Raw genomic sequence first — 72,089 nt, 5'->3', positions numbered from 1 at the left:
GACTGAACTGGTAAATATTGCCCCGATCCTTCACTGGGATATGCTAGAGCAAATCCTGTGCCTATACAGGGTCCTTTTTTGAAGTCTCCATTTTCTCCATGCTAACTTCAAAAATGTCACAGGTTCCCCTGAGGAGCCCCACCTGGGCACTGCGCTGATAGCTCCTGATAAGGCGTGGGCCTCAGGCTGTTGTTCTTGTCATTGCTGTCACTTACTATTTATATTTTTTTTCATTACCGATGAACCATTTTCTAGGCTAATCAACTTTCACATGAAATTGTTCTCGTGGGTGGAGGTGTCATTGTAGCTCAGAAAACCACCCTTTACCCCTGTCATGAGTCTTGCTTTTACACCTTTATTGGGAGAGAAGTACTGAAAGCAACAAAAGGGAATGACGAACAGTGATGTCAAACAGGAAATGTTGGCAAAACTGTAGGAAGTGCTCTCACATAGAACAGGAAGCCAAAAGACGGTCTAAACTGGGTTGAAACTGAACTACAGTGTTCAAAACCTTTGTGGGATGATCAATAGTTAACACCTACCTTCTGGTCTGCTCCTAAACACACACACCCTCCATATTCCCTTTGGGCTTGAGGAAATTGTGATATGAAATTTCTGGCAAGTTGTCTGATGGAAGAAGATGATACTCTGCTAACTGGCAGTCTGAGGCATATGCCGGTTAGTTCTTTTCTAAAGAAATCAAAGCAATGTGGATCTTACATTAACTGTTTGAGGTGGTTTTATAATTTGATGCTGCTGAAAGGTGCTCAGCTTGCAACTCTTGAGAAGGTAGTCTTCATAGAACAGGCAGCTGCAACACAAGTTTCCTCACACTGCACTGTCAGTATGCCTCCAATTTCCTAAAAGGGAAAAGGGTCCCTGGAGGGACCACTTGCTCATTCAGTCTTTGGCTTCTCTTCTGAGGGTACCATTTGCCATGCACTCTAAGATTGGGACAGCCTCCCTAGCAAAGCAGTCCTTGTCATCAACATGAGGATGGCATATTTCACATCCCAACTCCAGGACGACTCATTAATGATGCGATTTCTCCTGAAGTATTTACAATAAAGCACCATATGTGATATCATTTTAATGATAGACCATTTCTCAATAAGCATAATGAGATTAGACAGAGATTAGAACTGTGGACAATGAGAGCTGCGGGGAAATGCCTGCAGGCAGGGGCAGTGAGTGGAGCTCTCTGGGGCCCCCCCCAGGGGCCACAAGGACGTGCTGGCCGCTTCTGGGAGTGGCATGGGGCCAGGGAAGGCAGGTAGCCTGTCTTTGCCCTGCTGCGCTGCCGCTCGGGAGCTGCCCAAGGTAAGCGCCGCCTGGCTGGAGCCCGCACACTTCACCCGCTCCCATATCCCAACCTCCTGCTCCAGTCCTGAGACCCCTCCCACACCCAAACTCCCTCCCAGAGTCCGCACGCCACACCCCCTCCTGCACCTCAACCCCCACCCCGGAGCCCCTTCTTGCACCCAAACTCCCTCCCAGAGCATGCACCCCACATCCCAACCCTCTGTCCCAGGCTCAACCCGGAACCACTCCCACACACTGAACCCCTCAGCCCCAGCCCAGAGTCCTCACCTCCTCCTGCACCCCAACTCCCTGCCCCAGCCCAGTGAAAGTAAGTGAGAGTGGGGGAGAGTGAGCGACAGAGGGAGGAGGGATGGAGTGAGCAGGGCAGGGCCTTGGTGAAGGGGCATGGACGGGGCCCCAGGGCATGGGCGAGGCAAGGGTGATTGGGTTTGTGTGATTAGACAGTTGGCAACCCTAGGGGAGATAGGTGCCTCCTTCCAGCGCAAGCTAAGTCCCGTTGAGGAGCAGGACTCAGGCCACATCCCTCTCCTTGGCATTTTCTACTGACTATCTTAGGCAGCTTCCCACTCAGCAGGCAGGCTTTTGTGAATGACATTCATAGAATCATAGAATATCAGGGTTGGAAGGGACCTCAGGAGGTCATCTAGTCCAACCCCCTGCTCAAAGCAGAAACAATTCCCAACTAAATCATCCCAGCCAGGACTTTGTCAAGCCTGACCTTAAAAACCTCTAAAGAAGGAGATTCCACCACCTCCCTAGGTAACCCATTCCAGTGCTTCACCACCCTCCTAGTGAAAAAGTTTTTCCTAATATCCAACCTAAACCTCCCCAACTGCAACTTCAAACCATTACTCCTTGTTCTGTCATCAGGTACCACTAAGAACAGTCGAGATCCGTCCTCTTTGGAACCCCCTTTCAGGTAGTTGAAAGCAGCTATCAAATCCCCCCTCATTCTTCTCTTCTGCAGACTAAACAATCCCAGTTCCCTCAGCCTCTCCTCATAAGTCATGTGCTCCAGCCCCCTAATCATTTTTGTTGCCCTCCGCTGGACTCTTTCCAATTTTTCCACATCCTCCTTGTAGTGTGGGGCCCAAAACTGAACACAGTACTCCAGATGAGGCCTCACCAATATCAAATAGAGGGGAATGATCATGTCCCTCGATCTGCTGGCAATGCCCCTACTTATACAGCCCAAAATGCCATTAGCCTTCTTGGCAACAAGGGCACACTGACTCATATCCAGCTTCTCGTTCACTGTAACCCCTAGGTCCTTTTCTGAACTGCTTCCTAGCCATTTGGTCCCTAGTCTGTAACAGTGCATGGGATTCTTCCGTCCTAAGTGCAGGACTCTGCACTAGTCCTTGTTGAACCTAATCAGGTTTCTTTTGGCCCAATCCTCTAATTTGTCTAGGTCCCTCTGTATCCTATCCCTACCCTCCAGCGTATCTACCACTCCTCCCAGTTTAGTGTCATCTGCAAACTTGCTGAGAGTGCAGTCCACGCCATCCTCCAGATCATTAATGAAGGTATTGAACAAAACCGGCTGCAGGACCGACCCCTGGGGCACTCCGCTTGAAACGGGCTGCCAACTAGACATGGAGCCATTGATCACTACCCGTTGAGCCCGACGATCTAGCCAGCTTTCTATCCACCTTATAGTCCATTCATCCAGCCCATACTTCTTTAACTTGGTGGCAAGAATAGTTTGGGAGACCATATCAAAAGCTTTGCTAAAGTCAAGGAATAACACATCCACTGCTTTCCCCTCATCCACAGAGCCAGTTATCTCCTCATAGAAGGCAATTAGGTTAGTCAGGCATGACTTGCCATTCTTAGATGCTTAATGCTGCCTGGGCATGGTACTGGGATCTTGGGTGCCTTACTGGGGGCTGCAGATTCCACTGAGTGGCAAAGTGCCTAAAAGTCAAGTGTTGCAAGGCTGAGCATTGCAACTAGAGTGACCAGACAGTAAATGTGACAAATCGGGACGGGGGTAGGGGGTAATAGGAGCCTATATAAGAAAAAGACCCAAAAATCAGGACTATCCCTATAAAATTGGGACATCTGGTCACCTAATTGCAACACCTAAGTGCCTAAATCATTTTTTAAAATGAGGTTTAGGCTCCTAAGTCACTTAAGCATTTCTGAACATTTCACTCTAATGCTTTAAATAAAATGTAGATATAAATACCTAGTATCAAAAATTAAGGGTACTAAATCCCCATTTTTCAGGGCATGTGCTGATTACCAACTGAGGGCAGGAAAACGTTTTCCCTCCCCTGGTATAAAGGAGCAGGATCAGATGAACTTACATGTATTTTTACAGCTTCCACTGTTGGAGCTGGAATACCTGACCAGATGGACCATTGAGATGTTGTGGTAAGGTAATACTAATATAATAATAAGGGTCAACTCAGGGTAATATGTACGTCTCTTCATGCCTCAGAAATGAAAGGAGAACTGCTCTGTGCTCAATGTCATATTCAGAATTGCAGTTCACTGTTGATTCTGCTCAGCTTTGTATTTATCCAGCTTCTGCTACAATTTTTCACTCTTCCTTTCCTCTGTTTAACTAGAGGTATCTTTATCTAGCAATTGGCGAGGTGCATTGTAGCTTGGGGAATTTTCCCAGGGCTGTGTAAATGCTGCAGGATGAGGCTTAGAAGATGGGGGCCCTGTGGCTTTGTTGGGAGAAAGGGAGCATCAGGGAGAAACTGGTGGAAGGATGTTAGCTAGGGAGAGAGGTACAGCAGCTTCCAAGAAACATGAGCAACCCATTCACAAATGTGGATTGAGGGCAGAAAAGGTCTAAAACTTGAGGCTCAGTTCAAGTGAGCCTAAGGACTGATGGGTGACATTCACTCCTGTGCAGAGGGGCAGCTCCAGGGCTATGCACTACTTAGATGAATGGATTTAGGGACAGAGACATAAAGGAGAAGATGTGAGACCAAAACCAAAAGTGGCCTAGGTGTAAAGGAGAAGGGAATCATTGAAACTTCCAGTGACTCAAACTTCGTATCATTACTTCTGTAAGATGAAGCCTTGAACCCTCTGTTCTCCATATTATGTTCCATATTCTTCTGGATTTAAGGCGCCATAGAAAAAAACAAGGGAAAATGGTTTGCTATTGTGAATTAATAGCCTGCTGTGTAAAAACGTCACTAAGCTGTTGAAGAAAGAATAGCTTACATCCCATTCATTAGGCTCAGAAGGACTAGACTGGGGAGGACAGAAATTAACCATAGATTCAAATGGTAAAAGCACCTAGAGCAGTGGTTCTCAACCATTTACCATTGTGTTATGTGGGCCGCATCCTGTATGGCCCCGAGGATATCACATGAGCTCAGCTAGGTCAGGTTGAGAACCTCTGACCTAGAGGTTGTTCAAGGACCCTATGTACTCTCTTGACCCTCCTCAACTGGATTCATGGTAAAACAGAACATAACTAGAAAGAAAGACTAAAGATTTATTAGTGTCTTTAATGTAACCATCTATCAGTACCGCATGAGCAGAAAATTCAAATAGTCTGCTTTTCTTTAACCCAGAGATGATTTTATAAGATGTCCACCTAAGGAACAGGGAAGAAAACAAATTTGTAAAGTTAAACCATATTGCTAATCCTAATATTTTTATTCAAAACAAATATAAAATACTCTTTTGTTTGACTGTGACAGGACAGCTGTGCCATTGGGTTTAGCCCAGAAAGTGCTTCCAACTGTACTGTTGCAGGCAGGCCTGCAAGCATCAGTAAAAGGAAGGATTTTCAGGTTTTCTAATGGGAATTCTCAATAGAGGAGAGATGTAGCTTGCTGTTGTTCTTTATTTTGCTTTCATTTTAATCACTTAAAGTCAGATAGCTTTAGGAGCTGGCCTGCGGCAAAACTGTAGCCCTACAGACTGTGCCATGAGTGTCCAAGCTGTATCAAAGATCTAATATTCTCCTGTAAGCGGCTGCATGTCTCAGAGGAATGACTTGTTCAATCTTAGAGGGAGGCAGCTGAGCTTTCAGAGTCCCAGTGAACTCTGCTTGGCATCTGGTACTGGTTACTCATCCAACAAGAAGCAAGGGTACCTGGCAGCAGCGAGCTGGGGAGGAAGGGAAGAATAATTGAATCAGGGCTAAGAGAAATTGAAAAATACAAGCAAATTGAAAACATGAGCAATGAGCAAAGTTATTACTTGTGTATGCCATGTAATCATGGAGACAGACAACAAGAATAATAATTCATCTTGAGAAGGTGGAGTAAAGTGAGGGAAGGTGAGGAATGCACACTGAGGCTTCAGACCAAGACATGGTAGGGGAATGGTTATAATAGCACTGATGGATGACAGGCTTATATCGATGGCTAGAGGCCAAACTGCTATACTAATAGTACTGGTAAGCTTCTCAGAAGTAGAACTGAGCAAATACTTGGGTTTTTTTGTTTAGCCACCAATAAACTAATAATAAGATTTGTTTTAAACTGAAACTAAAATTTTTCAACTTTTGTCAATGAAACAAACATAATCATTCCAGGTTCAATTTGACTCAAAATGATTTTTTTTTTAAATTTCATTATATCCTTGGTTGTATGTAACCTATTGCTGAAATGCTGATTTTTAAAAAGAGTTCCAGAGGAGACCCTGGTAATTACCAGCTGCTGAGCCTAATTTCAGGGGTACTGGGCTAATTGGTAGAAACTGTAGTAAAGAACAGAATGATCAGACACACAGATAAACATGCTTTGTTGGGGAAGAGTCAACACGGCTTTTGTAAAGGGAAGTCATGACTCACTAATCTATTAAAATTCTTTGAGGGTGTCAACAAGGGCAATCTAGTTGATATAGTGTACTTGGACTTTCAGAAAGACCTTTGACAAGGTCCCTCACCAAAGGGTTTTAAGGAAACTAAGTAGTCATGGAATACGAGGGAAGGTTCTCTCATGGACTTCCAGAAGCCAGGAGGGGAAGACAGGGATGGATCATTCCAACTACTCTGTTCTGAAGCTCTGGTACTGGCCATTGTCAGAGACATAAAAAAGAACGAGGAGTACTTATGGCACCTTAGAGACTAACAAATTTATTTGGGCATAAGCTTTCACGGGCTAAAACCCACTTCTTCAGATGCATGCAGTGGAAAATACAGTAGGAAATTATATCTACACAGAGAACATGAAAAATGGGTGTTGCCATACCAACTATAATGAGACTAATCAATTAAGGTGGGCTATTATCAGCAGGAGAAAAAAAACTTTTGTAGTGATAATCAGGATGGCCCATTTCCAACAGTTGACAAGAAGGTGTGAGTAACAGTAGGGGAAAAATTAGCATGGGAAAATAGTTTTTACTTTGTGTAATGACCCATCCACTCTTTGTGTAATGACCCATCCAGTCTTTTTTCAAGCCTAATTTAATGGTGTCCAGTTTGCAAATTAATTCCAATTCTGCAGTTTTTCGTTGGAGTCGGTTTTTGAAGTCTTTTTGTGGGAGAATTGCGACTTTTAGGTCTGTAATTGAGTGACCAGGGAGGCTGAAGTGTTCTCCAACTGGTTTTTGAATTATATAATTCTTGACATTTGATTTGTGTCCATTTATTCTTTTGCATAGATACAGTCTGGTTTGGCCAATGTACATGGCAGAGGGGCATTGCTGGCACATGATGGCATATATCACATTGGTCGATGTGCAGGTGAATGAGCCTCTGATGGTGTGGCTGATGTGATTAGGTCCTATGGTGGTGTCCCTTGAATAGACATATGGACAGAGTTGGCAACGGGCTTTGTTGCAAGGATAGGTTCCTGGGTTAGTGTTTCTGTTGTGTGGTGTGTGGTTGCTGGTGAATATTTGCTTCAGGGTGGGCGGCTGTCTGTAAGCGAGGACTGGCCTGTCTCCCAAGATCTGTGAGAGTGAGGGATCATCCTTCAGGACACAAATCGGACGTCAAGAATTATAACATTCAAAAACCAGTTGGAGAACACTTCAACCTCCCTGGTCACTCAATTACAGACCTAAAAGTCACAATTCTCCAACAAAAAAAACTTCAAAAACAGACTCCAATGAAAAACTGCAGAATTGGAATTAATTTTCCCCTACTGTTACTCAAACCCTTCTTGTCAACTGTTGGAAATGGGCCATCCTGATTATCACTACAAAAGTTTTTTTTCTCCTGCTGATAATAGCCCACCTTAATTGATTAGTCTCATTATAGTTGGTATGGCAACACCCATTTTTTCATGTTCTCTGTGTAGATATATCTTCCTACTGTATTTTCCACTGCATGCATCCAATGAAGTGGGTTTTAGCCCATGAAAGCTTATGCCCAAATAAATTTGTTAGTCTCTAAGGTGCCACAAGTACTCCTCATTCTTTTTGCTGATACAGACTAACATGGCTACCACTCTGAAACCTGTCAGACAGGTTACTCAGCTAGATGGACCATTGGTTTGACGCAGTATGGCCATTCTTATGGGATTATTTTACCCTTAAAATAAACAAATTAACCTAAACTGCTAAATAAAGTCCAATTTTTTTTAAATGTTGACATGAACCAATTTTTTTACTTAACAAAATCTATTTGGCTAAAACCATATGCTGAATCTGACGCAAGTTCGTGAATAGTTTGTTTCCCCAAAACTGCATTTTTTCTAGTTTGAAAATTTTCACCTAGCTCTACCTGAAAGCCTTCAGCACAGTTGATCACTAAATGTTTCTGACCCAATTAAAAGACCTAGATAGAATGGCTGGCAAAGCACCATGATGGCTTCACCTATTCTCCTTGAACAGGGTCTAGGGAACCTTGATGTTCAGCCCTTGTCTATCTGTTTTCACTGATCACGCTGAGAATGCTCAGATACTGTGCTGGATTCTTCATCATTCATGACCCACCAAAACAGCTGTGATCTTATGGGACAATGAAGCAAACAGTCCCCACAGAATCTGCCAAATAATATATTAATTGATTACTAATTGGCCAATTCTGAAACGGACTTTTACCAGTCTTGATTGAATCAATATTATTTTAAAACTGATTTAAAGAACAACAAAAGATTTGAAAACATATTGATAGTGTCTTAATTTTTTTGCTTGGTAACAAAGAGGAAAAGTTAGCTACCCACACCTGAACTGCAAATAAGCCAACTGTTCCATTTGAACTGCTATTGCACATACAAAACATCATGCTACAGCATGTCCTTTTCCTAGAACTATAGCAGTAACAATCTTTTTTTGTTAAAACACCAAGCAAGCAGGGGAGCAATTTAGGTGAACAAATGACTTCCATCTGTTCTGAAGGAAGCATGAAAGGCGCTTCATTATTCAATTATAAATGTACATGCAGCAGCTCAAATTTTTGTTCCATGACAACTGGCTTATCATCCAAGTATTACATGTCCTATACATATTTTTGAGTGCCATCCATATTAAAGAGGTAAAATGCTGTCTTGGGATGTTTTAATGACCCTTGCAAGATGTATATTCCTTTTGGTGTCCTGTTTAAATAGTGCAATCAAATAAACATCCATCAACTTTGCGTCACACCCTCTCAATGAGAAAATATATGTTCTTTCTACTGCTTCTTATGCTTTGAGTTTAATAACATCTGTATTTGGATTCTATACAGTACTGTCATTTCTGATAAACAGATGCTTAGATCCTTAGAGCTCTTTTGTATCTTCATGTTCTCTTAATCCACGTCTCTTATTTGAACAAAACAGTTTTCTCTCCCTTGTCTATTTAACAGTATACTTTGCAGTTATAGGGTGCCTTTTATCCAAAGATCTCAAAGTGCTTTGCAAACGTGGGTAAATATTATTAAAACAGAAGGATATGGAACCTAAGACCAAACATTTGGAAAAGGGCCCACTAATCGATGTCCCAGTTTTGGGTGCCCAACATGATACCATGATTTTCAGAGTGACTGAGCATGTGGAACTCCATTTGGAGTCAATGGGTGCTGCAGGTGTTCAGCATCAGTGGGAAAATTAAGACCCTGTGGTGTTATGCATGTCTGATTCAGTGTGAGCAAGATTTGGACAAGTACCTTGGACCAACATTTGGAAAAATGTCCATTAATTTTTGGTTCCCATTATCAGTTTCCCAATGCTACACACAGTGTCAGTGACAAATGGGACTAGCATACAAGTCCTAGACCTAACTCCTAGGTCCTGATACAAGAAAGTGCTTAAAAGTTAAGTACACACTTGAGTGCTGTCATGAATAGGGATAGGCTTGAACATCGGCTTAAGTGCTTTCCTGAACCACAGAGTGAATCCGCTGCTTTAGCTCCCAGACAGTGCTGCTTGCTGTGTGTGTGAACAACACACATTGTGCCCAATTGCCTCCTAGTATTTGAAAGGCATCTTAAGAAATTTGCCAGAAATTTCATTTTTTCCTACCCAGGCCCTTCATCTCCTCTGCACACTGTTGGTTTACGGTCTCCTTAAAACACACTTCTTTCCCAAAACCCCCTTACATTCGCCTTCCTGAAAACAATGAAGTGAACTGTCACTTGTGTATTACATTTGAGATTTGGGGAGTCTTCAAGAAAGTATGTTATACTGATAGCTCAATACACGTTAATACCAATAGTGTGATCTTTTTTGATGAGATTATAAGTTTGGTTGTTAAAGGCAATAGTAATGATGTAATACACTTAAATTCTGTTAGGTGTTTGACTTGGTACTGCATGGCATTTTAATTAAAATACTAGAATGCTATGAAATTAACATGGTACACATTAAATGGATTTTAAAACTGGCAAGTCTTAAAATGTAATTGTAAATGGGGAATCGTCATCGAGCAGGTATGTTTCCAGTGGGGTCCTACAGGAACGGGTTCTTGGCCCTATGCTATTTAACATTTTTAGCTATGACCTGGAAGAAAACATAAAATTATCACCAATAAAGTTTTCAAATGAAACAAAAATTGGGGGAGTGGTTAATAATGAAGAGTACAGGCCACTGAATAATTTGGATCACTTGGTAAACTGGCCACAAGCAAACAATATCTGTTTTAATGTGACTAAATGTATACCTCTAGAAACAAATAACGTAGGCCATACTTGCAGGATGGGGTCTCTATCCTGGAAACCAGTGACTCTGAGAAAGATTGGGGCTCATGGTGGATGATCAGCCATGGCAAAAGAGCTAATGTGATCCTGAGATGTATCAACAGGGGAATCTCAGGTAGGAGTACAGCAGTTATTTACCTCTATATTTGCACTGTGAAATGGCTGCTGAAATACTGTGTCCCGTTCTAGTGCCCACAGTTGAAGAAGGATGTCGATAAATTGGAGAGGGTTCAGAGAAGAGCCATGAGAATGATTAAAGAATTTAAAAAATATGCCTTACCATGATCTCAAAGAACTCAATCTGTGTAGCTTAGCAAGGAGAAGATGAAGGCATAACTTGATTACAGTCTATTGGTATCTACATGTGTCAAGGCTGTATCCCCACTTTGAACTTTAGGGTACAAATGTAGGGGCCTGCATGAAAACTTCTAAGCTTAACTACCAGCTTAGCTCTGGTCCGCTGCCACCATTCCCAATGGATTCCCTCCCTGAGAAGCCTTGAGAAACCTTTCACCAATTCCCTGGTGAATACAGATCCAAACCCCTTGGATCTTAAAACAAGGAGAAATTAACCATTCCCCCTCCTTCCTCCCACCAACTCTTGGTGAATACAGATCCAACCCCCTTGGATCTAAAACAAGGAAAAATCAATCAGGTTCTTAAAAGAAGGCTTTTAATTAAAGAAAAAGGTAAAAATCATCTCTGTAAAATCAGTATGGAAATTAACTTTACAGGGTAATCAAACTTAAAGAGCTCAGAGGACTCTCCTCTAGTCTTAGGTTCAAAGTACAGCAAACAAAGATAAACACTCTAGTAAAAGGTACATTTACAAGTTGAGAAAACAAAGGAAAACTAACACGCCTTGCCTGGCTATTTACTTACAAGTTTGAAATAGGAGAGACTTGTTTAGAAAGATGTGGAGAACCTGGATTGATGCCTGGTCCCTCTCAGTCCCGAGAGCGAACGCACTCCCAAAACAAAGAGCACAAACAAAAGCCTTCCCCCCACCCAAGATTTGAAAGTATCTTGTCCCCTTATTGGTCCTTTGGGTCAGATGCCAGCCAGGTTACCTGAGCTTCTTAACCCTTTACAGGGAAAAGGATTTTGGAATCTCTGGCCAGGAGGGATTTTATAGTACTGTACACAGGACAGCTGTTACCCTTCCCTTTATAGTTATGACATCATGGGAAACAAATATTTGATAATGGGCTCTTCAGTGTAGCAAAAAATGGTCTAACACAATCCAATGGCTGGAAGTTGAAGCTTGACCAATTCAGACTGGAAATAAGGTGTACTTTTTTAACAGTGAGAGTAATTGCCCATTGGAACAATTTACCAAGGGTCCCTTACTGACAATTTTTAAATCAGGGTTGGATGTTATTTCTAAAAGATCTGCTCTAGCAATTATTGGGGGAAGTTCTATGGCCTGTGTTATACAGGAGGTCAGACTAGATGATTACAGTCGTCCCTTCTGGCCTTGGAATCTATGAATCATTGTGTATGTTTACATTACAAAGAAAAACCTGCAGCGCCAAGTCTCAGAGCCTGGGCCAATTGACTTGGGCTTGCAGGGCTTGGACTGTGAGGCTAAAAATATCGGTGTAGCTATTCCTGCTTGGGCTGGAGCTTGGGTTCTGAAACCTGGTGAGGGGGGAGGGTCTCAGAGCCTGGGCTCCAGCCCTAATGGGAACGTCTACATTGCTATTTTTAGCCCCACAGCCCAAGCCCCGTGAGCCCAATTTAATTGAGCGGGGGTCTGACACTTGGTGCCGTGAGTTTTTCTTAGTGGTGTAGACATACCCTATGAATCTGCAGTATTTGGGGCCATTAAGGTACTATGTGGTCGGAGGGTATTTAAGGAGGATCACTTTTCACTTCTTAGACTAGGTCTCATTTAATTCATAGGTTTCATTCACCCCATAAACCCTATTGTCCTTGACAGCAGTGCAAAGGTCACTTCTACATAAGGTAATGAAATATCCTTGAACAATTTCTCTAATACCTTATGCATGAACAGGTATTTACTTTAATGCCTGAAATGTATTTCTTCTCTATCCACATTTCTGACTTCATGTAATCCTCACTAATAAACCTAAGGCTGAGAGCCTCACCCCCATCCTATCCCCTTTACAGAGGGTAAAGGAGCACAAAGGGTATGTCTACACTGCAATTAAAAACCTGCGGCTGGCTCGTGTCAGCTGACTTGGGCTTGCAGGTCTTGGGCCAAGGGGCTGTTTAGCTGTGGTGTAGATGTGTGGGTTCAGGCTGGAGCCTGGGATCTGGGACCCCGTGAGAGAGGAAGGTACCAAAGCTTGGGCTCCAGCCTGAGCCTGAATGTCTACACCAAAATTAAACAATCCCTTAGGCTGAGGCCCAATCAGCTGACAAGGGCCATTGGTGGATGTTTAATTGCCGTGTAGACATATCCTAAAAGCCCCAGTTCCAGCTGAGGGCAGATTTTGTCTGTGCAGGTGTAACACTGACAGACCCCAACTGTCAGCAGTCGGGATCAAACGTGGGACCTTTGGAGCTTAGTACATGAGTCTTTACTGCATGAGCCAAAAGCCATATGTCTCTTACTTAAGGCAGTAGAACAGCCTCATTAATGTTTCTCTAAGTGGTCTCTTGCCACCTAGATGGGACAGAACACCTGACCCAGGAGGTGTGTGAGTTACACAGGCATTGTGGAAGACAAATGTAAGGCTGTATTCTGAGGACCTCTTTGAAATCTCTGGCATAAGAGGATGTGCCAGTGATGGGGCTGGAGGCAGAAGAGACATACTGAGAGACTGGAGTTTCCTAGCAGTACTGCAGCCCACAAGGTAGCCTGAGGAGCCTGCCTTAACTTAGACCAACCCTCAGGGCTGCCTAAATTACAGCCCCTGGTGCAGGGCTGGGAGGGTGCAAAGGTAGAATAGATCCACTTTCACCTCTTGTTCCCTGGGGCTCTGAGTTCTGCGCGGTGACTCTTGGGATACATCTGCACTGCAGCTGGAGCAAGCTTCCCACCACCAGTAGAAGACATGTGCTAAGCACTGCAGTGTGGAATCAGTGCCTTGGGTACTCAGTGCCTGAGTACAAGCCCACCCCTGGGTATATACTTGGTTGGCTAGCTTGTGCTGCCGTGGCCACACTGCTGTTTTTAGCATGCTAGCTCAAGCAGAACACCAGCATGTCTGTCTAGCTGTCCTTTAAGTGATTGCAGATGCTCTTAGTAACAGATGTTCAAATTCAGGATATTCTCAAGATCCTGTAAAATAAAAATTCACCTGGGACATAAATGTACATATATGTACAACCAGCCCCTTGTATCTTCCCAATGCAAGCATGTTCTTGGTTAATGCCAAAGCAAATGGAATCAGTTTCCTCTCCCCTTCCCATCATCCTAGTAACTGTCATTTTCCTTGATTTCAGCATTGCTTAGTCTGCTGGGTTCCGAATATGTCCCAAAGAATATTTGTTGTGGAGTGTGGCAGAAATACTTTTTTTTTACAACGATTTTCTAAGGTTTCCATTTCTCTGCCACAAAAATTCCTGCAATGTCTTACTGGAATGAAATTTGAGACTTATTTATCGGTAAAGCATTAAAGTTACAGGGACCAGAATATCTTTCTGGGTTCCAGTGGGCTGACTTTTATTGGCTGTGGGTCCCCACAGAGGAATTAAACTTAAAATAAACATACAACCATCAAGAACTACATTTTTAATAGAGCCAAACTGAATTTGAAACTCAAATTGTGAATTCTGTTCTAAATAAAAAAGCCACCATTTACAAGATTCTAAATTTGGCAAATTGAGTTCTCTTATCACTGCTGTCCTCTAGAGATGAATTTAACCTGTTTAAAATATTTCCTTCTAAAATATAGAAAAGATTACCCTAGTAAATAGCATCAGCTGATTCCTTTTTATCCTCTGTTATAGCCACTGTCTGATTATGGCTAGCCTGGTTTACATTAGTAATAGTGCGAGAGAGATGGATATGAATGTTTAAATGTCTCTGTTTTATGAAATCTTTTTGATTCCCATGTATCAAATCTGGCAAGAGAAGATCTAGTCTATTGGATTACACCTTTCTAAGTGTCTTACATCTGCTTTGGATAGCAAAATAGGTCTATATATTTACTGCTATTACCCAGGTCTCTGCCAGCTTTCACGATTATTCATATCCTCAGATTTCTAAAGGAAGGAAGAGTCTCCTCGCTTTAACTACTATAATAGATGTAATGCACAGGGTTGACTCCAACAATTTCTTTAAACATTTACTAAAACATGATTCCACTATTTTCAGACTACTCATAGCCTCACTCGTACCATAACCTCCATTGGCACAAGGTGCTCTAAACCACTGTTTTTCAAACTTCGGGTTGTGACCCAGTACTGGGTCACAGGCTGTCAGGCACTGGGTCGCTCTGGTCAGCACCGCCGACCGGAACATTAAAAGTCCCGTCATCGGTGCTCCCCAACTAAGGCAGGCTAGGGCCTACCTGTTTCGACACCATGCTGTGGCCTAGAAGTGGACAGCAGCAGGTTCAGCTTCTATGCAGGGGAGCCACGGGGCTCTGCATGCTGCTCCCACCCCGAGCACCAGCTCTGCACTGGGGGGAGGGGGGAAAATGGTGCCTGTGGGCGAGAGTCACCCAAAGCTATTTGCTTGCCTCCGCCTAGGAGCTGGACCTGCTGTTGGCCGCTTCCAGGGCGCAGCACGATCCACAGTGCAAGGAAAGGCGGGAAGCCTGCCTTTGCACCCCTGCTGCACCACTGATTGGAAGACGCTGGAGGTAAGTCCATGCCCCAACCCTGTGCCCCAATCCCCTGCCAGGGGCGGCTCCAGGCACCAGCGCAGCAAGCGCGTGCCTGGGGCGGGAAGCCGCGGTGGGCGGCCTGTTGGTGGCTGTGAGGGCGGCAGTCAGGCGGCCTTCGGCAGCATTTCTGCAGGAGGTCCGCCGGTCCCGTGGTTCCGGCAGCAATTTGGCGGTGGGTACGCCGAAGCCGCGGGACCGGCAGATCAGCCACAGAAATGCTGCCGAATCCACGTGACCGCGGACCGCCCGCAGGCATGCCATCCAACGCCGTCTGACTGCCGTGCTTGGGGCGGCAAAAAACATAGAGCCGCCCCTGTCCCCTGCCCCAGCCCTGAGCCACTGCCAAACCTGGAACCCCTTCCTGCATCCCAAACCCCTTATCCCCAGCCCCACGCCAGAGCCTACACTCCTAGCCCAGAGCCCTGACCCCCTCCCGCACCCCAACTCTCTGCCCCAGCCCAGAGCCCTCTCCTACACCCTGAACCCCTCATTCCTGGCCCCACCTCACAGCCCTCATCCCCGTACCCTAACCCTCTGCCCCAGCAATGAGCCCCTCTCACACCCCAAACCCCTCATCCCCAGATCCGTTGGGTCATGGGCATCAACAATTTTCTTCAACTGGGTACCCAGAAAAAAAGTTTGAAAATCACTGCACTAAACTGTCCTTTTGAATATTAGATCTCATTGGGGTCTGAACAGTTTGAAAAAAAAATAGCCAGATGTTATCTGGCAGTGTAATCATCTTCTCAATACAAAAAGAACAGGAGTACTTGTGGCACCTTAGAGACTAACAAATTTATTAGAGCATAAGCTTTCGTGGACTACAGCCCACTTCTTCGGATGCATCTCTAAGGTAAGCGCCCTAACTACTAAGCTATGGAATATTCTGATGGAGATCTCCCTCAGTCTCTCATATGTATTGAAGCTGTTTCACTATAATTAAACAAAAGAATACTTAAATATTAATTGAGCCAATGCAAAAATTAGAATGACTCCTAGAGTCATTGCACTCACCTGAGAGGTGGCAGATCCCTTCTCCCCTCAGGAGGAGAGCAACTTGAACCACATTCTGGGGGAGTACCCTGTCCACCAGGCTGAAGATTTGAGGGAGATCCTCACCTGGGATCATTTTGCTTTGCATGTCACTATGAGGGCCAAGTCCCTATCTTCCCCAAGTTCATGGATAGATGCCTCTATGCAGCCTGGACTGGCACCTATCTCTGACAGAGGGGTGGGTATAGGCAATGACTCTGTGGATACTCCAGGACTGGAGCACCCATGGAAAAAAAATAGTGGGTTCTTAGCACCCACCAGCAGCCAGCGACACCCCTGATCAACTCCTCCCCTTCCCTCCCAGCCCCTCCAGAGAAACTGTCTGTGGCATGCAGGAGGTGTGGGGAGGAGCGGGGACAGGGAGCACTCAGGGGAGGGGCTGGGAAGAGGCGGGTTGGGGGTGGGGTTCAGGCAGGGCCTGGGGTGAAGTTGGGGGTGCAAAGAGGCGGGGTGGGAGCTTGGGGGAAGGGGGCGAGTGGGGACAGGGCCTGGGATAGAGTTTGGGTTTGAGCATCCCTGGGACCTGGAGGAAGCCAGCTCCTGTGGGGGTCAGGCTTAGCCCTGCCTTCCCCCTCACCCCCCATATCAGTGCCTCCCATTGGCTAGTTTAGGTGTTTCCCCATCTAGTGTGCTGGCTTCGTGGATTTCAGTTTTAGGCCTGTATCTCTCCCCATTCATTGTGTAAGGAGCGTAGGCTCTTTACTCAGGCTTTCTGGATCTCAATGTTGTTTCTGTGATTTTCTAGATGCCTAAAAATTAGGTTCCATGACACACATCATTGCAACACCTAAATCCCTTTGTGGATCCCACCTTTAATCTCTATGCCAATGATTTCTTTCCATTTCCTAATGTCAATTTAGGTCCTATAATTCTGGCAGGTGTTGATCATTCTCTATTTCCCCTGACTTGTAAGAGGCATTTAACACCTCACAGGATCCTATATTCAAGTAGTAATTCATAGAACTAGTTCTTAACTTAAGTTGCTGCACTCCATGCTTTAGTGCTGGAGGTCACGGAGTCAAATCCTGCTGAGGACCTGTAGCTGGTTGTTTTGTTATGTCTCTATATTTTCATGTGTGAGTAGCTACTTTTTACATGAATTATTGATGAGCCTGTGTGAGGTAACATCTGTCGAGGCTTCCCCAGCTCCTTTGCTAAACACAAGCCCTTTTGTTGTTCCAGATTTTTAAGCCTCCATTTAGTTTCAGTCTTTGTAGGAAGAATGCTGAATTTTATTTTCATTTCCTCCCACACAATGGAGGATAAACATTTGAAAGCAAACTCTGTACAAGAATGCATGTCCAATCTGGACATGTCCATAAACCTTGGCAGAGAGCATGAACTGAATTCAGGTAGTAATGGTCATGTTTTCTCTTTAATACTACCAAGAGAATTGTAAAATGAAGTCCATTTGCCAGGAAATGTCCTGCATAGATTTTAAATTATATTTGCATGTCCATGCACTAAAGCCTGTCTTCTTAAGTCCTATTCTTATACCTATCTTATTTGATATTGCAAAATGAAAGGGAAAAGAAAAAAAATATTCCCGAGTGTCTGAATTGATTGTATTGATTGACATGAATCCAAGCAATTACAATGTATTATCCTACAGGTGGATGCTACCTCTTAGTAGTAGAATACTACCCCAACGGTGTAAAAGGGCACATCCTACCCATTTTTCTCTGCACACTGAGGTAACTACCTGCAATGGAATTACTGTATTTCCAGTACATAATTGTGTGAGTTGGTGCCTGCACTAGGAGTCCAACACTGCAGTGCCCAGGAATATAGGATCCACCCGCCATTCTCCCCATCTCTGTCCCTGAAGAAGCCCTGAGTAGACTACACAACAACTCAAGCTGTATTCTAGAGACAAATTTGGTGCATATTGCATTAGAACTGGCAATGCTTCCACACATTGCTTCAAAACTATTTTTAAAAGTAAGATTGTTTGTTATGTGTGCCTTTGAAGACAGTATTAAATGGAATTAAGCAAACCTTAAGGTGGGGATTAGGAAAAAAATCCAGAAAGTGAAACCCATTACTCTACAGTTGTCTCCCAAGGGAAGTGAAATAAGTCCTATCACTTGGGACACATTGCTAAACTGGACAAAGCACTAGCAAACATACTGTGAGTATACATGTACACAAATAGGCATGTAAGTAGTGTGAGATCAAAAGAGCCAGAATGGAGCGCTTAGACTGTCATAGATAATTACAGGGATCCTCATGTAATATTTATTTGGCAACTTGTAACATGCCCTTGGTTTCAGATTTATGATTCACCTTTAAAAATGTGAATGGATACTATTATATCATACACAGCAGGAAAGATCCTATCACAGGGTGGGCTGGCCCTAGGCCTGGGTTCAGCCCTTCCCCATTCCATGTTCTGGCTCCTTAAGGACAGTGGCTGAGAATTCTATTCTCTAAAGGGGTCAGGTGACTGATAGAGGGTCAGGTGATGGCAGGGCTATAAAATTGCTGACGGTGTGGTGTGAGTAGGCTGTACGTGAGTGGTGGTTCTTAGTGGCCTGGTGGGGTGGCATGGAGAACTAGGCAAAGGGCTGGGGAAAGTACCCAGGAAAGGCATGCTGTTTGGGCTAGAAAACCAGATAGGAAGAATTAAACTGACCAAGGAATATTTATGAGCCCCTGGAGCAAAGGAGAGTGAACCCAGCACAATAAGGTGAAGGTTTGTATCTGGAAGATGGACTGCGATGTCCTGGGACACCTGGAGTAATGAAAAAGCTGAAGCATGGTCTGTGAAGCCCCTTTTGTAAAGGAACTCAGGCTGGGACTTCTTGAGAGGTGGATGCATAACTGTCTGGATAACTGTACTCAGAGAGTAGTTATTAATGGTTCCCAATCCTGCTGGAAAGGTATAACAAGTGGGGTTCCGCAGCGGTCTGTTTTGGGACTGGCTCTGTTCAATATCTTCATCAACAACTTAGATATTGGCATAGAAAGTACGCTTATTAAGTTTGCAGATGATACCAAACTGGGAGGGATTGCAACTGCTTTGGAGGATAGGGTCATAATTCAAAATGATCTGGACAAATTGGAGAAATGGTCTAAGGTAAACAGGATGAAGTTTAAGAAAGACAAATGCAAAGTGCTCCACTTAGGAAGGAACAATCAGTTTCACACATACAGAATGGGAAGAGACTGTCTAGGAAGGAGTACAGCAGAAAGGGATCTAGGGGTTATAGTGGACAAGCTAAATATGAGTCAACAGTGTGATGCTGTTGCAAAAAAAGCAAACATGATTCTGGGATGCATTAACAGGTGTGTTGTGAGCAAGACATGAGAAGTCATTCTTCCGCTCTACTCTGTGCTGATTAGGCCTCAACTGGAGTATTGTGTCCAGTTCTGGGCACCGCATTTCAAGAAAAATGTGGAGAAATTGGAGAGGGTCCAGAGAAGAGCAACAAGAATGATTAAAGGTCTTGAGAACATGACCTATGAAGGAAGGCTGAAAGAATTGGGTTTGTTTAGTTTGGAAAAAAGAAGACTGAGAGAGGACATGATAGCAGTTTTCAGGTATCTAAAAGGGTGTCATAAGGAGGAGGGAGAAAACTTGTTCACCTTAGCCTCTAAGGATAGAACAAGAAGCAATGGGCTTAAACTGCAGCAAGGGAGGTTTAGGTTGGACATTAAGAAAAAGTTCCTAACTGTCAGGGTGGTTAAACACTGGAATAAACTGCCTAGGGAGGTTGTGGAATCTCGATCTCTGGAGATATTTAAGAGTAGGTTAGATAAATGTCTATCCGGGATGGTCTAGAAAGTATTTGGTCCTGCCATGCGGGCAGGGGACTGGACTCGATGACCTCTCGAGGTCCCTTCCAGTCCTAGAATCTATGAATCTATGAGAGGGAGGGAGGGAACTTCTCTGATGCCAATGGGAAGAAGGACTTTTGTCTGGGAGGGGGAGAAATCTCTTGGTTTTATTGGATTCTTTCATTTTCCTTCAAAGGCGGCACTTTTGGTTTGCCCTGAGGGCTAAGTCACCCAAGTATCCAACCAACTGGAGAGAGACTATAAGAGGAAATTGGGACAGGACTGTAACTTGATGCTGAGACTGGAAAGATGACTCTTTTGCACCCCCCATCCTCCCAGACTTAAAGGCATACAAATATGCATTCAGGTTAGCAAGACATTATTGCACAGAGATAATACTCTAAAATTCTAAAATTCTCGCTATGAAAAGCTTGGCTGACTCAGACTGTCTGAATCCAGTTAAGCAAACAAAGCTTTACTGTGTAGCTGAATGAAAATGAAGCCCATACTTTAAGGTAAATGATTGAACATGATTTACTGAAGGTTGATATTGACTAGAAGGCAAATGCCAAGATTAATCCACAGAAGAAAGTGAAATAGCACAGACATAGATCATTGGGATGAGTATTTGAATCTTTTTTTTTTTTTTACCTTAAGTGCTCCCCGATCAAGGAGGTCTTTCAAAACAAAGCCTAAGACAGCGTAGGGAGGGTTCGGGTGGGGAAAACAGTAAGTATAGTTGTTCTGAGCAGCCATTGTATTTTGCTCACAAATTAAAGAAACCTTTGTCACAGTGAGTTAAGTTCATAAAGTTTATTGGAACCCACTTTTATGTTCTTGTAAGACTGCACTGGCAAAGGCTATTCTCATTTGGCCTACTTCTTATTCCTCTACATACCATTTCATCAGCTACATGCATCAAATATGATTCCAATTTTATTTTGTCCCTTGTTTGTTGGACCATTGAATCTGGGTAAATGAAGGGCACATGGCCAACCATATGGTAACAATAACATCAGCACTACAGTAAAAGAAGATCAAGAGTCATATATACATAAGGTAATATGGAGTGCATTTATACAATTTTTGAAGAATATCACTGTTCTGTTTTCTTCTATGATATATATGTTCTCTGGGTTGACAGAATGAGGTCAGATCCAAGATGCATTACATTAAAATTACTTGTCAAAAAGAACGTTTCTCTTTTATCTGTTCCAAATTTTGATCTTGCATATAACTCTACAGAGATTACAGTAAATTGGGGACTATTAGTATTTGCCTAGAAAAAGTGTAGTTTTTTTCTCAGTAAAACGACACAAGTGGAAAGTGGTATAAAAGTGTGCTTAGTGTTCAGGGTAGAGGAGCTAGAAATTAGGACAGCAGGTAGGGTTAGAAATTCTGCTCTGTTTTATGTTCCAGACAACCTCCCATTGACTTCAGAATATTCTGTTTATAGGAATGATCTATTATTTTAATTGGGATAGTTGATAATTTTAGTATTGGGGAAAACAGTATCCCATGTAAGCCTGGTCAGAATTTTTGTTGAAAAATTTCAACCAAATAAAAATAAATTTGTGAAAAGATTTGCAAAAATGTCTTACCATCTTTTAACCCAGTTCTAATCCTAGTGAAACAGAATGAAGCAGCCAAGTAATACCTCTCTTTAGATCTATTTGTGCCTGGGTCCCAGGTTAGTTTGATATACAATTGTTTTAGGGCTGCCTAGCTTGAATGTGGTTTATCACATTTCAGTTATGTGGACTGGAGAGTTGGAATGTTGGCCAAAAGTTGCATTCAGAGCTGATCCTACCAGAATTTGGTAGAGTCCAAATACTACAGGAACTCTCTTAGAAATACATGCAGTAATAGAAGTGAAGCAATTGCAGCTTTTATGGCGAAGGAGGAGATGCTTCCTTTGAAATCTTAGGGGATTCAATGAGGGAGGGAAACTATTTCCCCCACCCAAACGTGTCTCTATCAGTAAGAAAGAGGCCCATGCTAAAACTATGGACAATTTTCAAACCTGGGGATTTAATTAAGCTCCTAAATCTATATATATAGTTAGGCTCCTAAATTCATATACATGGGTACCTAAGTAGAATCTCCTATTTAGGACCCTAAATATCAGTTGGTTGACATTTTTCAAAATGTCAACCCTTGACAAAATGAAATGAAATGAAATAAAATGGTCATTTTTGGACCAACTTTATTAATAAGGGATTTAGAAGTATAATTTCAGGCTCCCAAATGTAGAAGCTGTATAGAACTAAGTGCTGCTACAGGGAATCATGCTGTAGTGGAACTGCTATAGACAACTCTGGAGACTACCGCAAAAGACCAGGTATGTGAGGAGAGAAAAAAATGGTGATCTTGAATTTTAATTACAATAACCTTTTAATTAAGATCCTACTTTAACTACAATAACCTGTGATGTTACCAGTTATGCCCTGGAGATTCTTTCCCTCATAATTAGATATTCAAAAAAGAATGATATCTAATGTGATAGAGCTACTAGGAATTTCAGTGGGAAACATTCCTCTAGTAAAGGCTTATTTTCTGTCCTATAACCTAGAGAAGCCTGCCTGAGGATGTGGATGAGAGGGAAATGTTGTAAGTTTGGGATATAGTGGAAGGCCATCTCATAAGAGGAACTGTACATATTCTCTTTTCTTTTCCGAGAGAGACTGGGTTCTTCAAATACTTTGCCGGCGTGTAAACACTTTTTGGCAGTGAGGGTAAAAAAATCCTCCAAACGTTCATCTAATATGACCTGACTAGTTCTTAAAGTTAAATGACTTCTCTTTTGTTCTCCTGCAATGACAACTAACATCGCAAGGCAATATCTATCCATGACTATTCATTATGGATTGACGACATGATTGTAATAGAGAAAATCATAACAAATGAATACTCATCAACTTCCACTAGGATTAGTGACAAGTGCACCTCAAAGGAGTTAGATTAGTTCAGATGGTCTCAATAAACTAGACCAAATTCTCCTTTAACATACAGTGGTATAAATGAGAAGTAACTCCATGGAAATAAGAAAAAGTTACATGGGCGTAAAGCCAATTTTGGTGAGAAGACAGTGAGGACAAAGCAGTCTGATATTAACCCTTGTCTCCAATACACTTATTGGTGTTATTCTAAGGTAAATGTGTCTACAGGCAGTAAAAAAAGTGGCCAGATCCTCACCTGGTGTAAAATCAGTGTAGTTCTCCCAGTGTTAATGGAACCAGATTAATTTTCACCAGCTGAGGATCTAGCCCAGGCTGTTTAATTTACAATATTTGCTACTGCTTTTGACAGTTAATTTCAATGAAGAAATATTAATACTAAAAGGGTGCTGAGATACCAAGATTTTCTTCTTCCAGATTTGTTTCTTAGGTGGAGGCTAGAAGTCCACCCCTCCAGATCCCTTTCTTTTCTCATAACATATACTAAAGCCAACAGTTTCTTCATTCTACAGTCAGAGTACAAGCATTTGCTGAGAGGGAGCCACTCAAGGTGCATATTGTAGATGCTCCTTCTTATTCTAATGAATATGTAAAATTGTGGGCTTTTTCTTTGATTTTAAATTTAAAAAAATCAAATGCAAACTTCATCTCTGGAAGCAAACAAGACCAGGAAAGGTTGACTGTTTAGAGCAACCCAACTTATGCCAAGTTCAAAAGCATAAGGTAAAACAGTTCTGCTAATCCATTTGTCTGAAGACCAAAAAAGGAGGAAATGTTAACTAAGTTATTATGAGATGAAATGGTGAGGTGGATGAACCATGGGGTAAAGGTGAATTTTAAATAGAAAGTTACACAGGAAAGAGGCTTGGAAATAGATTGCTACTAATGTTAGGGACTGTCTCTCTGTCACACACACATCTTTCTGTAGGTATTGCAACGTATTGCTGACATGCTGTCCCAAGTACCATAATTACACGGGGAATTGAAAGTGTTCAGCATCTTTCAGGATCAGGCTCTTTTTAGTCAGTTTTTACTCAGTTCTTAATCTATCTCCCCTGGGGTACTGAATCTTGTCCTAGGTGAGTGATTGGTGTGCTTAATAAAGGTTTGCAATGATTGAATTGATGTGATACATCATCCACCAATTAGGGAGGCGGAGGAAAAAAATTGAAGCCAAGAGGTAGGCAATAGTGCAAATTATTTCTTTTTGGAGAGAAGATGGATTGAAGGCTATGAAGGAAAAGTAAGTAGTAAGGGAGGCTTAAGATAATTGCAGAAGGGCAGGCATTCGGGGCTGTTGCTTGTTCGTTCTCAAATCTGCGTGTTCTCTTAGTACGTATAGCCACTCAGCAGGTCCCTATTTAAATGCTTTGAAATAAGAGCACACTTTGGAGTATGATTCTGTTCTTTCTGTCACAGTGAATACTCTTTACTACTTGGAGAGAAATGGACTGGACTACCTTTGTCAACAATATTTTGCACCCTAAATCTCCCATTTGTATGAAACTAGCCCTTCTGGGTTTGCATTCCTGTCTTGGGTTCATGTTAATCTATAACTCCAAGTGCAATTAAAAGGTTCGAACCTGTCTGAACAAAACCTGCAAGGCTTTAGTCATAGCATGCATGTGAACTTAAACAGACAAGTTTTAAGCAGTTCTAGTTGTAGACCCTGTTTACATTGACACTTGAAACCATGTTAGCACCTTCCCAGTAAGACCTATGTCTAAACACAGTGGTGATGACAAGGTCACCCTGGCCAATCAGACAGGACATAATCATGATGTGAAATTTAGCTCAGGCTATAACACTGTTCTGTAAAACACTAACAGTAACATCTTCAACTAATGGGGACATTCCCTAGAGGGTGTTTTACTACAGTGTGTGGGCTTTGAAAGACGGAACAGAGTAAGAATTTGAAGGGGGTTTTGAGAAGAGTTTGAAGCACCTTTTCCTGGGGAGAAATAATTTGCAACAGAGAACACACTTGGATTTCTTAGATACTTTTCTTTCCATACGTGGGTCATAGTTATTCAGTGCTATCAGGAAGCTGTGGATAGGGTGCACATTAATGTAGGATTTGCCGTATCAGATCAGTGATCAGACTAGCATTTAAATAGCTGATGCTTCAGAGGAAGGCAGAAAAATCCCAAACCATAATGCATTCAGGGGTCAAATGTGTTCAGCAAATCCATAGATTCCAAGGCCAGAAGGGACTAATTGTGGTCATCTAATCTGACCTCCTGTGTAATGCAGGCCATATAACATTCCCCAAATAATTCCTAGAGCAGATCTTTTAGAAATAACATCCAATCTTGATTTAAAAATTGCCGGTGATGGAGAATCCACCAGGACCCTTGGTAAATTGTTCCAGTAGTTAGTTATTCTCTCTGTTAAAAATTTACCTTACTTCCAGCCTGAATTTGTCTAGCTTCACCTTCTTGCTATTGGATCATGTTATACCTTTCTCTGCTAGATTGAATAGCTCTTTATCAAATATTTGTTCCCCATTTAGATTAAGTCACTCCTTAATCTTCTCTGTGTTAGACTCAAAGAGATCAGTCTATTTAGTTTATCACTAGACGGCATGTTTTCTAATCCTTTAATCATTCTTGTGGCTCTTCTCTGAACCCTCTGCAGTTTATTAACATCCTTTGTGAATTGTGGGCTTCAGAACTGGACACAGTATTCCAGCAGCAGCCACATCAATGCTAAATATAGAGGTCAAATAACCTCTTTAGTCCTCCTTGAGATTCCCCTGTTTATGGATTCCAGGATCGCATTAGCCTTTTTGGCCACAGCGTCACTTGGGAGCTCATGTTTAGCTGATTATCAACCACGACCCCCGAATCTTTTTCACAGTCACTGATCCTGTATAGTCTCTGATCCTGTAAACATGGCCTTCTTTCTTTGTTCCTAGATGTATACCTTTACACTTAGTTGTATTAAAACACATATTGTTTCCTTGCACCCAGTGTACAAAATGATCCAGATCGCTCTGTACCAGTGACCTGTCCTCTTCATTATTTACCACTCCCCCAATTTTTGTGCCATCTGTAAACTTTATCACAGATATTGTTTTTTCCAGGTCACTGATAAAAATGTTAAATAGCATAGGGCCAAGAATCAATCCCTATGGGACCTCACTGGAAACACCTGCTCAATGATGATTCCCAATTTACAGTTACATTTTGAGATCTATCAATTATCTAGTTTTTAATCCATTTAATGTGTGCCATGTTTATTTTATATAGTTCTAGTGTTTTAATCAAAATGTTGTGTGGTACCAAGTCAAACGCCTTACAGAAGTAGAAGTATGTTACATCTACACTATTATCTTTATCAACCAGATTTATATTTTCATCAAAAAAAGATATCAAGTTAGTTTTTAAGGCTCTATTACCCTCCTTTAATTCTTTACTAATCAAGTCCCATATCTTGCCCACGATCAATGTCAGGCTGATAGGCCTATAATTATCCAGGTCATGCCATTTACTGTTTTTAAATATTAGCACAACATTATCTTTCTTCCAATCTTCTGAAACTCCCCCAGTACTCTAAGGATTATTGGAAAATCAACATTAATGATCCAGTGAGCTCCTCAGCCAGCTCTTTTAAAACTTTTGGATGCAAGTTATCTGGACCTGCTGATTTTAAAATATCTAATGATAGTAGCTTCTGTTTAACATCCTCTAGAGATACTAGTGGAATGGGAAAAGTGTTGCAATCACCATATGATTAGACTATATCATGTTCTGTTCCTCCAAATACAGAACAGAAACATTTATTGCACACTTCTGCCTTTTCTGCATCCCATAACTTCAGTAGAGTAACTCTCAATTTAATTGGTTTAACTGAGGATAGAGTGGCTCTTCAATGAACAGTGTTTAAAATAAGTTGCTTTAATGTATATTGCCCTCCTCACTGTTGTATTCTAGCAACTACCGGCTACAAAACCTGCCTCCAGACTTGAAAGGAGCATTCATTTAAATTAAAGAGCAATATATTTTGGAAAAAATTATATATTTAGATTGTTCTTTGTGAAGGACATGGTTATCCATCCATGTAGATTGACTTTATGGGGCCAAATCTCCAGTTGAAATGAATGGGAATTAGACCAGAGTGAACAATGAATAGACACTGCAAGATTTGGTCCATAACAACTAAGAAGAATATTAATGACACAAGATACTATATGGTTCTAAAAGTACTCAAATGTCAGGCTTCAGGGCCACTTGTGTCAATCAAGAAACGAAAAAACACTGAAGCCACTGGAACTACTTATGTGTTACTTATTGGAAGGATTGCAGTGCCTCATAGAATGCACATTGTATCCAGATGAGGTAATTGCAATTTATTTTATTTATCTATCAATGAACTCTTAGCAATTTAGATGTGAGAAGAATATGACAATTCTGTCAGTCTCCCCCACCTCATTTTTCATCAAAACTGAAGAAAAGGGTGTCAAAAGTCAATTTCCCCCACGTTCTATATTCCATTATAAGGATGTCTTTATTATTATTATTATCATTATTTTTTAAAGATTTTTTTTTTAATTTCAAGTAAATATATTTTTGCAAGACACGCTAGGGAAGCCTGCTCCTCTGCAGGGCCCAGTTCTTTCATTCATAGTCATGGGGGGAGGGATAGCTCAGTGGTGTGAGTATTAGCCTGTTTAAACCCAGAGTTGTGAGTTCAATCCTTGAGGGGGCCACTTAGGGATCTGGGCCAAAATCAGTACTTGGTCCCCCTAGTGAGGGCAGGGGGCTGGACTCAATGACCTTTCAAGGTCCCTTCCAGGAATAGGACATCTCTATTTATTTATATCTGAGTAATATCCTTCTCCACTAATAGTCTCACATTCTTCAGGGAATAGAAATCCAGTTCACTATCCCAAACAGCTATCTATTTCAATGGAGCACCTTTCAGAGTAAAGTGCTACAAAACATGAACAAGGCTGACTGACTCGAGACTTCATTTAATATCAAGATACAATGCTGTCCATGCAGAATAATGCATATTTCTTGAATTTTATATCAGTTACAATAGGAAAGGCCTGCAACATGACTTTTACACTTAACTTGGGGCCCCCTTTGTGAATAACATAACCAATAAAGGGCCTAAATTTAATTTTAGGTGAAAGGATTGTCTTGTAGTTAAGGCACTAGATTGGGACTCCAGAGCTCTGTGTCCTTCATTAACCACAGACTCCCTGTGTGGCCTCGAGCAAGTCCTTTAATGTATCTTGTGCCTCCATTGCCTTCCCTCCCATTCCCTTTGTCTCTGCCATCTAGATTGTAAACTCTTTAGTGCGTTGACTGTCTTGTTCAGAAGCTAGACTAGGGGTCGGCAACCTTTCAGAAGTGATGTGCCGAGTCTTCATTTATTCACTCTAATTTAAGGTTTTGCATGCCAGTAATACATTTTAATGTTTTTAGAAGGTCTCTTTCTATAAGTCTATAATATATAACTAAACTATTGTTGTATGTAAAGTAAATAAGGTTTTAAAAATGTTTAAGAAGCTTCATTTAAAATTAAATTAAAAATGCAGAGCCCCCCGGACCAGTGGCCAGGACCCAGGCAGTGTGAGTGCCACTGAAAATCAGCTCGCGTGCTGCCTTCGGCACGCGTGCCATAGGTTGCCTATCCCTGAGCTAGACCATTGGAGGCCCCTCTCTCCATCCTATAATATTGTTATTTATTAATCTTGTTTCAGTTTTTCTTGACTGTTCAGGAGTATTTTAAGGAATGTAGTATCAAGGCCTCATGCTTAATCTGTGACTATATTCACTGTTATATCTTGCACCATCTGTAGCTATCCTAACAGTATGTATTGCATTCCATCAGATACTGCACATTCCCACCCACATACTAGTAACATACAAATAAATCCTGTGTGGAATTGGGAGTTCTACCTCGTGTGTGATTTAAATGTTCAAAAATAGATTCAAGCCAGCTGTGAGGGACATTTTTAGAGGAAGATGGCCTGAGATTTTTTTGGCACTAAGCCAGAATGTGTCTTATTCCTTTCAACTTGCATTCATCTTACTGGATGTTTTTGTACAAATATATGAAGCTTAACTTTCATATTTACCTTGTAATTCCCATCTTACTTAAGAGAAATTCATCTGTCCTGTTCCTTGTCTTCACTTTTGCAGCAGATTGCTATAGGGAGTGAAGAAGGGCCAGGCCAGCTTGCATCAAGATCAGGTCAACTTCTCTAGGGCTAAGCTGATTTTGACAAATTAGCTTTATTAAATAGTTGCAAGCATCATGTCAGTCATCCATTGGCTCCCTTTGGAGATGCGGTCTTATGCTTCTGAAAGAGGTTTATGTTGGAGTTGTGTAGATTAACATTAAACTCCATTCGCCTCTGCAACTGCCTCATCCTCTTAGCAGAGATAAGAAGGTTGGTTGGTGGGACCAAGTAGCCACACACCCATGCTCCTTCCTTTCTACTGGCTGGCCTGTGACCTGCAGTGACTCAGAAGCCACCATAGTGGGCAAGTGAAAGGAGAGCAACTTGCTTGTATACAAAACAATGTCCCAAACTTGACCTCAACTAAACCCAGCAATGTGGCACTTCTCTAGTGTCACAGTCTAGTAAAGCATTGGATTGTGCCCAAGCCCTCCTGCATTGCTAATTACCACAGCCTTCTGGAAGAATAAGCTATAAATCTTAAATGCTAGCAAGCCTACTTATGGTTGATTTTCTTTTTTTTTGGCACCATAGTGATGCCTCCAAACGGTACAATGTTTTCCCAAAACAGATTCAGTACATCTGATGATTCCTAGTGTGCCCCACATATCACAAGCAAACTTATTGATAGAGGAATGGCAGTACAGTTTGTGCCCAGTTTGATATTTTAAAGAGAGGAGACAGGGCCAGGTCCTGAACTGATGTAAAGTGCCATAACACCACTGGCTTCAATGGAGTGACACTGATTTTCAAAAGCTGGGGAGCTGGCCCATGGCTTTTCATCGTGGAAGTTAGAGGTGGGAAAGATCTATTAGATCATTTAGTCCATTTTCCTGCCACTGAAAAATTGTTTCCTGTTGAACATTTGGGGCTTGTCTACATGAACACTAAGGGCTTGATTCTGCAAACATATACTCACATGAGTAATTCTTACTCATGCAAGCAATAATGTATGGGCTGCAGGACTGAGTATGGCAGTATTACCACCCTTAAGCATTCAAAGATCAGGAGTCTGGCTTAAAATTGGAGAGTCACAAAGAGAGTTATTTTTATTTACCTTCAGGATTTTGAAACCTAGAGTTCTTCAAGATGCCTAGCACTTCTTGGCAAGTACTAGGGTTAGAAATTTTTTTAATGGAAGCTGAGATTCTCGTTATCACAGGATTCTAGGAGCCGAGGCTTTAAGGGGGGGAAAAGATCATGAGTCTTATGATAAAATCACAAAAACTATGAGCTCTTCCAGATAAGGCCTTTGCAAAATTGGAATCCATTGAAGTCAGTGTGAGATCAGAATCCAGACTCTCCGTCTTTGTCTTATGAAGCATAAAGGACGCCTAAGGTGCTATTGGAATTATGATTAACTGCACATGCAGACCTGTGATGTGAAACAGAGATAGAAACTTATCTAGATTGATTTTTGTATAGCAGTGACTACAATTAAAAAATCGTGTGTGTACATGTGCGTGCATAATCTTAAAGAAAAAAGTAAAGGCCATAGAAATATACTGGAAAATATCTTCTAGAAATATATACAGCGTAGTGGTATACTCCATAAATGTCTTGGGTACCAGAAGTACTAAAGATAATAAATCATATTGTCTGGGCTATAAGAAAAGCATTTAAATTCATTGTAAATAAATTAGAGAAGTGGGGCTGGCAAATACTTTTTTTAAACAAAAAACAAATGCAGCCTAAAATTATAGGGAACAGTCTTCAATATCATGCAATTTGAACTGTAACACATGAATTCAGCATTGCACATTTAATCTGAAATGGCTGCCATTACTTCTACATTGATTTGGCTACAGGCAGCCTCAGAAAATAAATACGAAATCGCTTGTAACCCCATTACTAGCCAGATGGCTGAAAAGGGTCATGAATGCGAGGAAGAATAATGACCTGTTGTGGGATCCAAGCAATAAATGTGGAAGCTCTCAACGGACACTCCAATATGTACATGATGGGGCTGGGGAAGGGAAGAGAGCATTACAGGGTAAAGAGAGAGCCTTGATCAATGTTAGAGCTACTTCTAAATGTATATCTACAACATTTTTAAGAGAAAGTAAAATACAGCTACGTGACAACAGCTAGCTCTTTGTTTTATGCTTATCCTAATTTATATGCACTATACTCCTACATTTTTATATGTGCTTCTCTGTTTGGATATCTTCACAAATGTGACCTACTGGGAAAAAATGTTTAATGGTACAATAACTCTCAAATACTGTGTTCCCAGGTTATTTATACACAACATTCAATCTTGGCTATTTGTTTTAAGTGCTGTTGGTTCTATGTTCATTTTGTCTTCAGTGTGGCCCTGATCCCAAAACCACTTATTTCCATACTTAACTTTACCCTATGCCAACTTTAGGTCTTTTGAGCCATATGGGACTATTCACATACATAAGTATTTGTAGGATCAAGACCATAGTTTAATTTTTTTTCATGAGACAATGTGGGCTAATGCATGGGACACAGGGTAAGGGTCCATGAACTCCTACATTTTTAAACTTGGATCTTCTAAAGACTCACTGTGTGACCTAGGGTCTCCATTTCGCCACATGTAAAATGGAGTTTATAGCAGTTACTAGACTTGTCTCTTGGGGCTGCTATGAAGACTAATTAATGTTTGTAAAGTATTTGAGTGTATTATGATGATATCAGGGATGGCCTAAAACAAGATTATGCCAGCATTTTCTCTGGCTAAAGGACATCTTGCAAACATCAATGTCCTGGTGTTGATGGCAAGGCATGGAGTACAGGGCTTCACTTGAAAGCTTAACACTTAACAGAAAAAAATCACCCCTTTTTACAGACATTCAGCCTCATTACATTTTTTATATCCTTCCTCTGAAGCATTGAGGATGCTGGAGTTGGGACACTTGGCAGGAGGGTCAGGATGCTGAGGTGCAACTGAACATTCTCTCTCTCGGGGGCTTGGCTTGCACACATGCTCAGTGTCTAACTGATCTCCATATGTAGGGTCAGGAAGGAATTCTGCCCAGGTCGGCTTGGCAACGTTCTGGAGGGTTTTCACCTTTCTCAGCAGTGTGTGGGTACAGGTCACTTGCCAGGATTATCTAATATAAACTCACTTAATCATTCCCCTACCATTGCAGGGACCTCACGCATAGGTGATTCCTTCCTATTCTCTACCTATGGTACATAACAGTCTAATCTCCTGTAGGCTGTAATACTTTGGTCTAATTTTGGTTGTTGGATTTAATGTGCAGGTGCTGGGTGGTGTTGGTGACCTGTAATATGCAAGAGGTCAGACTAGATGATCTGGTGGTCCCGTCTGACCTTAAACTCTGAGTCTAAAAAGCATGGGTCATAATGCTCAGGCACTTGTGCTGGTGTGTAGATTTGAGGGTGGTGGTAAGTTGTTCCTGTGTGTGCCTACGGGTGCAATCTACCCCAAAGAGCATGGAGGAGAAGGCAGGGCTATAGCCTTGACATTTCCTGTACTGGCCTAAGGAGCTGACCATGCATAGCAAGTAGAGGAGGGATGGTATAGCCTGCACAGTCTCCTTGCACATACTTAGATTCTGCTTCCTAAGACACAATTCCCCTAGGTCCTTCTCATGTGGGGAGGAAGGAAGGGGACAGCCATGTATCACTCTCACTCTGTATAAATTATGTATGGTTCTTTCTTAAATGTGATGTTAGCCGTACACATGCAGTATTGCTCCCCATATGGCACTATATTACTTAGGTGCATTGCTTGGTTGCTTTAATATTAACAAAAAACAAACCCATAGTTTGTTATTTGTATCTTATTTTCTAGATCAAATTTTGGTAGGAAAAATAACAAAGGAAAAGTGAAAGACACCTGTTGACATTATTCTCTTTAACAAGTGAATGCTTCTCCGCATTCAATGAGTTATGTGAAAACACCAAGTTTTGACTCGGGAATATTGTAAATCAACTGATTTGGGGGAAAAGCATTATTTCTAGAAACAGAGCACTTTTTAGTCAAATAAGGAGGACTCTTATTTTGTTATAAAAGTTGTGTTACCACTGCAGCATGTCAACAGCAAAAGTTGTTATGAGAGATAGTATCAGAGAAAATATAGATGCTATAGTTTTCCATTTCCTAAACTACATCCCAACACTTGATGTTCCAGATAAGGAAGGAGCCCAGTTCTATATGCAAATTAAAAGTATTTTCAACAAATCTGATAAGGTATCTAGCGTGCATTGTCCATATCTGCAATCCTATCAGAGACAAGCTTGAAGTTCTAAGGTTTTTGCATTTAATAAGGTCATAGATTAAAACCTTTGATCTGCAATATTACTCGGCCTCCTGTCTGATTCCAGCAGGCAGTAACCCACACAGTTTGGAAACATTAAAGTGACATACTATATTTTAGTGTTTGTTGCAAGGAGACTTCCTGAGCAGGGGCAGTAAGAGAGCTAGCATAAACTGTTCATCGGTTTCCAACACACTAGGAAACTCATATGGATATACATGAAAAGAATCATATTGTTGGGAGCACAGCCAGGGAAAACTCTTTGTGGTTGTGGATTCCCTGAGTATATTACTCTTGTGACCTGATTTTTCTATAATAGCAGCATCACTCCTCTGATTTCAGTGCAGGTATCTTTTATACTTGTTTACTCATTGCCATACCTTCTGAGTGCTCTACAAGCATTAGTAAACGTGTTTTTCACTGCACCACTCTAGATAGGGAAGCTTTATTATCCACTTTTTACAGACAGGGAACTGGGACATGAATAGACTTGTCCAAGGCCCCACAGGAAGTCTGTGCCCCAGCTGAAACTTAACACTGGTATCCCAAGAGCCAATTCAGTGTCTTAACTTTACAGAAGTACACATGAGAAGTGATTTGCACCTCTGGAGTGAATTGACCAATTCCAGTGCTTAATGCGCACCAGATCATAAGGGGGACCCAGGAAATACATTCTAAAAAGAGAGTTGTGTAACTGAGGGGCAGCACATTTTGAATACCACCCAAGAGAAAACCCTCTGATTGGCTGCTTTCACCACTTGTCTGCCTTCTGGGAAAAAACCAGGTTTCCAAAGCTCCTATAAGAAACCTCTCATGCTCACCCATTAGTGATTGCCTCTTGTTCACTACACCTAAATTAATTCTCTCTCAGCCTTTTAAGCTTGGAGAATTAGTACACACATAAAAGTGTGCCTGTCAGATTGGATTTCCTAGTTTCATCTCCCAGCTCTAGCCAACAGCTGAACATTCTCCATCCAGTGGTCTATGAAAGGGAAGGCGTAATGTACTATGAAGCAAAAAATTCAGAAGGCACAAAAATTGCAATGCAGGCTTTCTTCAGAAACTGAAATAATTACCATGTGGCTGTTGTGATTGCCTTTTATGAGGAGAAGGAAAACTATTCAAACCTCAGCCACTCCTGCTTTGGTTTGGTGGTAAAACAGAAACACAGAGTGTGAATTTTTTTTATGTACCATTAAAGTATCTCAAGCTGTAATAAAGCAGAGAGTGCATGATTTCATCATGTCTGTAAATGTTCTCTCCATAGTGTAATCATGCATATTGTTAATGTATTTTGTAACTCCCTCCTGCGCTTTTTCTTTGGTGATGATTGTAACATCATGCCCATACTATTCCAACTCCCCACCCCCATCCAAAAAATGGATTTTTGTGTGCATTTGACACAGTTTTCTTCCTCATATAGGGAATATTTCCACCTCTTCCTTCTTATTTATCACCACTAAATTAATAGAAGATAGAGAGGGAAAAGACCTATTAGATCATCCTTCTATCTACCAGTATATTATCTGCAATATATTTATAAGTGTGTAGTCCAGTCTAGCTTCTGCCACTTCCCATGGACTGTTCCATGGCCTAATATATCTCGATCATAGGAAGATGAGGCAAATGTATTCTACTTCCCAACCTTTATGGAGTGTGTATATGTTTGTGTCCGGGGGGGACCACCACTCTCTGAACTCCAAAACAGCCTACTTCTCCCAGATGGCACAAGTGAGAAATAAAGGATGCTGAGACCAAGGTAAGGCTCCGTGGCATGGTGATAATCATGGGAACAATTTTTCTTGCCCTGATGCTGTGGAATGGGAGCTTGCCTACTGATCTCTACCACTCTGAAGAATGAGAAGGGAGGCTGTGGGCTTCCTTTCAAATCCCCATGACTATGGCAGATGAGTGTGGTGGATTAACAGACACCCTTTAGAGAAGAGGGCAAGGAGGTGGCTTTTGAGTTTAATCATAAACAGTTCTTCACAACTCTGCTTGTGGACAGTTATGTGCTCCATAATTTGAAATTCATAGGCCTGTCAGTCTCTAACATCTATGATGCCATCTGATTATCTAGTCAGTTTTCCTAAGTTGTACATCACTGACCATCTTCAAGCTGAAGACAATTTTTTTCCTCGACTATCACAGTATAAGAGTAGAAAATGCTTGTCTTCTGTCTTTTTCATGTTTAAGTGATACCTTTATCTTGTGGCAAGGCAATTTGTGGTTAGCGAGACTCTGCAAGAGATATCATTCCATTAACCTTTTATCCAAAACATGGAAATGCATTAATTAACTATTCAGACTTCTTCTTTGTTGCTGCCTATTTCAAGCTTCATTACAAATTAGCTCTACATGACAATACTGGGAGCAAAACCACAACTAACAACTCTCATTCCTTTAGCTTCCTAGTTGTGGTTTTAATTAAAACATGATATGAAGCCCTTGAACCTCAGTCTACATCCCGAGAGAAAACTCCAGTGAACGTGTGGGACTAGAGTTCAGAAACAGAAAATGTTTGTAATGTCCTACAGACACAAAGTTGGAAATGGTGTAGCACAGCAATATTTACCTAAGGTACCACTACAAGCCAGCACTACTTTGGGTGTGATCCAATGCCCATTATAATCAATAGACTTCGTTGATAGGCATTGAACTAGGCCCTGCTACTCTATATTTTGTCGGGGACTATTGTACCCCAGTTGGCCTCAGGGTTTGCCATCTTTGCTCTTTTTTCCTGTGTTCAGAGTGCTGCTTCGATGCACCTGAGAATTCAGCCCAGTTGTTTGAAGGTAAGAGTGGAGGCTAAAGTGGGCAAGGCCTACCCAGAGATGCTTTGAGAGGCACTGTGAGTATTGCTAGATCAGAGGTCAAGGTTCAGATTGAGAGGCCATGGGGAACAAGCAGAGATGGTATAATTGTGATCTCTAATTGCGTGCATTTAACACACAAATGTCTGGTCATAACTGCCGTTTGAACACCATCAAAGCAACATAACTCTTTAACTTCTCCATGTATAAATATCTTTAGATTAGACTGGCTAAACAGTGAAAGAAAAGACTTGCAAATAGAAGTGCTGAGGGTTTGCCTCTTTTGATGGCCTTACTCATTAATCACATATATTTGACTGACAGCCAGGGAATTTGTGAAAATGTTCACGAATTTAAAAACATCATGAATTTTAGCATGAATGATTGTAACAAATGTTTGCTATTTTCCTGTTTAGACACCTTCTCTCATGGAGCAGAAATGTGATCTCATATCTCACAACATGCATAACAAATAACAAACAGTTGAAGGGAACATTTGATACCTAGTTAGCCAACACTCAAACAACAAACACATTTGCAGAAACCAGAGTTGGTTTCCAGAAAAGTCACTAAGCAAAGAAAGGGAAAAATTTGCAAATTATATTATTGTTCACCGAGATGGACATCAAGCCCAGCATTGCAACAAAAGGGAATGAAACAAGTAAGACCCCCGTTCTTAAAGTTGGGTATCGAAAGTTGGGCACTTAAATCCATATTTAGGCACCTATGTGTCCTGATTTTCAGAGATGCTGGGCATTTGCAACAGTGAGGTCAATCCAGGCCAGGACAATACTGTGCAACATTTTTTGCTAATCTCAGCAAGTGATTCCCACTGTCTGTTTCCGAGGCACTCCAGTTCCAAGTTTGATGAAATTCTGATCCCACATCAGTATGGAGTCTGGACTAGTAGTTTTATGACATCTATAGAGACTGCAGGCTGAAGCAGTCAAGCAGACTTGTGCAGTAAACTGAAGTTAAATGTGTTTAAATAAAGTATTTAAGGCTAAGGCTCTTAACCTTGAATTTTCATTGTAGACATTTTATATATTTGTAAACTTGTAAGTTTAATGGTGCCTACCATCTAGTCAGATTAAATGACTTTAAGTCTATTTGTTCCCCAATTAAGGCCCCATGGTTTTTGACGATGATGATTCAAAGTATAGTAGTTATCTATACATTTCACCGTCAAAGCCAGCCAAACTGGAGATGTTGATTCTTTTCCTCATTAACTCTCATTTTATATAATTCTACCTGCCCTCCCAGTGACATTCTTGGAAACCATCCATGTTTCTGTCCTCCTGTTACACATCAAGGTTGTCAGAATCACAAGATAATAATTCATATTCTGGACCCTAGATAAAAGAGTCTTATAGTTATGAAGTGTTGTTGGAGAAGGAGACTGAAACCTTAGCTTTTTGGCTCCTCGTTTGTACAAAGGCTGTGTACTCTCACTAACCCTTTCTTTGTGCTTCTGCAGTAGGTCAGTATAGTGGAAATCATTTGGACCATGAATCACTCTCCACTTAGTTTAGACAGCCAGCCCTGGTGGCCCTGCCTGTCCTTCTGCTACAGAAAGCAAATTTTGGCAACAAACCTTGTAAAGTTCTACAGAGGCTTTCTTAGCTTTCCTTCATTGTGTGTGAAAAGTTTAGAGTAACAAGCCACTCTGTAAGTTCCTGGCCAAATCGGCCTGCCAAATGCTCACTACTTCTGCCTGGTTCACAAACACTAATCCATACCAGACTTCCTCCTACCCAGCCTGATGAGAGAGGAAGGAAAAATAAACTCTATTTCAACCACCCCTCTTTGATGTTTTGGGGTTCAAGGTGGACCAGTGAGGGGCTGCATCATTGCCTGCGCTGCAACTCTGGGTGACTGAAATGCTCTGCTGCTGTGGCTCACAGCTCGGACATGAACAGTCAGTATAAAAGCATGCAGGTCACACTCTAGCTTCCACCGCCCAGTTAAGGTTTGCAGAGTGACCCCAACACACACACCCCAGTCCTGAATTTCCCCCAAACTGTCTCCCTGCTGTGTCCAGCCCTCTCCTGGAACACTCACAGAAATTAAGTTTGCTGCTCCTTTAAAAAGACACAAACAGCAGCTTGTTATCTTGACTGGAGTTAACAATCACTTCTTTTCAATCAAAACACTGGGTTGGTTTAGATAAAAAATAAAACAAGTTTATTCAATCATAAAGAGAGAGTTTTGAGTTCAAATATAAGGGATAAAGATAGACAGGGTTTCAAACAAACAAAAGTACCTTTCTAGTACCTAAGCCTTCACTTAACAAGCTACAGTCTTCGTTCAAGGTGGTTTCCTCACCAATCTTCCTTTTCCAGCAATGGTTGACGAGCTCTTAGGATCCCCAGAGAGTCAAAGGTGCTGGTTTTTCTTATCTCCTTGGGTGAAGGACAATTTAGGGGTTCTCTGCCCCTCTCTTTATAGGCCAGAAAACCATTGAAAATTATCTCCTTCAAAGTTTATTGACCCTGCTTCAAGAGGCAGGAAGGCTTCCTGGGAGTGCAGTCTCCATCCCCCATTGAGATGTTAAGTGATCATTTTCTCCCCACATGTTCTCCTGATGGCTTTGTTTGCCTGGCCTGCATGATCACACCTTGCTCAATTTACATGGGAGACACTTCAAGCAGACGGAACCGCATTTCTTTGTCTGGAAGAAAGAAATGTTTATCAGTTTCCCCAGACATGCCTGGTTTAAACACATTTTAGTCACAATTCCAGCACATCTGTATAATCCTTTGTGGATTGACGGCAAGAATATTAATGATCAAGTTTCCAATGATGTATTACACAACACTTTTTAGATACAGATCATAGAAATAGTGAGTTAGGGAGCACTGAGCTGCTCAGGCCACTTGAAAATCACTGCTAGATACCTGGGGGGGCCCTTGCCATCTGTTACAGGGATGCTGTTAGGGTCACACACAGTCATCTAAGTCTCTTTGTGTCATGTCTTCTCTTTAGGACCTGCGGGATCGGTCAACGCTACGCACAGCTCATGCGGCGCCTTATGGTTTCAGACACCATCCGATGGTCCAGGGACATCTACATTGAGCACATCACCGGCCACCGACAGTACCAGGAGGCATGAGCCAGAGTGACATCGTTCTCCCACTACGAGAAAGGGACCAAGTGACCTTTTCCATTGGATCATATGAACCGGAACCATAAACTCCCTGAACATTAAAACTCACGAAATTAGGGTCAATCCTTCCTCATCATCATATCCACTCATTATACCCCACACCCGAACATAACCACTCTATGAACTTCATACCCTCATATCTCAATGTCTGTACTTTGACCCATCAACCTTTTACCCCCAATCGGGGATATTGCAGATTATGTATTCCTTATGCCACCCGATCTTAAACCAAACTTTGCACCGTCAATAATATGTACGTTATTCCCTGATAACCAGAAACTTCTATGCTCAAACTCTGCACACTTTTTTCTTATCTTAAATTTTTTTTTAAATCTGTCTGTTGGTCCCTGCTTCAAGGAGCATGCAATCTCTATGTCTTCTACAACAGTGAACACATCCATCGTGGGCACTCGTGATGGGGTATATAAACCCCACACTAGCATGGAAATGGTTAATGAGCTGCTTTGAGTTGGAGTGGCACTGCCCGACTCCACCTACAAATCACAGCAGGACTGGAGGAGGAGTTTAAAAGAGAGAACCCCACTCAGATGGGGGAACCTTGGGAAGGGATCAGACGGCTGAGCTTCTCCAGTTGGGGAGAGAGGACTGATGGCCTGGAGACTCTCTGTCCTCACAGAAGGAGGGTGCTGAACCCCTGAGTTGAAGGGGGAAAAAACAGGCTGGCACTGGAGCCCAGTAAGCTCTGAAGTGGACATTGATACACCCAGGACCCTCTGAAGTAAGGGAGTCCCATATGCTGGAGGGAGCTGCTTATGCGTTTTTCTTTACCTTTCCTTTGTTTAAGCTCTTTTGCTGACTATCAGTTGTTTGGTGGCATCACTGAGGACACAGAGTCAAGATTGGGACAGCCACATAAAGCAGCTCACAGCAATGCTCCAGGGCCTTGCAGACGCCAGCCTAAAGGCTTATCTGGCAAAATGCAAAATAGGGAACAACAAAGGGACCTATTTGATCTATATCATGGAAGGAGGCCATCTGTGGCCACTAGTCTACTAGATCTAAGTGTCGACAGACTGTCCAGTGACAATGACGAAGAAACAAGTCCAGGGCTTTTTGCCACTATTGCAGGCCGCCTCACAGATCTAAGAAAATGGATGCCTAAGGAAGGCTCAGTGATCGGAGGCCTGTGATAAGGCCTCCAAGACATTGCAGGAGTGTTACGATGAGAGCTGGTCCTTTTTAATCTGGACTTCTCAGATGTGGGTTTAGGGAAAGGCCTTTTGCAGGAGATTGAGGGCGAAGAACTTTATATAAATGGGAAGCTGTTTTCCTGAGAAAAGGTATACTCTGTCATGGAGAAGAAAGCAATGATGATCAATTGAGTCATGAACTTACTATGGTATTATTTTCCAGGAAACTTATTTTCTTTGTTCACGGACCACACTGCACTCAGGTGCTACAAGGTTAAAACTGACCAGGTCTTACGCTGTTAAATATTTGTGCCATATCGAGTTTCTTTTTATCTGAAAAACTCTTATGTCCCTCCCAACCCCTTTTCTTATGGAGCAATACCCAATGAGACTCTTACAGTGTTTACTTCCTTGTTGTAAAGAGTGTCAAGGATAGAAACACAATTTTGGAAATAGGTTTTTCGTTTGGTTACCTTTTGCTCCCTCTTCTGGCTATTCGCCTTAGCAGCAGCAGAGCAAAAGATTGGAAGTCTATGCATCAATGGTGGCATTATTTTGGTTTATCTGAAATTGCTTACATATTCAACAGCTGTTGAAAGTCCAGAGGACATTCCCTATTTGCTTTAGGACAATTTTAAACCAGCCCACATTCTTGACCTAAACCACAATAACTTCAAGATTTACTTTAAAGATTCCTTACCCCCTTACATACTGAATTGTCGCATTTCCTGGGCTAGTGCTGAAAAGTACCAGAGTTCAATACATAAAGTGAACAAGAACAGCAAATAAAGCACCACCCAAATTTATAAGAAACTGATTGGATGCCCAAAAATTGAATGTGTTGAGAAAAGTTTATGGGTTGAAGAGGAGGAGGAGGAGGATATTTTGAATAATGATAGCAGAATTGCCTGAATGCTTAAGTAGATACCATGACTAATGGACTCCCAGCCTGATCGGAGTGGACCGTTCTTTTCTTGTTCTGTTATTCTGTTTCCTGACTCAAACTCTCTTCTGCTATGAGTGATAGTAAGCATTCTCCCTTATCCCTTGCCAGTCAGGATTAATTTAGAGCTGTCTGCCCCTATAACTGGCTAGGATACATAAACACAAGCATTACTACATTAAGTGCTTCTTCCAGTGGTAAGAAAGACCACAGAGACAACTGGACCCAGGATGTTGAGCATATGGCAGCCCACAGGACTTCCAAAGAGTGGCCATGATGATGAACCCCAAAACAGGCATCAGGAACCAGACTTTGCACCCATCAACTAAAAAGGCCGGATGAAGCAATCCCCGATACTTAAAGGAGTTAGACCAGAACTTTGGCTTCCTAGGATTAACAGCTGCTGTACAGAAGAGGTGCGTCATTGTGGCAAAGGCCTTATGGTTCACTGTCGGATATGAATATGGTTGCACCACAAAGGAGAGATGCATTTGTATACTGAACTGACTATGAAGACCCAAGGAAATACTTTAGCTATGTAGAAAATAATTCTACTACAGTATTTGATGTGATTGAAGGCAAGAAGGGTGCAGCATCTATGAGTGTACAGGATTTGTTGGGAAACCAAGGAAAGGGAGTTTATGTATAGAAATTAATAGAGTCATAGCTTTTAAAGCCAGAAGTGACTATTAGATCATCTAGTCTGACCACCTGTATAATACAGGCCATGGAATTTCTCCATTACCTCTGCGTAGAGCCCAGTATTTGAACACATATGCAATCTATAATCACAACCACCAGAAAAAACAATGATGAAGAGAGAGACCAAGGAACAGAGTCTATACAAGAAACAATCATTCCAGGCACCTAAATGTTGGGGTCCTTGTGTGGCACCACAACTCAAGAGTGCTTGGTCAAGGGAAAGAAACTCACCAAGTCAGTCCAGACCCATGGCCTGTCAAAGATCTTGCTTATCTTACTCTATCAATGAACTACATGAAGTAGCTGATATTGAAGACAGAGAACATGCTCTTTGTACCCAGATAAAACAGACTGTGGTGCTGAGACCTAGGTTTGGCTGAGGTGAGACCTTAGAGAGCACAGGGCAGCCCAGTAATACAGAACCCCAGTGGACTGAATGGAGAGTTGTGTCCCTTCATAGAATCATAGAACCATAGGGTTAGAAGGGACCACAAGGGTCATGTAGTCTACCCCCCCCCACCAAGATGCAGGATTTGTTGTGTCTAAACCATCCAAACAGATGGCTATACAGCCTCCTTTTGAAAATCTCCAGTGAAGGACCTTCCACAACCTCCCTAAGCAGTTTGTTCCATTGTTCGACTGTTCTTAGGGTTAGGAAGTTTTTACTGAGATTTAGTCTAAATCTGCTATGCTGTAGTTTGAACCCACTGCCTCTTGTTCTGCCCTGTGTGTTTCCATCTTTTTTTATGGTAGCCTTTCAAGTATTTGAAGACTGTGGTCATGTCTCTCCTTAATCTCCTCTTTTCCAAACTAAACATACCCACTTCCTTCAGCCTTTGTTCGTATGACTTGCATTCCATCCCTTTGATCATCTTTGTCGCTCACCTCTGGATCCTTTCCAGTTTTGCTACATCTTTTCTTTACGTTGATGACCAAAATTGGACACAGTACTCCAGCTGAGGACTACCTAGTGCCGACTAGAGTGGTACTATCACTTCCTATGATTTGCATGCTATGCCTCTGTTAATGCAACCTAAAATTGCATTTGCTTTTTTTGAAACAGCATTGCATTGTTGACTTATGTTGAGATTCTGATCCACCACATCTCCCAGATCCTTCTCAGCAGTGCTGCTGCCAAACCAGTTATTCCCCATTCTGTATTTGTGCATTTGGTTTTTCTTCCCTAAGTGTAGCACCTTACATTTGTCTTGGTTGAATTTCACTTTCTTGTCTATAGCCCAGTTCTCTAATTTATCACGATCCCTTTGAATTTTAGCTCTACCCTCTAAAGTGTTGGCAACCCCACCTAGCTTTGTGTCATCTGCAAATTTGATCCGTATGCTCTCTATTCCTACAGGTCATTAATAAAGATGTTAAACAACACTAGACCCAGAACAGATCTCTGTTGAACCCACTTGAGACCTTCCTCCAATCTGACAGGATTCCATTAATTACTCTTTGTTTGCAGACCAATGCTCAAACCACTGCAGTTGTTTAATCCATTATGTTCCACCGAGCCTGCACTTCTTCAGCCTACTTATCCGAATGTCATGTGGGACTTTGTCAAAAATCTTGCTGAAGTCCAGGTGTATTATATCCACCACATTCCCCCTATCCACCAAACTGGTTGCCCTGTCAGAGAAGAAAATCAAGCTAGTTTGTCATGATCTGTTCTTAGTAAATCTATGCTTTACAGTGGAACCATGCGTCTCCCTGGAGGGGGCAGAGAACCAGAGCAAAAGTGTTAGCCAGAGTGACCAGGAAAAGGAGGGCAGGGCACTGGTGGATCAGGAACTGGGACAATGAATGAGGTTGGTGTGTGCAGTAAGCTACAGAGGAAAACGCAGGTAGCAGGAACTGATGGGCAGCCACAGACAGAACCCAGGAGAGCTGGCGCAGAGATTAAAAGGCCCCTTCCTGAAAAGGAAATGTCTCTCATCTCTGCTTTAAAGTATATATAGCAGGTATTTTGTGGCACAAAAGCATATATTTGATCCCCAGTGATTATTGCTGAAATTCCTGAGAACATGACTCAACATGAGCCGTGGTTAAAGTAGAATGAAATAGGATGGAGAGCTCTCACTGCACCAGCCAAGGAGAAGGAGGAGCATTGCTTTCCCCAAGCCAGGGAGAAAAGAGGGTCACCCCACTGCTTCCTGCACAGAGGGATAGCGGATCTTGTCTCCCCTACTTTTCATCTTCCTTACTTCAACCCCTGGACATGAGCCATTGCAATAACAGATGGATGGCCAGCCTGCTGTCCTCAGTGGAACCAGTCCATTGATGCAAATGGTTCCAGTATATCCAGCAGCAGATCTTCAATACTGAGGAGTAAGAGTGCACACTGTCTTGTCAGCATTGCTGGGATACTGCAGTCCTTGCTCAGGCAAAGGCCCTCGTTGACTTTAATGGGGGTTTTGCCTGGGTAAAAAGGATCAGTCCAAACTCTCCTTACAATGAGAAGCTGTGAGAAAAAGCATATTTGGCTGCCCTCCATAAAAGCCGGTGACCTAGTTCATATCCATCTCATCCCACTCTTACCCACGGTGAGTGCGTCTCAGTCATCACGCTTGCTGTGCTGTTGTCAAGTCCCTTGTTAACATTTCCCCTTAAAAGTTTGGTCTTTGAGGACTTGAGGAGCACCAGTTTAAACCTCACAAAAGCTAGCTGTACAAAGGAATAAAAACCCTAAATACAGAACAGATGCTCAAGGGCATGTCGGAGATTAATGTATTTTGCATGCGGAGGCATCATCACACCATTTCACAATCATATCTTCACCTGGGCTCATGTGCTGTACATCTGTGGCTTGTTTGAAAAGCAGAAAATTATAATGTGGGAGACACTCACTTCTGAGGTGATCTTTTATCTTGTATTTCCTTTCTTTCCATGGTTTCTCCATGTTTTTTAAAAATCTGGTCAAAGGAACATGGCAGTAAAATAAGGAATCCTTCTGATTGCTCCATCTAATGACAAAGGAGATTAGAAGAGTTGATTACCTTAAAATTACAAACGGTCTCTTCTTTATTTAGCTAGATACATATATAGGGTAGAGCCCTTGAAAAGGGACTAGAGATTTTGGGTGGCTCAATGCTTGGGTGTCCAATCTGGCACACCATAAAGGTGCCATGCTTTTGGAGGGTGAGTACTCAGCACTTTCTGGAAAATGAGGCTCCCTTTAACATATCTGAAGTTGAGCCCCCCAAAACAGTCATCTGAAAATACGGGTCGCTCTTAACCGTGTGGGTCTAAGCCCCCATTGCTGCTGTACCTGAACACCCTGAATATAATAAGAAACGCAACCACAAGAGCTGTTTGATTCTTACTTATTGAATGTGCTAATTGACAAATGTTTCTCATTATTCATTGATAAAGCTACTGCCTTTTTTCCTTCTTCTTCTGCCTTTTCCCAGTATTTAACTAGCCTAGCAGGGAGCTGTCCTCTTCTGGATCCACGATTGAGACACTGGGAAATGCAGCTCACCACTGGGGTGCCTGGGGGAAGTCTATACTCTCAAAAGCTGCTAACTAAACTCTTTTAAATGAATGAAAATAAGTTTTCCATTTTAAGTAAATGAGTTAATTCAACAGGGGTCAAACCCCTGTTTTAAAAATAAATAGAATTGGTCAGCCAGTCACTTGGAGAATGAGCTTCTCCCTTCTTTTCAAATGGTGAGCTATATTGCCTGGGCCTGATCCTTCTCTCAGTTCCACCAGTGTTGACTCACTAACTCAGGTGTAAAAGAGATCAGATCATCTTTGCCTCAATCTGCTTCCTAGTGGGAGGTTGTCTCTAATGTACCAGCAAGCTGCCAATCCCTAGTAAAGGAGTCACTGGCACCATGCACTGAATGGAGGTGCTGAAACAGCAGCAGAAAGTTTTAAAAGTAGATTGGACATTCATTTAATATGTAATAGGTATCCTTATTTGGGGCCTGGTTCTCCTCTCATTGACACCATTGTAAATCAGGAGTACCATTCACTTTGATAAAAAGAACAGGAGTACTTGTGGTACCTTAGAGACTAACAAATGTATTAAAGCATAAGCTTTCGTGAGCTACAGCCCACTTAAATGGAGTTACACCAGAGTAAAACTGGTGTGAGAACAGAATCAAGCCTTTTATTAAGTATTTCTCCAGATACCTAAGGGATTATATGTAATCACTGCAGTTTTCTTTTAATAGAAGGAAAAACAGAGCCCCATATCACATGGCCAACTCTCATAATCAGTAGGCTGTGGAGGGGAAAACACCCCATAGGAAGATTTGAACCAACGTCCCTAGGTTTGTAACGTAACCCAAGGGATCACTAGACCACCCCATAGCAGATAAGAAATAAGGTGTTTGGGAAGCAAATGAGCTGAATTTTTATACTGAATAAGCACAGTTATGTAGCACAGATGTTTCTGCAATTATACTAGTGCTGGGAAAATTCAGGGTTGACTGTCCTTTAAACTTTTACTTCCTCCTTTAGCATGGTATTACAGTGTCAGTATGCTCAGTATTAATAACAACACAGGCAGGAGTACAGTGGCCTGCTGAATCCCCACCAAAGGTAGTTGTCTTGCATTGCTTGTGCAACTTTTATCATTGTCTTTATTTAGCATGTAAATGAAACAGCTTGTGACAGGTCCCCCCTCCAAGGGTGCCACCTGGAACTGAGGTACAGCTGAGCCCTCCGTTTCACCAATCTGGGATCCCTCTTGCACTGTGAGGTTGTAACAAGCTGAAAAGCCCTACAAGCTTGCACTCACAGCAACATCCACAGGCAAGGACTACCCTCAGCTGTGTTCACCAGCTCCCCAGCCTAAGACCCCAGAGCTGTACCGTCCTGCCCTGGTCAAGACCTAACCAGTATGAATTTATTACCCAGTCCACCACTTCTACAAAGGAAAGAAGATGTAAACCAATTCTTGTTCGTGAGCTGAGATTTATCCACTTTGTACTTCAAACAACACACAGTGTTTTAGGTAAAGTATAAAATTGATTTAACTACAGAAAGATTTTTAAGTGATTATAAGTGGTAGCAAACAGATCAAAGTAGATTACAATAAGAAATAAAACAAAACTGCAATCTAAGCCTAATCGACTAATTAGTATTTGAACCAAGCAGTATCTCACCCACTTATATAGTACAAGCAGGTTAGCTTTTACATACACAGACAGGCTTTCTTCTTTCCTGCCTGGGACCAGCACCCCCACCCCCCTTCAGTCTTTTTCCTCCAGTACTTTAGGTGTGTTGTTGTAGGGAGAGTAAGGTCCAGTCATTATGTCATTTCCTACTTGCTGGAAAGTTCTTTTGCTGTGACCTGGATCAAACAGTTCCCATTGTGTGGTGCTATCTCTGAGAGGTTTCTATTGTACACAGTTTCTGGGGTAATCCTTATGCTTGTGTGTATTTCCTCAGTAAGCCATTAACATTGTTTGGCCTTTTTACTGTTGTACCTGAAAGGCTGCTTGGGGTGTTCTCAACCTCACAACATGTTTCAGTAGCACATACATAGCCAAACTTCATAACTTCACATACAATGATAGCACATACAATCCAATGAGATATTAATGTCTAGCAGATCAAGACTTGTAGAATGATACCTCACAAGGCATACTTTGTACAAAACATATCATAATTATCTGACAGTGGTGAATATGGGGGTGCCAGGGTGTCACATACCTTTTAAATCGAGGGATGGATGTGCACCCTGAAAGGTTTATAGCTTCATTAAATCTCCAATCTGCAAATCTCTCAACAATATGGACGAATATCCAAAGCTTCTATAAATGTCTTTGATCTACAAATTTAGGTTGGAAATCTCTCAAAAGAGAGAGCTTTCTTTTGAGCTTGACGTGTCTTCTGACTTCCAGTCAGTGTGGAATTATCATGAGATCAACTGGCTGGAAATTGGTGGCACATGAACAGCAAACTGTTTTCAGGCCTCCAAAAAGGTGAGAGTTTTGTTTGGAGATTTGGTGAGGTGCCTATTGTTAACCCATTGTCAGTTCAAGTAAGGTACAAAGGAATCATCTAACTTGGCAGCTTCTGTGTAATCAATTAACAAGACACAGGTAGGACTGCAGCAGAGCAACTGAATAATACCTGATTGCAAGGGGATGTGGTGACATAGCGCTAGTACTGAGGTTTGCTTATGCATCCCATCGATGGCCCTGATTCAGAAAAGCACTTACATCCCATTACTAGTGTTTTCCTGAATAAAGGAGGACTAAAGCATGTGTGCAAATGCATTCCTGGATTAGGGTTTGCTTCTCTGCTTAGCTCATCTCTGTACAGTCTGGAGGTGTCTTTGAACATACCTGATGCGATGGGATCTGAGCATGCATCCATCATACACTTTGACTTTTTTCATCCTGTGTTCAAAAAGTAAAATAATAGAAATGTTGGCAAACAGTGAGGAGACATGCAAAATGCTCTGAAGGGTGAGAATAGTAGATCTGGGCTAGAAGCTCTTAATCTCATCAAGAATTTAATCTTGTGATTTTTCTGTAGTGGTAAAGTGCCTGCGACCCACTCTGTCTGCCGAGAGGGTGCACATTGGGCAGAGATAGGGTGAATAGATCATGGTTGTGCTTCCTCTTCACTCCTTGTGGGGAGATCTGTGTTCCTGGAGGTGCACAGATTCAGCACTCTGGGATTGTGACTGATCTTTCCAAGGAGATATGAGGAGCAACTTTGGGGCCAGGGAAATCTGCCTCTCAGCTAGAAGAAGCAGAAAATACTGGCAATGTCTAACACATGTCTCGTGTGGGTAATATCGCAAGCTATTCCCCAAGCCTACAACTCAGATTATGGGAAGTGTGTGCGAGGCTCTGCTCTGAAAACATTATAGGCTTTCTTTGTTGACTGTCAGGTTCAGTTCCTTCTAAAACCAAGTTGTGCGCTAGTTGGGACAGCTCACCTGAGGAGAGAGACAGAGACACTCTGAAAAGTCACAATCTTAGGCTATGGCTCCACTACAGAATTTACAGCGGCGCAGCTGCAGCGCTGCTAGTGCAGATGCTCTGAGCCAATGGGAGAGAGCTCTTCCGTCGACTTAATTACTCCAGCCCCCCCCAGTGACATTAGCTATGTCGGTGGGAGGACATAGCGCTGTCCACACCAGCGCTTAGGTCCGTGTAACTTATGTCACTCGGGCGGTGGCATATTCTCATTCCTGAATGACATAACTTATACCTATTTAAGCTGTAGTGTGTACATAGCCTTAGAAACAGAGAGATCTTGGGTATAAAGAACTGTAGTACTAGGTAAAGTAATTCCACCCTGCTCCCCACCTTAGAGCAAGAATAATCTGCCTCTTTGCAGGCACAGCTGGATGCAGCTGATGAGGATGATGGTGATTGACATTTATAGCCTGTAGCACCTTTCTTCCAAAGATGTCAACAGCCTTGAAACACTTTAAAAACTATATCTATCGATATCTGTAGACATACACACACATAGGGATCATTTCACCCCTCCCTGGAGTGAGTCGCTACTAGGATGGGAGGCAGCAAAGCACAGCAATGCTACAAACTCAGGGCAGAAAGTTAATTACTCGCCTGAATTTCTAAAGAAAGTGATGTAGTCAAATGGCTATTTATATGTATTTCAGTGACATCTGAAAGAACCAACCAAGACCAGGACCACATTCTTGTAGGCACAATTTGTATACAAAGTAAGAGACAGCCCCGTCTCCAGAGAGCTTATAGTCTAAATAGATAAGACAGATGGGAGAAAATAAGTATTATCCCCATTTTACAGAGGCACCGGAGGAAGAGGAACTGAGGTAGAGAAATTAAGTGATTTGCCCAAGATGTCACAGTCAGACTGTGACAGAGCTGGGACTAGAATGCAGATCTCCTCAGTCCCAGGCAGTGTCTTAACCACAAGGACTTTATCTGAAAAAAGAGTTGAACTACAGTTTTGCCTCTACTTTAGAAGTATGTACTTGGAATTTAGTCAGGGGGAAATGGCTGTCAAATGGCAGAGCTTAATAATTGCATTTAAACGCAAATTTGGGGTTCACAAAACTGGACCAAATCTTCCAAAGAGTACATGTCTAAGCTGTGCGTGTAGCTTCTGATGCAGGCAGCCAGTAAGGGACCTAGTCATTACAGCATTGTAACTTGATTCTGCAATGTGGCTGTAACATGGCTTAGTCCTACCTACACAGTCACAAAAACATTGTTATAACATCACTGGGGCACTGGCCTCTTATAACAGGGCCCCAGTTTTTGGTTGCATGGTTTCCCCTGCATTATATCTAGGTGAAGTTATCCATGTGTGTAAGTGTTTACGGGCTCAAACCATTAGGCTGGGACTTTTAAAAACATTTATTTATAATAGCCCCCATGATATGTGATGCACTTTCCAAACATCCAGGACTCAGAGGAGCTTGCTATCTGAGGACAAACAAGGAGCCAAAGTTTAAGGGAAGGGGAACAATAACAGGTAACTTATATACAAGTTGTATCAACTCCCCGTAAGCAGCCTGGCTGAAGCAGCTAGCAGTCTGGCAATGAGCTATGGGATGGTACCATGTGTAGGGAGTTATATGGAAGAAGGCACAGATTTGGTCCTTGTCAGTAAAAGGAGCTGACAAGCAGGGAAATGAAGCTGGGAAAATTAATGGAGCAAAGGGGATGAGGGCAATGTGAATCATACACCACATTTCTTATAATGATTACACCACTCTTTGGTTCCATCTACACAAGCAAAACCAAAGCATGTTATAACCTGGCTGGAGCGCTATTATGTTGTGACAACCTTCATTTTGGTAGTTTCTACCATCTCTAAGGTGGTTTCAGAGTAGCAGCCGTGTTAGTCTATATCCGCAAAAAGAACAAGAGTACTCGTGGCACCTTAGAGACTAACAAATTTATTAGAGCATAAGCTTTCGTGGACTACAGCCCACTTCTTCGGATGCATATAGAGTGGAATAAATATTGAGGAGATATATATGTACATTGGCCAAACCGGACATTCTCTACGCAAAAGAATTAATGGACACAAATCTGACATCAGGAATCATAATACTCAAAAACCAGTGGGAGAACACTTTAACCTGTCTGGTCATTCAATGACAGACCTGCGGGTGGCTATATTACAACAGAAAAACTTCAGAAACAGACTCCAACAAGAGACTGCTGAGCTGGAATTGATATGCAAACTAGATACAATCAACTCAGGATTGAATAAGGACTGGGAATGGTGAGCCATTACAAACATTGAATCTATCTCCCCTTGTAAGTATTCTCACACTTCTTATCAAACTGTCTGTACTGGGCTATCTTGATTATCACTTCAAAAGTTTTTTTTTCTCTTACTTAATTGGCCTCTCAGAGTTGGTAAGACAACTCCCACCTGTTTATGCTCTCTGTATGTGTGTATATATATCTCCTCAATATTTATTCCACTCTATATGCATCCGAAGAAGTGGGCTGTAGTCCACGAAAGCTTATGCTCTAATAAATTTGTTAGTCTCTAAGATGCCACGAGTACTCCTGTTCTTTTTGCATCTCTAAGGTGAATACTTTGATAGAACCACATTCAGAAATCTTGCCAGAAACTTGATGAGTGATACTCTGTCCAAAGCATGCTTGTTCTAAAGGCAATCCCTGTCCACACCTAGAGAACCAAACCATGATAAAACAACGTCAGCTTCACAATGGCCAGAACTGTGTCTGGCAAACATTTTAGTGTAGAATTCTCTGCTCATGCAAATTGGTATAGCTCTACTGACTTCAATGGAATTATGCCAATTAATATGATCAAACAATTTGACCTTTTTGATCTTCACAGTAGTTTATCAGTGTCTGCTCCAGTATAGGTAGAGTCTGTTCTTGCGGTGGTCCAGGTATCAGATGGAACAGTGATTTCATTTAGGAATTAAGCCCTGATCCTGCAAACACTTTTATACTTTGTACATAACTTGATGCACAGGGTTAGTTCCATTGTTGGGTTGAGTTGCATGTATAAAGTTAAGCATGTGTTTAAAAGAGTTTGTGAATCAGGGCCTTAGTCAGAAAGGATTAGTTTTTTCCTGCATTGAGAAAACCCAATCATGAAGGGTAAGGATCAGATTTTTAGGGCAAATTTTGTACTCAGATTTGTCTGTTTGCTGCAGGTTTTTGTTTAATAAACAAAACAAAACAAATAAAAGAACAGCCTAATCCATTTATTACTTTTTTGCAAAGGCCTTGTTACAAAGACACAAACTTCACCACAGCTGCAGAAGAGGGTAACCAGTCCTCTGTATTATCAGCAGAGCTTGGAGTGTTGGGGATAAAACCACCTGGTGAGTTGACTTCCTTATTCCCTCATGCACAGAGGGAATTGTGTTAAATTCAATCAGAATATCAAACGGAGGAACATAAGAGGAAAGCAAGACAAACGGAAGATAAAATGGAAGTTGGGACCAGTTCCAGAACTGTGGAGCCAAACACTCCTGAACTTTGGTGACAGTTGGTTCCAGATTAAAATCTTGATCTGAACCTCCTCTAAATAAACTCCAAATCATTGACAACATTCTCCTTGCTTTTCCTGATCTCAAACTCTCTGAATACATTGAAACGTGTGTTGCATTTTGCCCTTCGCTGACATCTTTTCTCCTGTCTCCCAGGTCTTTTATGATCTGCATATGTCCAAGTGCTCCTTTGAAGCTTAATTAAAAAAGGATAATTCTTCAGACTGGAGGAGTCTGAATTGTTTGTGATTGTTCAGGTTTGCCTCATGAATGCTGGGATGTTTACTCTCTTCTTGCTGGGTGCTCAGAACTGCCACTAAAGCTAGTGGGAGCTATGTGCATCCAGTAAGAGAAGTATGTACCCCCAATGTATTTTTTTTTTTACATCCCGTATTGCTCAAGCTGTGCTCCCTCTCCCCTCTTCTGGTCCACCCTCTCACCAAAACAATCAAGCACAGAGGAAGTTCACAATACAGTGCTCTCCTTGTGAAAGTTACCTTATAGTTTCAGTAGCTCTGTCATCTCGGGGCCTTGCAGCAGTTTCAATTTTCTGGCAGCTTGACTGCTCAGTGGCTCAATTTTTTTTTTTGACTCGCCTTCATTGGGAGCCTAACTATCTCCAGATGTTCAGGAGTTTTTGTAAGTGAGCGGGAAAGGACTTGATCGCCAGTTTGAGTGTCTGGCAAAGAGCTCACTGCAGCCCTTTGTTTAGGCATCCAGTTTACCAGGACAAAGCATGCAGCATAGCCTTACTCCTTAGCACTGTATATATTTAAATACTCATTACAGTCAGCATTAGGTAAGCAACCCTTCCTTTTCCCACAGCTTAGTTAGGCAGCCAGATAGAAAAATAGTAACATGTCATTGCTCTTCGTAGTATTTAAAGGTACGTCAGTAAAGCGTACAACAAGAAATGGCCTACGTGGTATAAATCAGTTTCAGATTAGTAGGATGGCCACAATTATTTAAAGTGATGTAGCTTTTATACATGTGTATACCAAAATCCAATCCCCAAACCACACTCTAATACCAGCCAGTATTTCAGAGAATGAGGGCATAATTTTCAGTTTGGAGGAATGGTTAGTAAATCATAATGCTGGCAGAAGCATTGATAGTTATTAAGGGCTAGATTGTGACTTGGCCTATACACCCACACAAGGCAGATAGGGGGAGCAATCCCTCTTGTGTCCTTGCCGGAGCTACTTGGACCTTAAGTTCAGGCATGTGAGAATAGGAGGATGTTGTGCCAGGAGCAGGGGGACAGGGAATAAGCAGAGCCTTGGCTCCACCCCCACTTCATGCCGGCCACTGTAGCTGAGCAGACACGGGGTGTTTTCATGTGCTACTGTACAGGCCTGCAGCAATTTACTCCCATTGGAACAAGAAGGAAATAGGGAAGGAAGCATGATTCAGAACTGAGTCACAAAGCCTCCTGCACCTAGGGCTGCCTTGAGGACAGGCAAAAGGGGCAGTTTGCCCCAGGCACCTTGGTTTAGAGGGCCCTCAAACCGAGTGGTGTTGCGACCTGGTGCACTCAGGTTTGGCCCGGAGGTCAGGACAGAGAGGTGGCTGGCTCCTAATCTGAATGAGTGGTGCCAGAGCGTGCTGGAGCAGGGAACCAGGCCCAGCCTCTTGGGACAAGAGCCGCTGTTGTGGTATGAGCGAGGGATGGGCTCGCTCTCTGGCTTTATCCTTTCCCCATCTCCTCACCGCAGTCCTCCCCTCAGTGTTTTTGACCCTGGGTTGTTTTTCTTTTTTTTGGAAGGGTGCAGGAGCCTTGGTTTCAGAATTTGCCCCAAGTCCCCCAGATCTCTGTTTGGCCCTGCATGCACCATCCTTGTCTCAGATCTGTGTAGAGTTACAATCTAGCCTAAAGGTGTGGGGTGCATTATAAATATTTCAGATGATTTTGAAATGTTGGCAGGATTATAAAAATTGCCATGATGCAATCAAAAAAGTGAATATAAACCTTCTAGCCATGCTGTGCTACTGAAGTGGATTTCTTCAGGGACGCATGGGAGAAATAATGGTACAGTCTCAGGAAATGAACAATTAAAGAACATGTCTTTAATGTAATGGAATTTTTCTTTATTTTCTCTGCCTGGTTAACGGCTTGCTTTCTTAGGGATGGAGGAAATGTAATAGAATACTGTCTGTGACTTTATTATTGAGAGAGTCTGTTGAGTTAATGAAATGTTTCTTATATGCCTATGTTGCTTTGATTCAATGAGGTCTCTTGCCAGGGAGAAAACAATAGCACGCGTGTAAGAACATTCCAGTACACACCTGAAAGATGGCAGAAAAGGTATTGGCTTCAAGGATCCTGCATCCTGTCTCCAGATTGCAAGACTTGGTCTGCCAGTGCTGGGAGCTAATAGGACTATAAACAGTTTAAAAAGCGACTTGGGCCCAGATCCCCAAAGACATTTAGGTGTCTAACTCTTTGGTCCCTGCAAGGAGGGCGGGATTAAAAGACTGAGCAGGCATTAAAGACACGCACCTGAAAGCAAAGGGAGTGAACTGGATTGTGAATGAAGGGAATGGACTGCCACCCAAATCCTAGAGATCTTGGGGAGTCTCTTGAAAGCTTAGACCTACCAGGATTCCCACATAGTATATGAATAGACACCTGGTAAAGTCAACATGTTTATAGTCTGTTTATTGTTTCCAGATGTTTGTATCTGAAATGCTTTAGTTATGACTAAATAATACTTTGCTTTCAGAAGGCTATTGGTCAATGGATGCCACAGATCATAGCTTCTGAGGACCACAACTGCAGATACTGAACCTAAGGTGGGACTATTGAGGTAATCACAGCACCAGAGGAATCCAGTTCAAGGCTGAGTCTGAGACTGGAAGAATCTTGTGAATGAACCCTGAGAGGGAGGTGACCTTTGAGACTGAGATGTGAGTGGGGGTGAACTCAAAGAGACAAGGGGTCCGAGGTTCAGACAGCCTTGTCATGGTGACAACAACATCAAAAAAATATCCCAACCCCTTTATATAGTATTACTATAATATTATAAAATCATTGCTACCTACTGTTTGCTTGTTTATTTTTAAGAAAACCAATGGTTGTTTTTCTTTCTGTTGATCAATGGAGCCATGTTTCAATTATCACATGAGTAATGGTTAAACACTCTGTCAGTTTCCAAATGGTCTGCCTACAAATCCCTCTAAAACTCATTAAAAAAACAATTCATAATGCAGGCATGGCACTGCCATGCTTTAACATTTTGACATCTGTTATGACATTATGTGTCTCATTGAGTTACAAGACAGAAAAGAAAACTAATGCAAAAAGTGTGTGTGTGTGTGTGTATGAAGAAGTAAATAAATATCCATTCCAAAGAGCTACAGCCAACACCCATTGGCTGATATTCAGGCATATTAACTTGGATGTGCTCCCCCAACTCCTGAGCTTGCCCAGCTAATATCTTAGTATTGGCAGCACCCTTGATCTGTCACAGGAGGATAAAATAATGAAACCCCATAGACCAGACTCTCAGCTGGTGACAACTGGCATAGCTCCATGGATTTAAATGGAGCTATATTGATTTACATTGTTTGAGGATCTGGCCTCATGTCTTATTTTCAGAGTAGCAGAGAACCTCTAACAACTATGATAAGATAATTTTTCTGGCATGTACATGGCACTGTTCTGCATGTCACTCTATGTGCATGACTGTCTTTGATGTCAATGGGACTTCTGCATGTGGAATGATTCCAGGATAAAGCCATATCATAGACCCATCATTTGTATGTGGTAGCATTAGGGGAGTTGGGCTTCAAATCCCATATTTGTATCTGTCAAGTATATCAAGAATTTGTCTCCAAGAATATGGATGAGTGTTCTCCTATGGGAGAAGGTGGAAACAGGACAGTTGACTGAGCAAGGACTGAAGAAGTTTGACTGGCAGCTGGAAGCATTAGCAGGAGAAAGGGTTGTTATGTGAAGGGAAAACTGGGGGACATTTTTTACTGTACTTGTGGTAAATTGCTTTTTTTGTTTGTTTGTTTTATCTTCTCTAGGGTAAGCTGCTTGGGTCACAGACTGCCTTCCGTTCTATGTTTGTAAAATGCCACCGCACAATGGGGCCCTGCTTGGTACTACCAGATTACAAAGAGTAAATAATAAACAAAAGTGATGGGGCATATTGATTGATTGTTCTCCACATCCCTGAAGGCAGGACAAGAAATAATTAGTTTAATCTGCAGCAAAGGAGATTGAGGTTAGATATTAGGAAAAAACTCCCTAACCATAGGGATATTTAAGCTCTGGAATAGGCTTCCAAGGGAGTTTGTGGAATCCCCATCATAGAAGGTTTTTAAGAACAGCTTAGACAAAGACCTGTTAGGGATAGTCCGTCCTGACTCAGGTGACCTCTTGAGGTCCCTTCCAGCTCTACATTTCTATGATTGGGCCCACAGGTACTTCTTTATGGCTGGCTCTCTGTAATACCATTAATTTCACTGGAAGTTTTTTAATTTAATTATGGAGATATACCTATCTCTTAAAACTGGAAGGGACCCTGAAAGTTCATCAAATCCAGCCCCCTTCCTTCACTAGCAGGACCAAGTACTGATTTTTGCTCCAGATCCCTAAGTGGCCCCCTCAAGGATTGAACTCACAACTCTGGGTTTAGCAGGCCAATGCTCAAACCACTGAGCTATCCCTTAGTTCCTCCAGAAGAAGACTCTGGTTCTACAAACACACATTTACCTTTATGTACTTGGGCCACTCTATTGTGGTCAATAGGACTACTCACATCTGTAAGGTTTAGACCATCCATAAGTGTGTGCAAAATGGGGACCCAAGTGAAGACAGAGTTGGACCTATTGACTCAGAGTTGCATGGACATAACTGAAAGTGCAACTTGAGCTAATAGCTCCTTGGCTCTTTGCGTTACCCCCCACATCACCCTTGTGCGCAAACCTTGTCCTTCTGTCTAAAAAGTTGTAAGTGACAATTCCAAAGAAGGAAAAATATTATTTAAAAGCAAACACATCAAGATATAACATTAGAACCATTTTCACTGGTGCAATTATGATTGTACATTCTGTGCAACTGGGTCACGTGAAAAGAAAGACAGTTCAGGAGGAAGAATGGCAGCTTTTTTTCTTTTTCCTTTAAACATTGGGGCACTAGCAGGGGGTCTGGAAACTTAAATCTTCAAAGAAAGAGAGAGAAGCAGCATGTCATATTTCTCTGATGGCTGCCATGTCTCAGTTTACATCTGTTTCCTGTACAAGGAAGCACAAGTAGCAATGAAATCACAAGGAATAATGCCAGTGCTCATTATTTATTTTAAACTGATAATCTTAGTTGAATTTACAGTTTGATTCCATGTAGCCATAAAGCACCTTTTAAAGAATACAGTTGGGAAATAGCTTTAATGCCTTTTAAGCCGGGGCCCATCTATGTTAAATGGACAGACTTTAAATCATGCTTCCACTGGATGAAGAAATGGACAATTAGGATTTCCCAGAAATTTAGTGCTGTAGGTCATGTGACCCATCTAGTGCATTCCTGCTTCCAACTGCAGACACAAAGCTCACATGAATCAGAGTCTATGTATGTTCCTCAGACGAAGAATCTTGGATGCTGAAGGGAGTGGGGAAAGAGTAAAATTAACTAATTTAAATAAATTAAATTACTTGCACCACAGAGCAATTAGCAAAAGTATTTGTGAATTGTTACAATAGAGCATAGAAACAGGGTGGGCTTTTTTTGACATTGGCCTTACATCTCTATTCATGCAGCTAAAGAGACAATAGGAATTGTATGAGCCAGAGTGACTCTTGGTTAGCAGCATCACAGAATATCAGGAAGAGCTCTATTATGGTTTTATTAGCGGAACAAGGACATTGTAATCTTTGTTTTTGTTTTGTTTTTGTAAATATACAAATTAGCGCCGTGGGTATAATATAGAAAGGGACCTATGTTCTGTACAAATTGTTCCACCAATAACATCACGACGTACATCACTGAAACATCTAGAGAGTGAACAAGTAAGACCACATTTGTTTTGAAATACAATAGTTGTCAATGCAGCCGGAGGCATAACGTCAGAACATCCTCTGTCTCTGGCACCTGGCTACCATCTTTATTTGACTTTCAATTTCCACCCATTTGTAAACCAACATGCGGTTGGGGGTAGGAAACACAGTAATAGACTCTTCCAGTCTTGATTGACTGTCCTTTCCTTATGGAAATAATCAGAATGTGGGAAATTCTCATTATGTCATATAATCCAAAACACTGGATGATTTAAGCACTTTGGGACAGATTTATAAAAGTGCCTAGGTGCAGAGCCTCAAAGGTATTAATGGAATTGGATACCTAGAAGTTAGTGGGAGTTAGAATTTTCAAAAGCTCTTAGGGCCCAGATCCTCCAAAGGTATCTAAGCTGATGCTAGGCACTTATCTGCATCTTTAGGCACCTAAATACTTTTAAAAATCTGGCCCTTTGTCGTTAGTAAATAAGTGCAGGGTCAAGATTTTCAAAAGTGACTAGCAATTTTCAGTTCCCAAGTTTGAGATACCTTGAAGGGACCTGAGTTCCAGAATGCTGATGCCCAACACTTTCTAATAATTGGGTCCCTTTAAGGATTCTCAGGTTGAACACCCACAGTCACTGGTCACTTTTGAAAATCTTGAACAAAGCCTATTTCAAATTCTCTTCTGATAGCTGCTATAGCCTCTTCAGGAGCAGCAGCAAACCAGGCAGCTATATTGCTTCTATAACATCCAGGGACTCCATACTGGGAGAGCCTCCATCTAGGAAAATAGAGGAGATTTCTGCTCTCTTTGCACTGAGCAGAGCAAAGGGAATGAGAATCTGCCTCCTGACCTCTCTTATCTGGACTCCTGGGGCTGATCGCAACAGTCATGGCATTTTTGTATAAATTTGCCACCTCCCACCCCAAAATCAAGATAAGAACATGAAAACTGCTTGGAATACAGAGTAGTTACGCTTGTTAAGTCTTTGTATACATTTTCTTTATCACATTGATCAATTATTTCTAATAGTTTGGGGTTTATTGAAAAAATATGTAATGCTGTTTTTAACACTATCGAATGTTTAGCATTAAAAGCCATTTAGGGCTTCACAGAAGAGAGATTTAGCTCTATGCAAATAAATGGTTAAATCTGTTCTGCTGTCCCTCTGCCTTGCTCCTTTAGCAGTGATGGAGAATTGCCTGGCACACAAGTGTGAGATGTAGCAGCTGAACATAAGACCCCAATGCATGCTCTTCCTGTGCTCATCAGACAACGGTGCTAGTGGTTCAGGAATTCCCTTTGAGGTCATGTAATTAGAATGCTGGGCCAATAGCTTGTTTGCCCCAAAAGCATCATTACCTTTGACTCACCTTTGTTCTTGAGGATAACTTGCATTATCTATAAAATCAGTTCCTGTACCAATTCCTTATGATAATATATGCAGGACTTCTCTGTCATCTGGCTAAATAGATGCACTGCCTTTGGGGATCATTCATATCCTGTTACAAGGGTCACTTGTTCTTCAAATGTTTCTTTTCTGAAGAGTGAACTTCACAGCTTCTGTGTGTACAAAATATTGGGCAGCTTTTCCCTGCCCCCAAATTGCTACATGGGAAATTTCTATGAACAAAGAGTTTGGCAACGTGGGTTTTTGAAGGCCATGTGCAAGTTAGATTGGACACTTTGCACTCCTTTGTCTTAGCCTCTGAGACTGCTTAACCTGCTTTGAGAGCTCACATTATTCTTTTACTTTCCCAGAAGCAAAATCTATCCACTGCATGTTTATGTTGCTATTTCCCCCTCTCATTTCAGTTAACACCAAAAGAAGTTGGCAAACTGATTTCCCACTGGAAGGAAAATGCCAGCGACAACAGTAAAATGTAAGACAGGAATGAGAAGAATAATGGTGTAAACAGAGATGGGTCCAGACGAAAACCCTAGATAGGAACATACCCAAATCGTGTAGCTCAACCTATTTCTGATAAGCATAAGGGGGGATTTAACTACCCAGGCATCAGCTACCATAGTGTGTGTGCTTACAGGCACACACACCTGGCAATTAGGCTGTTTGAAACGTGGTATTTGCAGATAACTTCCTAAACCGGCATGGGAGAGAAGGTATCAAAGAACAAACCATACATGACCTTTCCTTTTAAGCAGTGTGAAGGATGCAGTCACAGAGATAAAGGCAGACAAAAATCTTTGACAAGAGTGACCACAATGTAATAAGTAAGGTACAGGGTAAATACCAGGGTTATCAGTAAAGAGGATTAGAGGAGATCATTACCCATTAACAGGGCAAGCTTTGAGAAAATGACAGTAGCATTGGAAAGAGCTGACTAGGATAGGGGAAGGAGGTCTATGAACAGCGGAGGGGAAATGGAGGTTTCTAATAGCAAACATATTCCAAGCTCAAAAATGAGCACGCTGGTCAGAAATAGTAATACAAGAAGAGTGAATTTGATTGACAAAGGAAGTCATAAATACTAGGACTGGTGCAGAGAAGGGCTACTAGGTGATCCGAGGAATGGAAAACCTCAAAGAGCTTGGCTTGTTTAGTCTAACCAAAAGAAGGCTTAGGGGAGATATGAATATATAAATACATCACAGGAATAAATACCAGGGAGGAAGAGGAATTATTTAAATTAAGCACCAATGTGGACACAAGAACAAGTGGATATAAACTGTCCATCAACAAATTTATACTTGAAATTAGGCCAAGGTTTCTAACCACCAGAGGATTGACATTCTGGAACAGCCTTCCAAGAGGAGCAGTGAGGGCACAAAAACCTAACTGGCTTCAAGACTGAGCTTGATAAGTTTATTGAAGGGATGGTATGATGAGACTGCCTACAATGGCATGTGGCTGATCTGTGACTGCTATCAGCAAATATCTCCAACGCCTGGAGATGGGACACTAGTTGGGGAGGGTTCTGAGTTACTACAGAGAATTCTTTCCCAGGTATCTGGCTGGTGGGTCTTGCCCACATGCTCAAAATCTAACTAATTGCCATATTTGGGGTCAGGAAGGAATTTCCCCCCGATCAGATTGGCAGAGATCCTGTGGATTTTCCACCTTCCTCTGCAGCATGAGGCATGGGTCACTTGCAGGTTTAAACTAGTGTAAATGGTGGATTCTCTGCAAATTGAAGACAAACCATTTTTTGAGGCCTTCATTAATTGAACCAGAAGGTAGGGACCTATTATAGGAGTGGTGGGTGAGGTTCTGTGGCCTGCAATGTGCAGGAGGTCAGACTAGATGATCATGATGGTCCTTCGGACCTTAAAGTCTATGATCAGGACTGCTAATTGTTATGGTAATACACATGAGTAAGAATGAAGTCAATCCAGTTACACCAGTGTAATCCTCATATGAGAGCTGAATCTGGGCCAGAGACATTATGGGGCACATTTTCAAAAGTGTCCACTAGATTTGGCATCCCAAAATTATTTATTCCCCAAAAACTGAGGCACCAAAAATTATTGTTTGCATTTGAAAATTTTAGCCTAAGTGACTAAACCAAGGCCATAGCACGAATAAGTGTCTAAGGCAGAATTAGAATCGCAGTCTTCCCCTACGGTAACCACTAGACCACAATAACAAGATGCACACACGCATAAAAAAAGTTCCATCTTGAGATGAAATGCTGAAATTTTTCACAAAATATTTTTTTTCAAAAATTGTTTCAGGTCAATTGAAATGTTTTCATTTGCATTTTGACCCTTTAAAAAAATTATTATAAAATGAAGTCAATTTCTACATGTAAAGTCATTTTAAAATGAAAAATTGAAACTTTTCCTTCTGTAAAGGTCAAAATGGGAAATCTACATTTTTAATCAATTTTTAAATGATACACCTCTACCCCAATATAACGCTGTCCTCGTGAGCCAAAAATTTTTACCTCATTATAGGTGAAACCGCCTTATATCGAATTTGCTTTGATCTGCCGGAGTGTGCAGCCCCGCCCCCTGGAGCGCTGCTTTACCGCGTTATATCCGAATTCGTGTTATATTGGGTCGCGTTATATTGGGGTAGAGGTGTATTTCATTAAAATCAATACAGTGTCACAAAAAATGGTTTAGTTGAAATGCCATTTTCTGATGGAAAACTGTTCCAACAAAATTCTTCCAACTGGCCCTAAAAGATATGTATAATTTTAGACCTCTTGTTTGCAAAGAAAACTTTTGAACTGTAACCTGAAAATAATACTAGTGCAGGATTGTTTTCCCGGGTCTGAAGACCATGGAAAACAGTGGCTCAGGGATGTAAACTCCACTGCTCCTTTAATCTCATTTGGTCATCCATTGTCTGAACTCAAAGTTGTATGAGTTTAACTAAAGATGTGATTTTAGACTAATTTAGTTAAACTAGTGCAACTTTTGTGTGTGAACACTCATATCAATTTAAACTTGGTTTATAGTAGTTTGGCCTGCATTCGTAAGTTTAGGATTTATCTATATGAGAAAGTTGTACTGCCTTAACCTAATGTATGATTTATAAACCAATTTAATTAAATCAGTGCAAGAGGTCAGGTGGACAGTTCCATACTGGTTTAAACCAGGTTTATTTTGGTTTATTTTAAATAGATTAGGAATTGGTTCAAGCTAAACCTAAATAAACCATTCTTAGCCCAAAATAAGCGTCAACACTGGGATTTGCACCAATTTAACTAAACTGGTTTCAAAACCAATTTAAGTTAAATTGATGTAATTTTCTCATCTTGATAGGTCTTCATAGGTGCAAGCTAACCTAATATAAACAGTTTTAAACCAGTATAAAAGTGTTCACAGACAAAAATTGCACCGGTTTAACTAAACTAAAGTAATCTGCAGGTAGACAAGCACTGAAGCCCAGTGATGACACACTGATGGTAAAACAAAATATTTCATTGCTGATCATTTTACCAGGGAATGTGGCAGAAGACAATGGAGAAGAAAAAAGCTGTGTTGCCAACTCTCATGACTTTGTCATGAGTCTCATGGTAATTATTGTTTTCCTTAAAGCCCCTGCTCCTGAAGTCAAGTGGATATGTGCTGCTTTCAGAGTTGGTTCTTAAAGAAAAAGTAAATTTCTAGCACTCATGACTGTGGAGAAAGCTTCAGAATGTGACCTCAGTGCACCTTAAAGGCTCAAAAAGCAGAAGGAAAATAAAAAGAACACTAAATCTATTAGTTTTACATGATCTCACGATTTCAAAGCCAATCTCATGATTTTTAGTGAGACTGACTCATGATTTTTGATCATTTGAGGTTGGCAATACTGAAAATGGAAATGGCAGGAATAGAAGTCTTGAAGGGGAACGTATTTTCCCCACTCAGAAATGCTGAGTGTGACCGCAAGGTACTGAACAAACAAATAGCTAAGGCCCAGATTTTTCAAGGTATTTGGGTGTTGCAGCACTCAGCATTGCAGTTCCTAACTGATTTAGGAGCCTAACTCTAATTTTTAAAATGGGAATTTGGCTCCTAAATGCCTAAATCCCTTTTGAAAATTGGACTTCAATACCTAAGTCAGTTAGGCTTTGCAATGCTGAGCATAGTAGTGCCTAAATATCTTTAAAACTCTGGGCCTGAATTCCTTTTTACTATATAAAAGCTATATTCTACACTCAATCTATGTGCAGACGTCCCTGTGAGGTCATGGGTGCTCTAGTGAAGGACTGAGAAGAGTTATGTAATTTTAAATTCATACCCCAGCCTCCTGAGAATAATTAAAAATGGAATTTGGCATTTTTCATGGTCTGAGTTTGATAATCCAGTTCTAAGCAGTTGAAGTGCACAGATGATGTACATTTAAGGCATAATTGTACAGGTTTTTTTCCCTCATGTGCTCATCAAACTACTTGTTGTGAATAGGTTATCCAATGAAATTAGCACTTTTTTCTGTTTGCAAACCATTCCTGGCTTCAGTTATCTAATGCAGGATATGGCTGTTTCCTTGTTTCCACTTAATCACTTAAATAACAGTATATGAAATAATAAATGAAGTACAATGGGGCAGTTTGTACAAAGTGTATTTTGCATAATGGGTCATATCCTGATCCCATTGAAGTACTTATATGACCCCCATTACCATAGTAACCGAGCATCTCAATCTATAATGTATTTATCCTCAACATCCCTATAATGGAGGGCAGTGCTATTATCCCCATTTTGTAGATGAGAAACTGAGGCACAGAGAGAGCAAGGTTTTTTTCCCAGGATCACACAGAAAGCCTGTGGAAGAGAAGAGAATTAAATCCAGGTAGTTCCTTAACCACTGGACCATCCTTCATCTCTGCAGGGAGCTAGCTCACATTGACTTTAATGAAACCAGAAGTTGACCCGGTGAGCAAATTTTTCTACACAGTTCTAGTCAATGTTACTTTAATTATCATCATTATTTTTATTTCTTGTTAATTCAAGTCCCAATTGAGAAAAAAAAACGTATGTCTGTGCTTATCTCCATCCCTCTTTAACAAAGGAGTTTAGCAAATGCTTAGGTCCTATTGGTGGCAATTGCGTTCCAACATATATATATACATACACCTCTACCCCGATATAACGCGACCCGATATAACACGAATTTGGATATAACGCGGTAAAGCAGTGCTCCAGGGGGGCAGGGCTGCGCACTCAGGTGGATCAAAGCAAGTTGGATATAACGCGGTTTCACCTATAACGCGGTAAGATTTTTTGGCTCCTGAGGACAGCGTTATATTGGGGTAGAGGTGTATATAACATGAAAACCATGAATCATAACCCGTAAACTGAGCAGCATCATTTGAACAATGGGTTATTTGGCATGATATTGGGGGGAACTGGAAGAGAGATGTTCCCATATGTATCCCAACAATGATCATTTTAAAAAAACCCTTTTGAAAGCAAATGGTGGTATTTTCAAAAACTAAAGTCAATGATAGAATTGCATTTGAATTCTTTGGGAGCCGAGTTAGGCCAATTTTGAGCACTTCTGAAAAATCCCACCCAAAGGAGTTTTTAGAGTTAAGAACACAGGAATTGCTATACTGGATCAGACCCAGAGTTCATTTAATCCCATGTATTGTCTCTGACAGTAGCCAGTTCCAGATCTTTCAGAGGAAGGTGCAAGAAACCCCATAGCAGGCAAATGTAGGATGATCTGCTCCCCATGAAAGTCTCATTCTGATCTCTAATAGTTAGAGATCTCTTCCTTCCATAACTACTTCTGGCATTAATTATTATAGTTCTGGGTATTCATGGCATCTATATAATAAATGTCTAATCCAGGGGTAGTCAATAGGCGGCCTGCGGTCCAAATCCAGATTGCAAGAGGCATTTGACCAGACTGCAGGTTGCACCAGGGCTCAGGGCTGAGTGGTACCCAGGCTGGGGGCTGAAGCCCTGCCAGGCGGCCCCGAGACTTAGGGCTTCAGCCCCAGGGCAGGCACCAGGGCTCGAAGCTTCAGACCTGCCTGGAGGTTCCCACGGGTTTGAAAATATTTACCAGAGCTCTGCTCCAGTGGGCTTCAGCTGAATTTAAGCCCCATACAGGGGTGTGGGAGTCCCACTGCCTGGGGCTGACAGCCAAGGAGCCCCTGGAGCCTTGGTTAAAGTTGCTGCCCCCATCCCAATCTGAAATGGTGCCCCTGCAATTAAAATGTCCACAATTCCTACTAAGCTCCTGAGGGGTGCATATTTCCTGTCTGTCTTGGAGAAACCTCCTCTGATTGGCTGCTTTTTCCATTGCTGCTAGTCAGGGCTGCTGCAGGAAGCAGGCAGTGCTCTCTGCCCCTGCCCCTCAGCAGGCACCATTCTTACAGGAGACAGGAAGGAGAAGAAAGCATTCAATGGCTTGTGTCAGCTCTGCTCTTCCCTTCCCTCTACTCCTGTGACAAGGGGAGGGCTCTTGTGCCTCTCTCTCTTCTCCTCTCCCTCTCTGCACCTGTGGTTGTGAGGGAGATTAAGAGCCCCAGGAACTACAGGAGGAGCAAAGGTAAGCCAAGGTTGTCCCACCTCCGGCACTTTCGATGTTTAACAGTACTGTGTTTAAACATGGCAGCAAGAAAAAGGAAAGTCGACACCGAAAATCATTCATTTAAAGAGTGGACCGACGCTGTTGTTAAAAGTGGGAACATCAAACAGTACTATGAAACGAAGCACATGGATTTTGACCACAAATATCCACTGGACTCCCCTTTAAGATCAGACAAGATCACTTCATTAAAGGATGCATATTTTCAGAGCACAAATATTATTTCAAAGGCTACTTGTGCACAGGAAAAGGCAACTGAAACTTCATTAAGGTTTGTGGGGGTAATGGCAAAGCACAGGAAACCTTTTCCAGATGTGGACATTATTAAGCAGTGTATGATTACTACAGCTGAAACCCTTTTTGCGGAGAAGACAGACATTGTTGATGCCTTCAGACAACTGCCACTCTCAGACACAACAGCTAGAAGGCATGCTGAGATGATGGTACAAGATGTTTTCAAGTAGTTGTGTGAGAAACTGAAAAATAGAAAATTTTCCATGGCAGTGGACGGATCCTGGGATATCAGGGACACAGCGCAGCTAGCTCTCTTTGTCCGTTGTTTTTAATGGAGAGAAATTTGTGGCAGATTTATTGTCCCTTATACTGCATAACAATCACACGACAGGTGAGGATTTGTTCAAACTGTTTTGTCTAATGAAGGTTTTGACGTGACTCAGATTGCGTCAATTACAACAGATGGCGCTCCTGCCATGATCAGTACTCACCGAGGGCTTGGGAAACGTCTGCAAGATCTGAACCCCAATTTGATTTCCTATCACCATGTAATCCACCAAACCGCATTTTTTGCAAAGCTTAGCAATGGGTATGCTAATGTAATGTCTATAGTTATTAAACTTGTCAACTTTCTTCAGTCCAAGTCATCACTGCAACACAGACAGTTCAAAAGCTTTCCTTCAGAAGTATCTGCCGATTACGATGACCTGTTGGTTCATAATGACATCCGCTGGCTGAGCAGAGGGCAAGTACTAAGAAGACTGTGTGAAATTTGAGTTCATGTAGAAGAATATCTACGTAACATTCTAGGGAAAAAAGCAGACGATCTACATGCATTTTTGAGGGTTGCCACAAGCATGAGCATCCTGGTCTTCCTTTTTGATTTCACATGTCACGTAAGTGATTTCAACTTAAAGCTACAGGGGCAAAATTGCAGTGTAGTGGATTTCCACAGCAGTGTCACTTCATTTCAAAGCAAACTGAGTCTCTTCAAAGTGATTTGGAAACTGGGGAGATGCTGCATTTCCCGATGCTGCTAAGCTGCCGGGACACTGCAGACGTGAATCAGATGGCATCATCTCTGGACAGACGTCTTCAAAACTTCCAGCAGGGGTTCCAAGAAGTTGAAAGAGTTAAAGACATCTTCCTGTTTGTAAGGAACCCATTTGTGGTACAAGCAAATGGGATGTGGTGTGATCAAGCAAAAGCATCTTTTCCAGATGTTGAAAAAGCAAAACTACAGTTGGAGCTTACTGATTTACAACAGGATGAAGTGCTTAAGGTGTGGCACCCTGAAACTACCTCTGAAATTTTCTGGACAACTCATGTACTGGACTCCACATATCCAAGCTTGAGGAAGATGGCACGTAGCATTTTGACTATGTTTGGCTCGACATACATGTGTGATTCAGCATTCTCAACAATTAACAACATTCAACTGCATAATCGCTCCATTTGGACTGATAATCACCTGTGCAATTGCCTCCGTCTTGCCGTGACTAAACTAACTTCAAACTTCAAGGCCCTTGTCCAGCAGAGGGCCTGTCACATTTCCCACTGATGGCAAGTAGTATAATTATATATTATTCACGCATGTTTTATTTTAAATTTGCATTGCCGTATAAAATTACATTTCAGTAGTGATACTACAGTTTTAACAATAATTATTAATTATTTAACAATAATAGGTATTTCACAATAATTATTCATGATTCTTTTGCTTATGATATGAGGATGACTGCCAGGGGGAAAAGTCATTATGGGACTTAAGATGGCTGAAGATTTTTTCACTGGTTTTTCCACATATTTGAATGGTGGTTGCTTAGAGACAGCACAACTGCTGGCCAAGATGCTGTACCCTTTCCTATCTCCTCTGCCAGTTCTCAGCTTCTTGAGCTGAGAGGGTCCTCTTACCATGACTAAGTTGAGAAAAGAGGACTTGCTTAGGAAGACGAGTATCAAGCCATCTGCACACAATGACCAGCCTAGCAAAGTTGATGTTTCATAATCTTCGCCTCAGCACTGGTGATGTTAGCTGCACAGGGAATGCTGGCACTGGTTTGATGGTCTTCCCATTGGATACAGAGAATCTTCCTAAGGCAGCACAGTTGGTACCACTCCAGATGCTTAAGATGGTTTTGATATTTCACCCATGTCTTGCACCCATGAAGAAGAGTGGGGATGACTACTGCATTGTAGACCAAGATCTTAGTTTCCATCTGCAGATCTCTGTCAATAAAGACACAACGGAGCAACTTTCAGAAGAATAAACTGGTACAACAGATCCTATCTTCAATCTGCACATCAACATTGGCTATTTGGGAGAGGTGGCTACCAAGGTAAGGGAAATGCTCAACGTTTTCCAGGGGTTCACAACTGGTGACAAATGTGGGAGAAGGGGGGCAACTTGTGCTGGGGCAGGCTGGTGGAGCACCTTAGTCTTCCCAATGTTGAGGGAAAGTTCCAGGCTATGTTAGGTGCCTGAGAAGAGATCTAGGGTGGATTGCAAGTCAACCTCAGCGTGCAGGAGGATAGCACAATCATCAGCATGCTGAAGTCATACACAGTCAGTATGTGGTGGGTGTATATTTGTGCAAGGTGGTTGCAGTTCTCTCCCAGTCCATCTAGGAGGGAGACCCTGCCCTCTTGTTGCAATGATCCTAGAGCAACTCCATTTGGGGGGAATTAGTCCAGGCTGGGCAGCAACTGGTTCTGGTAGCCCCGACACTCAGCCAGAGTGGGACAGCACAAAGTTAATGGTTCTGGCCCCTAGCCAGGCAGGGTAGCAGCAAGTCTATAGGCCTGGAGCCCTCAGTCAGGACAGGGCCATACTCAGTTAATGGTTCTGGCTTGCTGCTCAAGGCCCTCAATCAGGGTGGGGCAGTAATCAGGTAAGGGGCTCTGACCTACTGTCAGGCAGAGTAACACAGCAGTCTAGGGGAGATTAGCTCTCTGGTGGGAGAGTCAGCAAAACCATCTGGTGTCCTAGGGTGCCTCTCTGCTTCCAGGTTGTGCCTACCAGGGGGCGAGCACGGTTCTCTCCCCATCCGTCAGGAAGGGAGACCATGCTCCCTCATTACAATTTGTTATTGGAAAGACTTGAATCATAAAAGATAAAGAGTTCATAAGTACTATTATTTTCTTTCAAACTCTGATATTTATATTAAATAAACCACAAAATGTTTGAAAGTTTTGAGTATATTTATCTATCTATATACATATATGCCTACAATAATTTTTTTTGGAAAAACACATTCAAAACTTAAAACAGTTGTCTGAAAGTGTTTTAATGCTAATATTTGCATCTGTTTGACATTTTATCTATGTACTTTCTCAAAGTCTCAGATGTAATTTATTAAATCTTTTGTGGAGGTTATTTTTAGGTTATACCGTGGTTTGATTCTATTTTTCATTTAATGCACTAAAAATATAAGCAATAGGCCCTGGGTATATTACACAGCATTGTATGTGTTGGTTGAACACGAGTACTTGCGGTGTAAAAAGTGTTTCTCTGAAGTCCAGTCCTTGACTATTCCTTGACCAAGAAATTTTGATCTTGACAAAAATAATTGACTACCCCTGCTCTAATCCTCTAATCTATGAGCCGTCATAGCAAACAGTCACCTGCACACCTACAGAATAATAGTAATAAAAAAGGAATCCCTAAAAGGTGGATTGTGCCAGAATACCTGCTAGGAAGAGGTTTAAGGGTGAGTTCTTGCATCACCTGAAATTAAGGCAGCAACTCTATGAAAGAACTTCACAATGTTAAGGAACACACCACATAATTTCTTACAGGCGACAGATGTGGCCTCTCTGAAAATAATTTGTTCATAAGAGGGGAGGATGGCTGGCCTATCTGGCATATGCATTAAATATGTTTCACAATTGGATTTTTTTTTCACTCCCTTCACGATGAATTTGGTCCCAGGGGGGAGTTTAAACTCAATATGACAGTGTGCCTGTCTGTGCCCCAGCCTTGTCAATCTAGTTGTTGACAAGAAGGAAAAACTGAATTGGAGAGTCATGCTGCTTTATTTCAGTTGCTCTCTCAAAAATAGATATTGATATTAAGTAGCCATGAAAGGGCTTTTTGTGTATGGCTTTATCCTGTCCTAGTAGGGGTTTCTGCAATGAACTGAGGAAATGTGAGATGAAGTGGGAATATAGGCATGGGGGGTGGAGAGAAGTGGCTAAAATGTCAGGAATTCTTTTTTGTAAATCTAAATGTAGAACTGAAACCAGAGCTAAATGTATTAAATAACTACCAGAGAATTACTTGGAGCTGCCTTTGGTTCTATGTGGAAGATGCCTTTCAAAATACTGAGTAGTTTCATTTGAGCTGGTTAGTTATAAAACCGTGTCTTCATAAAGCAGTAGGTGGGGATATAAACTGTGAGGCAGATCTTCAGCTCTCTGTAAGCTGACATAGCTCTATTGACTTCTGTGGAGCTATACCGATTAACGCCAGTTGGAGGGTCTGGCTGTGGATGTAGAATAGCCATGGACATCTAAAGAAAGAGGTTGTATAGGGAATGAATAAGAGTTCATAAAAACACTCACTGTCAAAGGCTGAAATGCTTATTAACTACTCTGTTCCAGTCTTCGTAGCACAAATTAAAAGTAACAATACTTTAAGACAATAAAATCCCAGAGTCTTTCTGCATGTATAACTCCTGTAGAAGTCAGTGGGAGTTCTACATATGAGAAGACTTCCTGGGAAAGGTTTACCATGCGAAAATCAGGAGGGAACAGGCCCCAATTAAAATATGGACTAAATATATCAACCGAAGCACTGAAACCATTGGCATTTGAGGTCAGTGGGCCATTCTATCAGTGACCTGATGGATCAGTGTGAGTATTTGCTGTTCATGATCTTCAATACAATGGTCCTCTCTTGAGCTGTGTTAGCTATTTCAAAATTTGTTCCCCCCCCATTTGGAATGAAAACAAAAAATTCAAAATTCTCTGTGAAAGAGACTGAGAGGCTGTGGGGCAACGAGCCTGGCACTCAACTATGGAGCCACAGACCCTGGAAGCCCTGGGATCCCCAGCTCAGGGTCACCTTGCCAGGCAGCCTGCCTGGAAGCCCTGACTGAAATGGGAGCTCAGGTGACTCAGAGCTCAGGAAAGCCCTTGGAACCCACAAGATGAGCTGCAGAGGAGTCTGGGAGCTAGGAGTTTGGCTGGCTGCCAAAGAACTAGGAGCCCAGGCTC

The 72,089-nt window shown here is 41.9% G+C and overlaps 3 long non-coding RNA genes across 4 annotated transcripts; 2 read left to right on the top strand and 1 right to left on the bottom strand.

The window, feature by feature from the left end:
- Nucleotides 1–15,032: 15,032 nt before the first annotated feature.
- LOC135981811 (uncharacterized) lies at nucleotides 15,033–45,042 on the top strand. Of its 2 annotated transcripts, none has more exons than XR_010598978.1 (4): nucleotides 15,033–15,147; nucleotides 15,850–16,024; nucleotides 17,837–17,918; nucleotides 39,209–45,042. It is a non-coding gene; the product is annotated as an uncharacterized LOC135981811 (long non-coding RNA). The 2 variants fall into 2 exon arrangements; XR_010598977.1 differs by having other exon boundaries at nucleotides 17,837–20,371.
- Nucleotides 38,438–53,348, bottom strand: LOC112059109 (uncharacterized). The gene is made up of 4 exons (XR_002888337.3): nucleotides 53,139–53,348; nucleotides 48,494–48,547; nucleotides 45,036–45,151; nucleotides 38,438–38,894 (listed from the first exon to the last, which is right to left on the bottom strand). It is a non-coding gene; the product is annotated as an uncharacterized LOC112059109 (long non-coding RNA).
- LOC122174756 (uncharacterized) lies at nucleotides 51,144–58,811 on the top strand. Its single transcript, XR_010598979.1, has 3 exons — nucleotides 51,144–52,473; nucleotides 54,885–55,448; nucleotides 56,674–58,811. It is a non-coding gene; the product is annotated as an uncharacterized LOC122174756 (long non-coding RNA).
- The last annotated feature ends 13,278 nt before the right edge of the window (nucleotides 58,812–72,089 follow it).

Source organism: Chrysemys picta, chromosome 2 (genome assembly GCF_011386835.1).
Source record: "Chrysemys picta bellii isolate R12L10 chromosome 2, ASM1138683v2, whole genome shotgun sequence".
Lineage (NCBI taxonomy): Eukaryota > Metazoa > Chordata > Testudines > Emydidae > Chrysemys > Chrysemys picta.
The sequence above is the reverse complement of the archived record's forward strand: the minus strand, read 5'-3'. Positions and strand labels throughout refer to the sequence as shown.